The sequence below is a fragment of the Malus sylvestris genome, chromosome 1 (assembly GCF_916048215.2).
Source record: "Malus sylvestris chromosome 1, drMalSylv7.2, whole genome shotgun sequence".
Lineage (NCBI taxonomy): Eukaryota > Viridiplantae > Streptophyta > Magnoliopsida > Rosales > Rosaceae > Malus > Malus sylvestris.
Window position 1 is genome coordinate 29,270,612 of NC_062260.1, and position 68,787 is coordinate 29,339,398.

General features: G+C 36.4%; 9 protein-coding genes and 2 pseudogenes across 16 annotated transcripts; 7 read left to right on the forward strand and 4 right to left on the reverse strand.

Annotated features, from left to right (window-relative positions):
- The first annotated feature begins 3,218 nt into the window (after positions 1-3,218).
- Positions 3,219-4,138, forward strand: LOC126625113 (auxin-responsive protein SAUR32-like). Its single transcript, XM_050294193.1, has one exon. The coding sequence runs from the start codon at positions 3,520-3,522 to the stop codon at positions 3,919-3,921; it is 402 nt and encodes a 133-aa protein (XP_050150150.1). The 5' UTR covers positions 3,219-3,519; the 3' UTR covers positions 3,922-4,138.
- A 1,954-nt stretch (positions 4,139-6,092) lies between these two features.
- LOC126624934 (CDPK-related kinase 4-like) lies at positions 6,093-10,660 on the reverse strand. The gene is made up of 11 exons (XM_050293985.1): positions 9,966-10,660; positions 9,384-9,514; positions 9,205-9,246; positions 8,993-9,101; positions 8,786-8,864; positions 8,164-8,460; positions 7,938-8,047; positions 7,605-7,709; positions 7,350-7,412; positions 6,728-6,895; positions 6,093-6,600 (listed from the first exon to the last, which is right to left on the reverse strand). The coding sequence occupies exons 1-11, from the start codon at positions 10,497-10,499 to the stop codon at positions 6,463-6,465; spliced, it is 1,776 nt and encodes a 591-aa protein (XP_050149942.1). The 5' UTR covers positions 10,500-10,660; the 3' UTR covers positions 6,093-6,462.
- Positions 10,661-15,283: 4,623 nt separating this feature from the next.
- Positions 15,284-21,926, forward strand: LOC126624879 (uncharacterized). 4 transcript variants are annotated; one of them, XM_050293973.1, is made up of 16 exons: positions 15,284-15,758; positions 16,577-16,627; positions 16,705-16,941; positions 17,224-17,322; positions 17,422-17,477; positions 17,617-17,725; positions 18,030-18,200; positions 18,446-18,703; positions 18,861-19,073; positions 19,159-19,362; positions 19,448-19,573; positions 19,702-20,007; positions 20,140-20,238; positions 20,314-20,774; positions 20,887-20,922; positions 21,502-21,926. In XM_050293973.1, coding segments are annotated over exons 1-16 (2,541 nt in total). In that variant the 5' UTR covers positions 15,284-15,644; the 3' UTR covers positions 21,503-21,926. The 4 variants fall into 4 exon arrangements, with proteins under 4 accessions (XP_050149930.1, XP_050149929.1, XP_050149928.1 ...); XM_050293971.1 differs by having other exon boundaries at positions 15,285-15,758; positions 17,614-17,725; XM_050293974.1 differs by having other exon boundaries at positions 15,285-15,758; positions 16,711-16,941; positions 17,614-17,725.
- A 1,842-nt stretch (positions 21,927-23,768) lies between these two features.
- Positions 23,769-25,651, forward strand: LOC126625140 (uncharacterized). The gene is made up of 2 exons (XM_050294223.1): positions 23,769-23,942; positions 25,301-25,651. The coding sequence occupies exons 1-2, from the start codon at positions 23,820-23,822 to the stop codon at positions 25,394-25,396; spliced, it is 219 nt and encodes a 72-aa protein (XP_050150180.1). The 5' UTR covers positions 23,769-23,819; the 3' UTR covers positions 25,397-25,651.
- Positions 25,652-26,259: 608 nt separating this feature from the next.
- On the reverse strand, positions 26,260-29,215 carry LOC126624942 (protein IQ-DOMAIN 17-like). Of its 2 annotated transcripts, XM_050294004.1 has the most exons (6): positions 28,991-29,215; positions 28,733-28,865; positions 28,137-28,436; positions 27,757-27,996; positions 27,483-27,641; positions 26,260-27,383 (listed from the first exon to the last, which is right to left on the reverse strand). In XM_050294004.1, the coding sequence occupies exons 2-6, from the start codon at positions 28,856-28,858 to the stop codon at positions 26,574-26,576; spliced, it is 1,635 nt and encodes a 544-aa protein (XP_050149961.1). In that variant the 5' UTR covers positions 28,859-28,865; positions 28,991-29,215; the 3' UTR covers positions 26,260-26,573. The 2 variants fall into 2 exon arrangements, with proteins under 2 accessions (XP_050149961.1, XP_050149954.1); XM_050293997.1 differs by having other exon boundaries at positions 28,733-29,215.
- Positions 29,216-31,905: 2,690 nt separating this feature from the next.
- Positions 31,906-33,106, forward strand: LOC126625092 (small heat shock protein, chloroplastic-like; annotated as a pseudogene).
- An 866-nt stretch (positions 33,107-33,972) lies between these two features.
- LOC126625097 (uncharacterized) lies at positions 33,973-34,800 on the reverse strand. Its single transcript, XM_050294176.1, has one exon. The coding sequence runs from the start codon at positions 34,547-34,549 to the stop codon at positions 34,127-34,129; it is 423 nt and encodes a 140-aa protein (XP_050150133.1). The 5' UTR covers positions 34,550-34,800; the 3' UTR covers positions 33,973-34,126.
- A 2,744-nt stretch (positions 34,801-37,544) lies between these two features.
- LOC126624991 (polyadenylate-binding protein-interacting protein 12-like) lies at positions 37,545-43,091 on the reverse strand. 4 transcript variants are annotated; one of them, XM_050294085.1, is made up of 11 exons: positions 42,876-43,091; positions 40,308-40,905; positions 39,892-40,002; positions 39,752-39,796; positions 39,579-39,651; positions 39,346-39,458; positions 39,165-39,224; positions 39,031-39,078; positions 38,876-38,944; positions 37,968-38,029; positions 37,545-37,835 (listed from the first exon to the last, which is right to left on the reverse strand). In XM_050294085.1, the coding sequence occupies exons 2-11, from the start codon at positions 40,836-40,838 to the stop codon at positions 37,778-37,780; spliced, it is 1,170 nt and encodes a 389-aa protein (XP_050150042.1). In that variant the 5' UTR covers positions 40,839-40,905; positions 42,876-43,091; the 3' UTR covers positions 37,545-37,777. The 4 variants fall into 4 exon arrangements, with proteins under 4 accessions (XP_050150042.1, XP_050150034.1, XP_050150026.1 ...); XM_050294077.1 differs by lacking the exon at positions 42,876-43,091 and adding an exon at positions 41,190-41,394 and having other exon boundaries at positions 40,308-40,926; XM_050294069.1 differs by lacking the exon at positions 42,876-43,091 and adding an exon at positions 41,040-41,394.
- A 6,959-nt stretch (positions 43,092-50,050) lies between these two features.
- LOC126625052 (serine/arginine-rich splicing factor SR34A) lies at positions 50,051-54,918 on the forward strand. The gene is made up of 13 exons (XM_050294127.1): positions 50,051-50,240; positions 51,786-51,908; positions 52,220-52,285; positions 52,417-52,491; positions 52,594-52,720; positions 52,849-52,895; positions 52,976-53,033; positions 53,183-53,232; positions 53,336-53,392; positions 53,631-53,716; positions 53,836-53,919; positions 54,017-54,071; positions 54,554-54,918. Exons 2-13 carry the CDS (start codon positions 51,822-51,824, stop codon positions 54,572-54,574), a joined length of 813 nt encoding a protein of 270 aa, XP_050150084.1. The 5' UTR covers positions 50,051-50,240; positions 51,786-51,821; the 3' UTR covers positions 54,575-54,918.
- A 666-nt stretch (positions 54,919-55,584) lies between these two features.
- Positions 55,585-57,256, forward strand: LOC126625130 (60S acidic ribosomal protein P1-like). The gene is made up of 3 exons (XM_050294212.1): positions 55,585-55,752; positions 56,558-56,773; positions 57,043-57,256. Exons 1-3 carry the CDS (start codon positions 55,684-55,686, stop codon positions 57,094-57,096), a joined length of 339 nt encoding a protein of 112 aa, XP_050150169.1. The 5' UTR covers positions 55,585-55,683; the 3' UTR covers positions 57,097-57,256.
- Positions 57,257-59,294: 2,038 nt separating this feature from the next.
- Positions 59,295-61,233, forward strand: LOC126615474 (uncharacterized; annotated as a pseudogene).
- The last annotated feature ends 7,554 nt before the right edge of the window (positions 61,234-68,787 follow it).

Genomic DNA, 68,787 nt, shown 5'->3' on the forward strand with positions numbered 1-68,787 from the left:
AGTTGAACAAAAATTAATAATCATGGCTCAAAACTACAATTTGAAGATTATCTTTGAAGATGAATTCTTCCTATATTCCATATATATGTGGTTTCATTATAAAACAATACTCTATCATGCAAAATAGTGAACTAACTAAAGGAGGGCTAGTTGATATATGCCTTTAGTTTGATAACTAAGCTATTGTAAAACATATTTATTTTGTCAATTAGAAAAACACAATAAAGCTAGATGTGAGCAAACACACATAAGTCGAAGAATGCAGAATATCCAACTAAAAGCACACAAACAAAAAGTACAAAATGAAAAATTCCAGGGTAAACCAAGGCCTCTCTTGTTTCTCAAGTGGCTCTGCCACTGCGATAAGACATATGTTATTATACAAGTGGAAGGAAAGTTTTTTTTTTTCTATCAAGTGTCCCTCCACTTGTATATAACATATGGCGTATGTGACCATGTTTTGGACTCACTAAAAAAAGTTATCAATTTGTTGAATATTAAACTTGCCATATTATTGAAGGGATTAGGATAAGCTTTACTTCATGCTGGTGTAGAAAGTTGGAGAGCCAAAGAAAAATCAAAAGAAAAAAGGAGGGAAAAAAAGGAAATTAGATGCTCCACATAATCAGTAATCACCTCCCCTTTTGGTTGAGTCTTTTGACTTAAAAAAACAGCTAAACCGTTCCCATTTTTGTGGGTCATGATTAAAGGGCTATATCTGGAAAGATATTCCTAGAATTTAGAATCCCATGTATCTCCAGATCTCTTGATCAAATGGTCTAGGAATGCCCATCACAAAACTTGTGCATCAATCAAACCGCAGGATTTGGTTAATTAATCCAAAATTCAAGTGATTAAACTAAACTTTGCGCTTAAGAGGGCCAAGATATGAGGAGCACATGCATCTCTGTGGGCAATGTAACACAGTAGAAAATGGGCATGCATGATACCTTTTACTTCACAAGGATTTTGCAGTAATATCTGCCACAGAATCCGGCCCTAAATTTGAGCTGGGCAAGGCATGGCTCCCATGTGGGGTATACTAGAAGCACGTAAAAAGTCAAGGACATTTTGGGTAGCATGCGTGAAATCTTTGAATCTGGCAACTGGATCATGTCAACTATCCGACCTTGTACTACTTGACGCATACCAAAACAAAGTTGCCCTAAGGCTGCAGATTATGAGCAATTTGAATGCGGCATCTCGTAAAGAGCAAGGAGAAGAACTTCTATATCGCAAACAATTTACTATAATAATATTTTAAGATAGTCATCATTTTTTTTAGTACATTGATATTTTTACATTAAGAGGAAATAGAGTTCGGCTAAGTTATATAATTGACAGCCTAATTTGGTATCAAATTCGCCATTTACAAGATTCAAACTTAAGATTTCTCACTTCCAAGTAAAAATGAATACCACCGGATTATAGTAATTAAGTTGTAGATAGTAAAATTGAAAAGTTGGAAGAGAATACAGGGTCGGACAGTTTATGTGATCTGATTGCCAGATTCAAAGATTTCCCGCATGCTATCCAAAATGCCACGACCTTTTAAGTGGTCCTAGTATACCAGCAATTGTAGTTAATCATTGTTTTATAGTAAAAATAATAGGTAATTAACAATATTTTATTAAGATAAACAAAATGATAGTTGATAATTAATAATTAATTCCAAAGGACTGCAGCACAAAGTAATCTATCTATACTATTATTAAGAAAACCATCCTTGTCAACTTTTTTTTCTTTTTTTTCTATTTGAACCTCACTTTTGATACACAATATTGACAAAAAGGAAGGCAAAATAGTAATTTTGTACCTTTTGACAAAATGACAATCATATCCCTATTTTTCCTATTTTATCTTTTTTTTTTTAGATGATGACAATCATAGTTTTCCAATTTTACCTTCATTTTTTATACACAATATTTACATAAAAATGATAAAACAGTAATTATATAATATTAAAAAAAATATGCATTTATTAAAAAAATTGTTCACACACACAAAAAAAAGTTTGCGCTCTATGCTAGTAAGTAGTAACTAATGAAACAAATATTTAAACCGAAAAATTAAATAAAATTAAGATGATGACGTGATGCTCCCTCATCTATAGAATTGGTCCAATCCAGTTGGACTTGGACATGTTCGAAGCATGTTACTGGACAGCTTCATATGGTGTGTGACGCGCGTGACACCTCATTGTCGGTCGCATTTTCCAATCATATGGACCCCACAAAACTGCTGACGAGGACCAGGAGCGTCGGCCACACGTTGTCCACGTGGATTTGATGGCTAAAGCTGCTTCGCAAGATTTCAATTCTTTCCTCTATTTTTCCTTTTTATGAGAGGAGAATTCCTTTGCTTTATTTGTCGACGTGGAATTCTCAAATGTGTGAATTGACACAAAAAAAAAAATATTAAAATGTGTGATAAGACTCTCCCGTTTATAGCTGGTTTTCTATAGTACCAATTGTTGCTTTATTGAATTTGTTTTGTTAATAAACTTGTGATTTGACTTTGATTGTATTTTTAAATGCAAATTCAAACTCAAGTATAAAAATTATTCATAATTTCCATAATTAATTAATTCCATAAACCTTCCTTCTAAACGTTATAAAATTATCCCCTATCAATACTATTTTGCTAACGTATTAATTAATTAATTCTACCTTATTTGTTTTGATTGGATTAATAATTATATACCTTATTAGTTTTTGGAACGAAAGAAACCAATTTGCAATTTTTTTTTTGAAAAAAAAGTTTAAAAGGGAGAGAGGGTTGCCAGAAAACTATGACTCGTTCAAAAGTGTTTTTTAAAATAGCTGAAAGCACTTTTATTGAAAATGCTTCTGAAACCAATTTTTAGTAAAATAATAAAATGACAAGTGAATCTTAGAAAAACACTTTATTGTTTCATGCATGAATCACATAACTGATGCTTGTTGCAATAAACAATTTACGTGTTTTTTTAACCTAAAAATTTTTTGTTTAAAATTTTTAATTATTTTAAAAGTAATCCTAAACAAGGCCTTAATTTGCAATTGTTAATTACCTTTAAAAATGAAATAAAATCAAATAAATGGTAATTATCAGGCGCGTTTTGAGAAATCTTCCTGCAAGTTGTAACCCTCCGGACTTTCCAGCGTATACGACTTTGATTTTACATCTTTTCCCCCTCTACCCCTTTCCTTTCTGTATAAGGTAAGCAAACCCAATCTGCTCCTACGACAGCTACTATAAAACACCAAACCCTCCCTCTCCAAAAACCTCTCTCACCTTCTCCTTTTTCTCCATCGATATTTATGTTGGTTGTTGAATCCGATCATATATCATGAGCAATATTCCGAGATCGTTAACCGACTCCGCCCTAACCCAGTTCAACCTCACCATCTCCGCTTCCGATCCGTGGCCGTTTTCTTTCGTCTTCTTATAACCCTAACTCAACAAGCTCAAGTTTCTCCAGTGTTTTCTTGCTCTCTAGGGTTTTCTGATTTTCGGGTTTTTCGAGTTTTCGAAAAGATGGGATTTATCGCCGCCGACAGGCCCAGCAAGCACAACCACCTGAACTTCCACCTCCACTTCCCCCACCTTCTCCACCACCACCACGACAAGAACAGCAAGGAGCTCAAAGATATTCCGAAAGGCTGTATGGCTGTGATGGTGGGCCAGGGGAAGGACCAGCAGAGGTTTGTTATTCCGGTGGTCTACATCAACCACCCGCTCTTCATGCAGCTGCTGAAGGAGGCGGAGAAGGAGTACGGATTCGATCACAAAGGTCCGATCACTATTCCTTGCCATGTGGAGGAGTTTCGCACCGTTCAAGGCATGATCGATAGGGAGACTTCGTTCCACGGCCATCATCATCATCATCACCATCACAACCACCACCATCACCATTATGCCTGGTGTTTTAGGGTTTGATTTATTAATTGTGAAGATTATTAAGTAGATATAGGTTTCTTAATTTCAGTTTATTAATTGTGAGCGAGGCATTGGATTCTTTTCTAATTCTTTGGGACCTCATAATATTATTAATTTGTTTGGATTTCTTGTATGATGTCTTATGGATTATTGGATGATTTTTCATGATAAAAAATCGATGGATCATCATCGTCATCTTATGTATGATTTTTGGGAATATTCGTTTGGAGACGTAATCTTTTTCTTTATTCTTGTTGTTGATGTGAAATGAATATATAAAAGTGGGAAGGAAGTTGCTGGTTGCTGGTTGTTGGAGATAAGAAACTACACAAACGTATAACACACGGTTCAAAACATCAAGGGTGTGTGCCTTTGGAGAGATTTTTAATGTGCCCGCAACGCTAGTGGCATGATGTTATAATACAAATAGAGGAAAAAGGTTTTTTTTTTTTTTTTCAAGTGTTCATCTACTTGTATAATGACATCTTGCTTGGAGAAATTTTTCAGTGTACTTGAAATACGGTCCAATGACACTTGGTGAACCCACCGTAGTTCCGGCACCCTAAAAAATCTCTCATTAAAGGCTTACTCACACCCATTAGGTTTTGTTGAAGATTTTGATTTTTATATGTTGGATTATATTTGAAATTTTCCTCCACAACTTTGGATCTCATCGTGACAACTGATATAGCCGTATTTTTCTCCACTTATAACATTGCTCTTAATCTTATCCTTCATACTTGAGTTATACTTCGAAATTGTAAATTAACTTTGAAGAGTTACTTGGGATGATGAGTCATACTCAACGAATATATTACGTCAACTTGAATATTAATTGTTTCATTTTTATAATTATATGACCTGCTCATTTAGCATTTATAAATAAAAGTGTGAAGGCAGCACAAATTAATATTTTGAAATTTTGATCCAATCATTTGATTTCGTCTACCTTCTGCATTCCACCGCTGCCCCATGCCTTGTGGAAGATTGGTCGTTTATTTCTCATGTGAAATGTCAAGTGTTTTTTGAAACAGTCCAGTTTGGGCATGTAGACATGCCCCTCTTTCAAAGGTCACCTGAGCAACATTTCTTAATTTGATATTACTTGATAAGGTCAATTGTTACCCTAAGTAAACGAGTAGCGTGATTGTTGGCAAGTTGGAAAGACTTTTGCATATGGCTGCATAATATAATAAAACCTGACATATATCAATTATTGTCCAATTATATACACTGATGATTGAACTGAGATCCTTTTTGGATTTCTGTGTCTAAAGCGAACGGACTCTAAGATCCGGACTATTCATTTTGAATCTTGCAGTCCTCGTTTGCTCATTCTACTAGCCCGCCGTATATAAACTAATGGTCTAGATCTCTGTTTCTCTCTCTTTAACGGTGCGAATCTCTAAGTCTTTGAACTCCAGACATAGATATTAAGAAAACATCTCGATTCCTGATTAGTAATTATGTGACAGTGTGACTATTGCATCTCGGCTAAGGAGTGCCGCATGCCGCCGATCATAGGCAAGAACCACGCCAATTCGCCAAGGAGAGGTTTATTGTATGTTTGTTTGACTTTGATCAAAAGGCCAGCCACTGACCAAGTACAACCCATCCCACCAACACGAAACTTTGATCGTAAGCAAACGTAGAAATCTAACCAATATTTTATGGAATTAAATTATAGATAAACATATTGACACCATTGGATTGATGAAAATTAAAGGGAATTTAATTATCATCGCGTTTTAAATTAAAAACTTAATTAGTAACTCTTACAGTTCTTACTTTTCAACAGTTATTTTTGTAGATTTTCAAATATGGCTCAATTTTAATTTTTTTATAAATTAAAACTATGTCTGTGTTAGTTTATCTTATGTTGTCATCGGTCTCAAGCCCAAATAATGAAGGAGGGCGAGTGTCAAGTAATCAACATGCAGCACTCAATTTTTCACGTCGAATCCAAATCTAAAACAAAATTAAGCTAAAACTAGATCGTCACTCGGAGATGATGTGATGTGGCGTCAAGGCACAATGATAAGTAAGCAAGGATCACCATATCTCCATTGGGCGCCCAGATGCAATGTAAACGGGCCAATCGCGAAAACAATCATAAGTTTCAAAAGTTTCGCAACATGAAGCTTGAAGAAGTGAAATTATAATGCAAAGCATTCTTCTAAACTTACACTTGTAAACATTAATATTGGAATGTCTTTACAAAACTCTGTAACCTTACCTTCAAAGGATTGGAACACAAAAATAACCCATACAAATGTAAATCCAAAAGCTTTCTTCGATAGCATTGCCTCTACCATCGTAGCGGTCGCAACTGGTACGAAGATGTCGATGCGTTTTCAAGGGTCTTGAACAAATTCTTCTGCATAAAATCTCTCAAATTATTGACATGGACCTATATCTCTTCACTCACAACCTGACACTCCATTTTCACCTTCACTCGCCAAAGGGGCGGACAAGGTTCTCAAAGAATTCAAAACACTGTTGGTAAATTTTTGAAGAGAACATTATATATCCCGGTTTCATTTATGGACGTCTAGGATTGGAACTACGCACTGTCACACCATGCAAAAATTTGGTGTATCCAAGGAGCGTAAGTTTTCTGTCTGAAGGTCGGATCCAGTCATTGAGTAATTGATAAGATGTAGGACCAAGATTCATTTCCTGCATAACGTTTTATTTTTCTTCAGTTAGCTGGTAATCATTTGACAAACTGATCCAGTTACTTGGTTCCATGTGATATTTTGAAAGTGACATGTACACAAGCAAGACAAAAGACTGATGTGCATACCTGTGCCAACTCCTCAACAGAGATGACCCGGTTTCCTTCATTTTCGAAATGCTCAAACGCCGTACTTGCAATCTTCTCCCATCCTTCATGAGCTTCTAGCTGATATGAACTTATTGCAGCGACGCAGAACTCTTCGAAGTCCAATTTCTTGTGTGAGAGGGGTTCCATCTTGAATTAAAAACTAGAATATGAGTATATGCCTCATGCAAAAGCCAAAATTAAAGAAATAAAATGAAAAATTGTATTGGAAAAATGGTTTTGTTTATCAATTCTATCAATTCTATGAAGGCTGTGTTTGTCAATAGAAAAGACAAGCCAGCAATGAAAAAGTCAGAGAAGATAACAAACTCTAGACCAAAAGTTCTAGAATCCTCCAACATTAAGAAAAAAAAGGTGTGTTCTCTTTGTTTCATTAAATATAACCATACAGAAAAAAACGCTATTCCGCCTGACCTATCTCACAATATCCAACAGTGTGCATTTTATATTAAAGTTTTAAACAAAAAGCAAATACGCAAGTTTCAACTTTGCATAGGAATCTACTATACATGAAATTAGCAAACAAATTTGGGACCATTCCACCATTGAAATCAAAGAACGTGAAGGCATCAAGATCGCTTACCAAATTTATAATGTCATAAACCCTTGACATCTTCATGGCATCAGTTGAATTTTTCATGAGGGCCTGGAATATTCTTCACGATAAGTTGAAAAAGTCATGAAAAAACAATGAAGATAAAATAATTTGAAACATCTAACTATAGTAGAGATATTGAATTGCCCTATTATAACACGTCCATAGATAATACGGGTCCAAAATGGGATCCTAAAATGTAACAAAAGAAGTATTGTTAAAGCAATAAGAACTCTGACTAACCGTTCTGAAATTATCAAGGGAAACACGTCCATTTTTTGGACCCAAGAGCCTAAATTGAGCCCTAAGATAGAAGAGCTCGTCTTCTGTTAAAGCCTTGGAGAGAGCCTGTGAATAACAAAATATGTCACCAACTTGCAAAGGATGCCTTCTAAAATCACAAATGTGGGTTTGTGTGTATGAAAGATTGCATTGCCCCAAAAGTATGCCATTCATGCCTGACGACACCCCAGCTTGTTAGCTTTGATTTTAAGTTGTTTCTTCTTTTTTCTTTCCAATTCTTTCTTCACATTTTGGGGGATTTGGAGGGCATGTTTTCTTGTGAAGGAATGTTACCTTTAGTGCTGCACGCTTGAAGGGTGAGGACCGAACATACGATTTAACCAACTTGTAGATTAAAATATCTAAAGGCACATCATGTTTTTCATCTCGTAACCATGGGTGAGCTGTGAACACAAGAAATAGTTATCAGGATACCTCAACAGGAAATAACTGTACATGCCTCTAGCAGAGATATTTAGTGCAATATTAAGGATGTATGAAATATTTAAAACCAACTTACTTAAAGCTTGGGCAGCAGTCATTCTTTTCCTGTGGTCCTTATTCAGAAGCCTTTTAAGAAAATCTTTGGCTTCTGAGGAGACTGAAGGCCAAGGAGAATCATCAAAATTAGGATCAGCTCTTAGCACTGAACGAAAGATTCCTGATTCAGTTCGTGCCCAGAAAGGTCTACTTCCACATAGCAATATATATGTTATGACACCAACACTCCACATATCTGCTTCGAGACTGTAAGATCTATATAACACCTCAGGTGCAACATAGTACGCACTTCCAACAATATCATTGAGACGTTGATCTGCACATGTAAAACTAAATGTTCTGTGAAAACAATGCAATGTTCAGATAACTAAAGTCTCATAATTAGATTGATTTCTAAGGAGGGAAGTTTCATTTCTCACACAAATATGCCAACATATCAGAAAGAAAAAAAAAAAAAAAAAAAAAACCCTCTTTGAAAAAGGTTAAAGAAAATACTTCCAATGAAACAAATAGTTATTGACGATGCTTGGCAACACAATAAAAAATAATAATCATATAGGTAAGAACTTCATGACAAGAAACAATTAGCAGTTGCACATCATATATTGAAGCAGAAGTATAGTGTGGAAAGCAACCATTACCAGGCCTAATAAGGTCAGAAAGACCAAAATCAATAACCTTCATTGGAGCATCCTCATCTCTTGTTGTGAAAAGAAAATTCTGCCAAGCATTCATAATGAACAGAGTTATTAGTTACTGGTTGGAATGAGAACGTGAAGAATCAAAAATACACGTGAACATCCACAATTATCTAACTGTTAGTTCAAACTTTCTTCAGAATGTAGTACCTCTGGCTTTAGATCACGGTGTACGACACCTTGGAGATGACAGAAGGAAACAACGCTTAAAATTTGCACAACAATAGTTTTAGCATCCTTTTCTGTGTATCTTCCACCCCTGCCACAAAGTAGTGATTAAGAATAAATCCTTTAACTCATACAATCCGAAAGTGCAAATTACAAGTACAATACAAGAAAGAAAATACAGCATTTCATTCTACCTCGACAAAATCTTATCCAGTAGTTCTCCACCTTCACACAACCTGTAAGGTCAGCAAGATAAGAAAACTTCAAACAGGCTTATCGGCCAAAATACTGATGTATTCATACAAAGTTGAACAATGGTTTCAAGTTTCTATGAATAACATGATTAGGTTATTGAAAGAAAAAAAGTTCATACTCCATGACAATGTAGACGTTATGGTCATCCTCAAATGCATCGTAAAATCTGACCAGATTCTTATGTCCAGCTAATGCTTTCAGTATTTTCACCTCTCTGCGAACATCTTCAATAGCTATTGCCGTTGTCATCTGCGAAAAGATCCCTCATTTAATTGCCAATATAACTTCAATTAAAATTTATATGAAGTAACTCAGTAAACCCAAATACTGTGCTGATGCAGCAGTAAGGGTAATGATTAATGAGTTCAATGACAGAGATCAAAGGGCGAAAAGTTCTTCGGATTCGACTTGTTGTAGGGAAGTATAATTCACATAACCATTGCTTAATCCAGTGATCAGACTGTTCCCCAACTTGTGTTAAAGGGCAAATTGCTTAATCCAGGGAAGTATAATGCAAAAGTAAAAAAGCTGATTACTTGAAATACTCATTGCTTGAACACAAATGGATGCAATTTGCCCTTTAAATTAATCCAAACTTACTTAAATTACACAAAGAAACAAGCTTTATCTACCAAACAAGAAAGTGACAATTCAACTAAATTATTAAAACAAATAATTCATCAATAACAAGCATCGTCACCTTCGCTTTGGCTATGATCTTGACGGCGACCGGCTGTCCTTTGAGCTCTCCTTTCTTCCCCTTGGCCCAGCAAGTATGACCAAAATGCCCTCGACCCACCTCCTTCCCTAGCTCAAACTTTGCCCCAATGTTCTTCCCATACCCAAAGCTCTTGTCCAGTGCTCTCTCTCCTCCCTCGCCTTCCACGCCCCCTGGATGCTCCTCCGGTATCGGCCCATCCTTCGGCTTCACCTCACGCCCTTGCCGCCGTCGAAGCGCCTCCATGATCGGTTTCGCCGGAGACGGAGGAGGTAAGGGCCACCTGAACTTCCTCCCCGGTGTCCTCGCCGGCGACGGCGCAATTCCAGCGGGAAGCGGGCTCGGGCACGGACTGGCCGAGAAGGAGTTGGCCGGAGTGTGCTTGCCGGAGTGAGCATCGCCGGGTCCGGAGCTGGGCGGCACCGGCGCCACTGGCGAGTGTTTTGACTGTTGCGCGGCTGCGGGCTTGTTGTCGGCCTCGGAAACGGCGACGTTCTTGCTGCAGCAAAGTCCCATCGTTGAATTGTTGGGGTTTTGGCGGAGGGAGGAGTCAAAGGAAGCGCATCGGACGGTGGAGAAAATCCGACGACTTGTTAAACCGGCGGGAGAGGAGGAGGAGGAGGAGGGAGGAGAGAAACGTGAATTACAGATAGAAAAGAAATGTCAATAAGTGAAATGTTGGTGGTATTTATTTGGTTTAAGTTTGAATGTTGGGGAGTTACATTTTAATCTGACAGCTGAGCGTCAGGCTTTAATGTTCAGTGTTTAATGCCTGACCGTTGATTTTAATCATGTGTTATTTCAAGTGGGTCTCATCTACCATATGTATAATGTATTGCATTTTTATTTTCAATTTTTTAAATCAAATAATAAGATATTTTACGTTAAATTCATAATTTCCTACGAGTAGTACGTCCTAAGATCTCGTGTTAAAGAGATTTTCCGATACGCTCAAAACACAGGGCAAAAACATTATATGTCATTATATACTTAGAGGGTTCCTAAAATAAAATAATTTCTTTAATTGTATAATGACATGTTATGTTTCGTCTCGTGTTATGAGCAAATTAAAAAATCTCTACTCGGTTAATTGGGCATACCTCACCTTTAATAGACGGGTAGGAAATGACCTTGAAATCCATTTTAATTTTTAACCAAGTAGAAGGATTTGAAGTTTATACGCAAATGAGTAGCTCACAACTCTAATCAATTTGGCTAAGTTCATATATGTCGTTTTTCATATCTATCTTAATACCTAATTGCATGTATACTTAGTTGGAATTGTGAGATGTCATGAATCAAAGAAGTCATAAATTTGAGAGGAAAATTAATGAGAATACGACGTTCCCTCTAATCAATTTACTTCATGATTTAGAAAGGTTTACTTCTTCATAGAAAAATCCAACCCTCTTTTCTGGAGTTTCTATGGATCAAGCTAATGCTACGAGGGATTGTCTTGATCCTTTTTACCTGTCAGGAGGTTACTTATGACAAATCTAAGCTCGTTTGCTCCCCAAATAATATCTCTACTAATTAATGAAACCCTCTTTATCAATCAAAAGAAGGTGAAAAGACAAATTAGTCTTCTATTACATAAAAAAATGATGGGCAATAATGTAATTTTACATCTCCAAATTTTACTGTTTTTTATTGAAACCTTATCTACAGGTAATGTTAAAATACCTTCAATATTTAAAAAAAAAATGACCAAAAACAAAAACTCATCACTCCTCCGACGTTCTCTCTCTCCTTCTCTCCTTATCATTATCTAAAAAAATGTGCTCATACACACAATACACACAAAATACGCCGACAAATGCTAGTTCAAAACTAATATAACTACAACAATGCTGATATGCGAGTCTGATCTCAAATTTTCATCTCAACCAACATCTCGAATCCAAAATTAATCTTGTAATGAAACCGCACACAAGATAATATGTTCTAACGTCACGCTCGTGTCATATGCACCAGCATATTTCTTATTATTTAATAGACTATGATATTATTTTTTTCTTGTCATTTACTGATAATTGGATTAACCGAATTAATCAAACTGTTTTAAATACAAAAAACGCGTTTTCCTAGAATATTTCTTAATTATTATACCAATTTTGTTATTGGCAAAAAATATTATTATCTTGGGATCGGAGGAGGATGACAGACTTTGTTCTTCATCTTCGAGTTCTTCACTTTTGTAATTTGTACACTCTTTTCTTGAATACAACGTTCTTTAGTTTTGTTTACACGTGGATGTGTTGCAAAGTTCAATCATTTGTAATCATGGGTCTTCTAGATAACAATTATAACTTCACAAGATATATGGCGAGATATTTACATATAATTATGTCGGATATATCAGATGATACAGAACAAATGGTGGAAACAGTCAAAAGGCAATGGGACGCAATGGAAATTTGCATATTTGGCTTTCAAATGGGCTCATGATATATTTTCGAAAAGGGAACGACGTTGCGGTTTAAATTCACAGATTTGTTGTCATATACGATATATTTCAGCTATCCAAAGTCATTTTAGCCTCCAAAACGTAGTTTTGATATTCATAGTAAAAATCGGACCTTTGACAACTTCTCTAACTTAATAAGTTGGGTTTGTGATAATTTGTAATATACATATGCTTGTGAAAAGTAGGATGAGTAAAAATAAGTCTTTGAATTTTTTTTTACTGATACTAATATTAGTATTAGAAAGCCATTCGATTAATGTCAATTAGTGTTGTTTTTATTACCAAAGTCTTTGAGTTGTTCCAAGTAGTTATAATCCTTTATTGAACTTGTTGGATGGTTCTGTAATCATCAATTCATCAGTTAATCAAATTATTCTTTTGGATTTCTATATAACAGGTGGATTCTAGAAACCTTTGTTATTCAGGATTTACGTTTGTAATCCTTTAAGCTTTGTGGTGCGTCCCAAAATGACGGTTTTTAAGTCTAACAAGTTGTCTCGTGTCACCATTTCATCACGAAACAATCGTTTATATAATTTATTGAATGAGCAGTGCACTTTTTGAATACATGCTAAACATTTATTGAATGGTTCGAGTCCTAGGGACTCCAAGAATGTCATCAAATAAACGAGTTCTAGTCCATTCAAGTGGATTCTCAAAATAATGGTACTCAAAATTCATATTATAACTCTAATTGGCAAGACCGTTGCCACAACATTCTTCTCCTGTTAAACATGAACCAACTCGCAGTCCACTACTTTAACATTCTAATTATACGTCGCATGTAAGTTTTTGCATATGCTATGTGCATATGTACTATACGGTGGCTGCCGCACTAGAAGTTCACTATAGTAAGAGGGGGTGCGAAAGGTGCAGTTGCACAAGGTCCCAAATTTGAAAGGACCGCCAAAATTTTTGTCACCTAATATTTATATGTAATAACATTATATATTTAAAATTGCTTTTGTTATGAAATAATGTTCTATATTCCAAAATTGATTTTGTTAGTACTTTAAAATCTCATTTCACTCCTTATAAGAGTAATTTTTTTTTCTTTCTAAATACAAAAATTTAGAGCACAATAAGATATTTTGAGTGGCAATAATACACCATAAAAGACGGTATTTTTTCAATAGTATTGAATAATAATGTTACATATTCAAGTGAAAAGTTAGAGTTTTTGAAGATTGTTTTCTTGTTTGATTGTTTAAGATTGAACTGCTTTTGATTATTTAGTGTACGTTATTTTTGTAGTTCTTTTTACTTATTATTAATGACATTTTTAAACTTGCAATCAATGATTGCTAAACTTTGTTTTGATTTAAGTGATTATTTTCTAGCGTTAATACATTGTCCTACATTTTTTAAGACTTATCTTAAGAAGGGACACTTTTATAAATTTCGCACAGGGCCTTCAAAATCTCAGAGACAGCCTGACTATAGTCACATTCACATGGGGGGAATTGGATTTGAGAGGTAGCGACCAATCAAAGAGTAGGTGACCAAATCAAAGTCACCAAGGTTTGCAGTTTGAAGTTGGAGGATTTTTGAATCTTCCTTTACCAAAGTTGGAAATGTTCTCGCTGTTTTGACTTCTCTTCATCTGGATGTTTCTTAGAATTAGAGAGGGACAGGGAATGGAAAGGTATGGAAACGAGATGAATTAGTCTTAACCACTGTAGCTACAAATCGCTTACGGTGTTGCCAAAGTTTTAGTACCTCTAGTTTTATTTAACGGTAAATAGAAAGTCGTACTGGATGGTTTGTTTTCCGATCGTCTTTGATGCCAACGGGCAACTGGATTATTTAGTGAAGGGCAGAGGGAGGAGATGTTGAATTGAAACGACCTGCATTCATTGTTAAGGAAGGACTGCAGCAGTTTAGCTCAATTGGTGGAACTAAGAAAGACCATTGAAACGATCAATGTTGTAGGACAGGAGGAGGAGGAGGAGACACCGACTTATTGGGCTTTGGATTTATTTTGTTATAAAAGTCAGCCCAAAATCTCCTCCCCAATAATATTGGGCCACCACTTGGGCTTTGCGTATGATCTGAAAAGCCATTGTTCTACCAAAACAATAATGTATAACATCACCCAATGACTGTTCAAAAAAAACAAAAAAAAAACCCCATACCCAATGATGATGTTTTGATGAAATGAGATCCACTCCGGATTTATGTGTTTGAAGCTTGTAGATTGAAGAGATTCGGGTCATTCAAGAGATAGAGAAAGGAATCTGGGATGTTAAGCTTTTGGGTTCTTATGAAGTTAGCCAGTAGGATGGGCTAATGGGACATATGATTGAAATTGAGTGATTCAAATTTCTTGGTCCGCGGGTTTCGAACATAAAGATTCAGAGTGAATCTCAATCCAGTTTTGGTGACTAACAGTCTAACATATAAATGTTATTAACTATTGGTACGGTTATCAAAGGGCTTTCTGACTATTGATATAAAAACTTTGTATTTCGAAATCATAAAAGTGCTTATGAGCATAAATATTTCAAGAAAAATAATACTAAACAAGCCATAAGATTGTTTGCATTTCTAATCCGTTTTCTTTAAATTGCCTGTATTTAAAATAAAAAAAATTGTAATGGATCATGGAAGTTTGTTTTATGGCATTAAGCTTGACGTTTGCACTCGTTTCAAATTTTCCTATTTTTTTAGTTAATCACATTTAACGAGTTTTTAACAGTGATCTGATATGAACTCAAATTGTTAACAAGTTGATTAAAATAACATTTCGCTTGGAGTTAAAAAGTGATAAAAACCTATATAAATACCTGAATTAAAAAGCAAATCCCAGAAGTAAAGGTGTAGCGCCACGCGCCACTCGAAAGCGTCGGCAATCATGCGATGGTTGTGAAGTTTGCCCTATAAATGGCGGGAGCCTCACCTGCTTGTAAATTCTCTCTCCGTCGTCAACTCTTCTCAAATTGCATATCAACCCCTCCAAAACCCTCCAATCGCAAAACACTCCAAATCGTCCGGGTGCTTCCCCTTCTCTATCGCTCTGGTGGAGTAACTCCATTGCCGGTCCCTCTCGTCTCGAAAATCCCTGCAATTCCATGCTTTTACATTTCCCCCTTTCCTTTGAGCCTTTCGAACCCTAGGTTTTTTTTGTTCCCTTTTTTTTTTTTCTGAGCTGAGCTGAGTAAGCGAGTTTGAGTAGTACCGTAGCTTCTAATTCAATGGAGGCTGCGGCCGCTGCGCGCGGTAGTTCGATGCCGATGCCACCTCCGCCATCCCGTAAAGAGTGGCGCGTCGTCTCGGACCATCATTCGGCTCGAAACATCGGGGATGAGGTAGTAATTTGCTCAAAAGCACTTGCATTGGGTTCTATTGGGTGTGTAATTAATGCTAAAAGAGAAAAGAAATGAAATTTAGAACAGTGGGTTTTTAAATTGGGTTTGGATTGTGAAAAACCCTTCGGTTAAAACTAAAAATATGATCAGGGTTTGCAAATTGCATGTTATGTTTCTCATTTTTTTGTTTGTTTTGGGATTAAGTATGCGAAACCATTTTTAATTAGGTGAGGAGTCGTTGATTTATTTGTGGTTTTTGTTCACTTTGTTTTTCTTATTTAATTTATAGTGTGGTTTAAGTTTTTGGGTTTTGGTGTTCGTGGGTCGGTGGGAAATGTGGTTGCTGCTCTCACACTTTGACATTAGAAGATTGTTATAATATACTTGAAGGGGAACTGTTTGGTGAATATGGATATATTTTGAATGAAGCAACCATGTCTCTCGTTTGGTAAAAATAACCGATGGGTAAAATAAAGGAAATTTCGCAACTCGTATTTTGTTTTAATGATCAGGAATTGGATATATAAAGTTCAGTGTACTGCCAGTAATAATGCTCCTTACAAATTTTTTAGGACTAGTAGTGTGAGTTTATTGCCTTTATTTGCTCGAAATGAAGAGCTTCATGGAAAAAAGGATACAACTTAAGTTTTAGCATTGGCTAAGGTTCTTCAGTGAGCATCGCTGTTAGCTGATTAAGATGTGGCACTTTAAAATTTTGCTCCATGTTTTGTTTAAAGTATTTAGTGCTACTTGTTTATCATTTGTATTTGCTGCTTTTCCATTATCTTGTTCTTGAACTGGCCTATTCCAATATGCAGGAGTTGGAACGATCAAAGCTAGGCCAATCAGATGAGAGAACTATATATGAGGTAAGGATGTTGATATTAGTATTAGCTTGTATTCTAAAGGATTCAACGAAAGTGAATATGATTTGTTGTTCATCAAGGTGCAGCAAGGGAGAGGGCCAGTTGATGTGGACTTCTGTTCGATCACAGTAGATGGGACTTTAGATCATGGCCTTCTGCAGCAGCGGATTGAAGACGTTTCTAGACAAAGAGAGGCACTACAGCATATGGAGATTGATCTTAAAGCTCAAATCATTGCAAGATCCGAGATAATGGAAATACAACATAACTTTGATGCTAAAATAAAGGAACATGCCAATGCTGCTTCCAAGCTTCAGGTTTTGATTGATAATAGGATATGTAATTTGTAATGTGTATGATGATGATAGGGTTTTATTATATTGCAATTACAAGAATGTCATGAGACGTAACAAATATCAAAGTTAGCATGCTAGTTCTGATTTGCAATCTCACATGCACATTCCACATTTGGTGTGCATATGTGGAATCTTAAGCTCAAAAGCTATCAGCCAATCTGAGGGTATATTTGATTGTTAGATGATTTCCTTGAGATATATGCGTGAAATTAGATACCAACTGTGGGTTTATATACTGTGCAGGAGCAACTCCATGAAAGGGAGCAGACCATACATGATTTGGAAAGGAAAATGGACGAGAAGGATAGAGAGCTGCATGCTATCAAACTAGATAATGAAGCAGTAAATTGAATGCTTTTGTATTTTATATGTTTTAATTGAGCTGTTTGAGTGAATAATTTGCAAATTCTTAATCTTTTGATTTTCATAATGTTCTTGCAGGCCTGGGCTAAAGAAGACCTTCTTAGAGAACAGAACAAAGAATTAGCAAATATCAGGTACTGGTCTATTCGTTGAAGACCTGCTCACTGTACTTCTAAGCTCTTTTCCAAGAATGCTCTTACTTTTTGTTTAGATGTAAATCAAGCTCTTGTCTTTTATCATTGCATGCTAATGGGTTACTGTTTATTGCAGAAGGGAACGTGACCATTCGGAAGCTGAAAGAACCCAGCACATACAACAACTACATGACCTGCAAGAGCATATTCAAGAAAAAGAGAGGCAGCTTAATGATCTGCGGGAACAGGTCTGTTGATTTATCTGATGCACTTGTATAGCCATACTGAAGTAGAAGTTAGCAAGTTTTTACACATTTTAATGGTACATATATTTAGAATATGCATAGTTTCATATGAGGTGCTTTTCTACTATTTTTCATTCTCTGAATGAAGAAAGTCTACTGTGCTGTTGTTTTAAATGGTCATACTCTGAAATATAAGTGACATTCAAATTGGAACAAATTTGGTTAATACTCTGCAAGTTTCATGCTAATTTAGTTCTAGTGATGCACTGTGAGTGCAGCCAGTGCCTGATAGTGTTTGTATTTTCAGCATAGGCTTGCTCAAGAAGCCATCCTTTTTAAGGATGAACAGTTGAGGGAGGCCCAAGCTTGGATCACCCGTGTTCAGGAAATGGATGCCTTGCAGTCAACTACAATCCAAGCTGAATTGCGGGAACGTACAGAACAATATAATCAACTCTGGCTTGGTTGCCAAAGACAGGTTGGTTTACTTATTCTTTCTCTATCACATTTCCAGGGTTTTTCTTTTCTTGAAAAGTTGAAACTTGCGGGAACGTTCAGACATGGGCATCTGCAAATTGTCTGTTTGTCTATATGCCGAATTTTCCCAAAACTTATGTCAAATCATATGTGATGTTGGTGCTATACTTAATTAAACACGGTTTTTGTTTTCTTCAAAGTTTGCTCACGTCTTTGATATTTTCCTTTTTGGCTCACTGATTTCAGTTTGCTGAGATGGAGAGACTTCATATGCATACAGTACAACAGCTACAACTTGAGCTGGCTGATGCAAGAGAAAGGAGTGGAGCTTACACTGATGAGTCACGCATGACACAATCAAATTCAAAGGATGCATCTCAATTTGGTCAGAACAACGGAAACCAGCTAGATATGAATACATCAAATGGAAATACAGGGCCCCTCCAAAATGGGAATTCGGATGATGTTTCATCATTTGCTTCAACTGGAAACGCATCAACTCAGGTAGCTGCATGCTTTTGTGGTTCTCCTGTTAGTAGCTTTGGAACTTTTATTGCTTTTTGGCTAAGTCCCTCTTTTTGAAATGAAATTCGCAAGTAGGAATTTGAATTAGCTATTTTTTATATTATTTCCATAACATTAAGTTTTGGATCGTTATTAGATCGACCATGTTGCTGGGGTTTCAATTTCACCATCATCACTACTTGGGATGCCTTCCTATCTTCCCCCTGGACAAGTGACTGCTCTACATCCATTTCTTATGCATCAACAAGGGGTGCCCCATTCTGTCCCACCACATGTTCCTCAATCTCATGTTGGTCATTTTCACTCGATACCTGCAATATCATCTCTCCAACAGTGGCAAAACCAACAGGTGCTGAGATGAATACATCTTTTCTGTCCTGATTATTTTAATCTACAACGATAACAGACTTATATTCTTTATTTTCTCTTTTAAGGCTCCATCTGAGGGTTTGCAGATATCTACACAGAATGAGCTTCCATCATCACAAAATGATCCAAACTTAATAAGACCAGATGCAAATTATAACTATGAAACATCTGGTAATGGGCAATTTCTTCAACAAGACTATTTGGATGCTCAAATTAACCAAGGGGCACAGCCTGATTCTGTCTTGTCATCATCTACTGGGGAAGCACAGGTATTGCGTTGTATACGATGATTACGTAATGTTCTTTTATGTTGTGTGCAACTTCACTGGATTCACCGCAATTATTTTGGTCCAGGTTCTTGAGTCAATTGATAGAGGTTATTTGGTCTCATCCCAACCTGATCAGAGCTTGCAACAAATTTCCTCCCAGTTCCGCAATGCTTTAAGATTGGAGTCTCTTGAACAGAACAGTGAAACCAAGGTAGATAAGCTTCCTTTGTTTTTGGTATTTTCCCTATACAGGCTGGAGCTTTGTGGTCAGCCAGCCTGTCTTGTCATAGTGCAGATGGTAACTAGGGAAGAAGTTCAGACTAACTTGCTTTTGAACAGGTACCGGAGCAAAATGTTCAGACCTCGACTGACCATGGGTTGGATGGACAAGTTTTAACTGCAGAACAACCAATTTCTACTACCAATTCGTTAAAATCTGATAATTCAATTCCTTCAGTCAATATCAAGGAAACTGCAATTGATAATGCCACTAGTGCAGTTCTGCCTGAAGCATTTGTCTCAACTGGGCATGCAAATGCGGCAGGGGGACAGACTTCGGAAATTGCACTTCTTGATGAAAGGTCATTGTTGGCTTGCATGGTTCGCACAATTCCGGCAGGTGGTAGAATTCGTATCAGTTCAACGGTGAGCCTACCTATTTTCTACTAGGTCTTTGTAGTTAGCATGACATTTTTATTTTCTCTGCCAACTTATCTAAAACCCTTTCTTGTCGGCAACTGATTGGTTCATAATATATGTTATTTGGTCTGAGTACAGCTACCAAATAGGCTCGGAAAGATGCTTGCACCCTTACACTGGCATGATTACAAGAAAAAGTTCGGAAAGCTTGATGACTTTGTGGCTAGTCACCATGAAGTGAGTATGATTTAAAATGTCTGTTTTTGCATAGATGGATATTATCTCATGAGGACCTTAATTTTTGTTTTTCAGTTATTTGTGATTGAGGGCGACTACATTCAGCTTCGTGACGGAGCGCAAGAGATGATAGCAGCTACAGCTGCTGTTGCAAAAGTTGCTGCTGCTGCAGCTGCATCATCTCCCTACTCTTCATCTTTGCCTTCTGTGGCTATTACTCCAGTGGCACAGACTCACCGCTCAAGGAAGATGTCAACTTCAAATGTAAATGATAATCACTTGCAGTCTGTTAAGCAGAATCAGCAATTAAATGGGTTAAGCTTTGGCATTCCTGGAGGTTTCTCAAATGTAAAGATTTTGAGTAAATCTAAGGATTCTTGGGAACCGAATGGCCCTGACACTAGGCCAAGCCAGTCATCTGTACTTATGAATGGTGGAAATGGAGCACTTATGGATAGATCAAGCATGAGCAGTACCCAAAGCTCAGGCTTGCCTAATGGCCGGCTGAGCTCAAATGCTGTTGGGAAACATGGCAGGTGTACCTCTTTAACCCATTGAACACACTGCAGCTTTTTTATTGTGATGAATTAAGTAGTTATGGCTATTGCTTTATTATCGTGTAACTTATTAGACGTGTTACTTTGACAGGATGACCAATGCTGCTGCATTTACTTCCAGAAGATAGTAAGTATAATTACTCGAATAGTTAAAGTATTACTGTTTCGTGATATAATCTTTTGGAATATGTATGTTTCATTTGTTTGATCTTGTCTACCGGTGGTTGAGTTTTCTGAGCTGTCAATTATTGGGTGGATCCGTATTAGTCTGCTCCTGGTTTCTTTAACCTAAAGGGTTTTTTGAGTTCAGATATAAGATAGTGTAGTGTGAGTCATTATGTACATATTATTGATCAATTATCTGATGCTACCGGCATGTGTGAGGGCCACATCTTACAATCTTATGCTAGTGGCTTTAAAGATATGTAGCATTGCGTTTTCGGTATAAACTACTATTCTTAAGCATTGGTTTTGTTAAATATATTTTTGCTTAACCGTTTCCATTGAAGGCTCAGCAATCCATTTCTTAAAGGTGGCTTTGCTCATAAATAGGTTTCATTGGTAGTTAAGTTCAAAGTTCAAACCCCCGTACCGAAAATGTCCTAACCGATCAAACGTGATTATGATAGTGCTTGCGGTGATGATGCAAATTTGAATTTTACTCTTCCCTATACCAATGCAGCTTAAACATATTTGGTGTTGGCAGGAGAGAGCAGGGAATCGCGCCACCTTATGACCGGAATTTGTGGACCAGAGCGTGGACGGAAGATTATTTTGGGACGGCAACAGGATATGCGGGAGATTACATATTCATCATAGGTTGAATCAGACCATCAACCTTTGCAGCTCACTTCATGGAATTTTCTGACTGGAAATGTTTGCCCTTTTTTCGGTTTTTTGTTTTTTCGGTTCTTCAAAAGCTTTAGGTTGTGACTGTTTTATGATACACTGAAAAGATCGAAGACTGCAAACTCAGAATGTCTCTGCAGTGCAGTGATGATGATATTCATGCACAAAATTGCTTCTGTGCGCAGATGGATGAAAAATCTGCCTGTTTTGTTGTTGGATGAAATGATGGATTCTTTAAGCATTTTTGTTAAACATTAATTTATTTCTCTCTTCTTATTTTTACTTTATTGGGCTGAGATAAACCCAACTGAGTTTCTTGTGTTGGAAGGCCAACCCACTTTGTTTCGTTTGTGCTTTTTGCTATACTGCAGTTTGTCTGCCTCTTGCACTTAAGTTTGAATTTTCTTTTTGGTGGATTAGAGTAAATTATAATTTCTTTTTAGGATAAAAATAGTAATGTCATATTTTTTGGAACAAGTTAGTTGAAAATATCGAATGGGCCAAAGTTTTTGGATGTTATGGTATTTACACTTGGGGTGGGGGGACAAATTGATTTCGAATTTACTATTTACGAGATTTGAACTTAAGACTTCTTACTTACAAAGTGAGGATAAATACAGTTAGACTTTAGTACTAAGTAGCCAAATGGGGCAACATTACCTTAAAACAATAAGGGCATGTCTGGTAACGTTTTGTAAAACAATTTTGAGGAATTGTTTTGTAAACAACAAATAGAATTTTGCATTTTTATGATTTGAGAATGGTCTGTACTTTATTTTTATCTACAAAACGAAAAACTGTTTTGAAAAACGTTAATGAACAAACCCTAATGTTTTATACACTCAAGTTCAAATTCTCTGTTTTGTGTTCAAATATGCCCAAACTAAATTTCAAACAATACATTAAAAATTTGGAAAATCATGGTACTTCAAAACGGGTCGTTTTACGCTATAAGACCATCTCCAACCGAAAGAGGGCCAAATGGCTCTCTTTAGCCCTATAGTTTTGCAAGAAATTATATTTTAATGAACAATGCTAGGCCACATTTTATACCATCTCCAACCGAGGGGGCCAAAGGGCTATAGGCTAAACATAACCCCTTGATCAAAAAACCATCTCTAACCAAGGGGGCTAAAGGGCCATAGGCCAAACATAAATTATTATTTTAATTAAATTAATATGGTTAATTAAATTAAATTACCATATTAAAATAAGGTTTTCGGACATTTTGAGTGCCACTTGTCTCAATAATTTTTAAATAGGATTTTGAGTGACACGTGTCACTAACATGAGCAACTCTCCAAATTTCATATCTTTATGTAATCTCAATCATTTTTCGGATAAAATTTCGAGTGATACGTGTCGCTAAAGTGAGTTACTTATCTAGATTTCTTATCTTTATGTAATCTTAATAATTTTCGGATAAGATTTCGAGTGACACGTGTTGAGATGTATTTGGTTGTGCAAATTTTAAATACGATTCTTATCTACATGACACTTCTTATCTTCAACTTTCAATGTTGAAGGAATGGTGTGGGTATTTATAGGGAAAAAAAACAATAGAATTTTTCTTTTTATATTAGTCCAAAAAAAAAAAAATCAAATTCCTATTGTAACCTGACGGCAGCATGACGTTATATTCAGCTTTCAATGTTGTAGGAATGATGTAGGTATTTATAGGAAGAAAAAAAAATATAATGTTTCTTTTTATGTTACTCCAAAAAAAAAAAATTAATAACCTGACGGCAGCATGACGTTAGCTAACCATTGCTAGCTAGGGTCATGTTGACTCTAGGTAGCCATTGGCATTCAAATGGGCTGAGCTTGAGGGCTGGCAAAATGTCAAGTTTGACATTTTGACGCTGAAGGGGTGGCAAAATGTTAAGCTTGACATTTTGGTGCTAGAGGGCTGGCTGGAAATATCCAACCTGCTGGCCTGATTTGGGGGTTGGGGTCCGGTGGGACCCACAAGCCCTTTGACCTAGCTCTCTGTTGGAGACGGTTTTTGTGTTATTTTGAGTTATTTTTAGCTCTATAATCTTTTGGCCGGGTCAGTTGGTGATGGTCTAAAGTGGGTAGATTGGAACGGCGTCGCTTTAGTCGAGGGCTACATATTGTCGATCGGAAATCAATTTTTAAAAGCGAAAGAAGGAAAGGGGGAGGAGAAGAAGAAAGATGGGTTACGTTCTGAGAGTGAGAATGGCGTCGTTTTTCGGCGGAGCTGCGGTGGCGTCGTTTCTGGGTCTCTACATCCTCCACAACGATTACAAGGTCGCCCACCACTCCATTTCTCAACAGGTCCGTTTTCCTTTCTGCAATTCTTAGGGTTCTATCTTTTCTTCTTCTTCTTATTCTGTTTTCTTTGGGTTTTTTTTTTCAATTTGTTGATTTGGGAACCTTCCAATCTTCGCGTGATGACGGAATATTGAATCTTAAGTTGATTGGGGAAATGGGGTTGGACACGATTTGTTGTTTTCTATGATATTTAGGGAAAATCCTCCTCCTTTTGAGCTGAAAAAATGAATATTAAAAGTTAAACGAACTTGCAGAAGTGATTTATGAGCATTTTGGTTAATTATTATTTGAATTAATGCATAATTGTTCTGGTCAATGTCATGAATTGCTGCTGAGTAAGTCAATTTAGGTTGTTTAGGAGTAGTGAGGGGTTTGAATTCTGTCGGGCGTTGGCGACATTTGTGTGGCGGTTTCGATGATGTTTTGAGTAGTTAAAGTTTTGTTCTTCGACAGTGGAAAATTGGAAACATAATGTTGGTAAGATGACGATGAAGATCAATCATGTTACACAGATAGTTGTCACTATTGGTCGTGGAAGAATCAAAACCAGCAATGCTTTATTCCTTTTCCCAATTCTTTTAGGGTAATTTAATTCGAACTCGAATGTTTTCCTTCTTTGTTTTGTGTTTAGGATCCTTGTTTTCTACCAGTTAGTTGTGAGCTTTGATGGGTTCTCTTTAGAGAAATCAATTATACATTGATTGTCTACTTGTATTCATTTATATTGATTTTATAGGGTACCCTACTCGTTCTGTTCAACCGATTAGGGCTATGTGTATATTCTTATAGGCTATGCGAACGCATCTCTAAATTGAATCATGTATGATTTAACCCTTCTGTTGTGAAATAAGGATTTCTTTTACTATTAAGAACAAGAAAAGAAACCTTGATTCGAACAGTTCGTTATGTTGACAATGTAAAAGAAATTTTGCTCATAACATGATGCTGCTGGAATTGTCGGCAAAGCATGACATTCAGTGCTTTAAAACTGTTTACACATGCGTGCACCCACACACTCACACTTGTAAACGTATAAGTTCCTATCCACTTCGCCAACGCATATTTTGAGAAACCTACCTCCTAAGAAGCATTTCTGATGCAGTGCTAATCATGTCAGTCGTAGAAGAAATTCTCATGGAACCCTGGAAAATCTGGCTTTTGCCCGAGATATGCTATTTTGTTTTTTCATATACATGATTGTGCGACGTATGATCTTCTGTTTTTAAGTTTTGGATCGCCACTATTACCGGCCTTTTAGTTTCGTGCAGTTTTACAACCATCTTGTGTATAATAATTTCTAGGCATTTAAATAGCAAGAAAAGGATAGTTGAGATGTGAATTTTTTTCCCTTGTTTCTCCAGGTGAAAGGCCTACATGAATCATTGGACAGAAGAATTTCAGCTCTCGAAAGTTTAAAGCAAACGGAAGCTCCACAACCTGCAGAAGCATCCGAGTAGATGCCTTGAGGATGCTACCTGCAACTCTCTTGTGACTCCAAAGATCTTTTTTGTTTCTTCGAATCATGCGGGTGGTTTCTATGTTGTTTCTCCACCCTTACAAAGAATAATAATGACATAACTGACTTCTACGGTTCCTACAAGACTCGAGTATTTTGTATTTTTATCAGATGAAAACTGTCAGTAGCTCCGAGAGATACTTTGCATCGACGAGAGGTTATTTTACTTTCGGATATAAATTTGTTTCATCGAGTATTTTGTGTTTGCCGTGTTTCATGGTGAAATTTCCCCTGCGAATGGAGTCGATTGCAGAAAATATGATGTTACAGGCAACTCTACCGAAGTTTCTTTCAGGGCCCGTCCATACATGTTTGTAGATTTATGTATCTACATTGACTGGTTTATGTGAGATTCTTCTACCTTGACTTGTTAGGTAGAATGATTCCAAATTCGTGTCATTTTGCAAGATTTTAAAGAGAGTTGAAATTACTCAAGAGTAATTTGCGTATGAACACTGATCGGTTTATTTCATGTAAGGAGTCATTTCTCCGTTACTGCAAGTGGCGGTCTAACCACACAAAATATCTGATATAACTGCAAAATGTATAGTTTCAAGTTACGATTTGGCTGCGAGGAGTCGTCAAGCGTTTTCACGTGTGCATTGCCGTTGCTTGATTCGTTTATTTCGGATGAAGGGATCATCTTTTTGGTTCAGCTCTTGAAAAAGTTCGCACCCGTAATGCAGATGATGTGATCACCATCTCACCATCTCCGGGTTGTCGGAGAAATATCTTGAGTTGTATGGTACAACACACTGCTGATGCATTGTTCAGTTGTTCATGTAATTTGTAGCAGAAAGACAATAAAAAACGAAGTCATCAACTTTATTCAACACCCAGCTGCATCGGTTTAGAGAGCATAAGTTGCCTATGCGCGCAGTGCGAGAGATAGTGAGTCGTTGATGCTTTGTGGGAGCAAAATGCATCAACGGCTTATAGTCTCACAATTCTCGGATATCAAACGAGATTTATATATTGAATAAAAGCATCTAGTGAAAGCTTAATAGTTAAGTTAATTGCTCCTCTAATCCCATATTGTGCATTTGAAGTTGAGTTAGCAGATTAACCACCAGTACCCAATCATGTGTCAAATTTGCCGGTTACACTCTTCTGCTTGATTACCTCAACCAGTACCTTCTGAGCTCGCTGCTGGAAGTTGGAGAGGTTTCACCATCTGTGTAACAAGAAGACACGCTAGGCCTCTGCGGCATTCGAACTGCAAGGCCTCCCTTGATGCCGTTGTTATATCTAGGGCTCTCCAAGTTATAATCCGAACCACCATTAACATTAGCATTAGCACAGCTATCACCACATGGATGAGGAGCTGGAAAAAACAAGCGTTTCCTTGCGGATCCTGGCTTTTCCATCTCGCTTGCTGAATGCCTTTGCCTTGGTGTGCTTTGAGACCGAATCCGAGCCTTGGCTGATGCTGTAGCAGCCATGTAGTTTGGCACCCCCATCAATCCATGGTTGTAATTAGTTGAGCCTAAGTTCTGGTTGGGAGTATGAGGAGGTGGCATTGGGTGGTTAATCCTCTGATCTGCCCGAAGGCAACGAGGACTAGCCGAGTGCACTTGTAGATTTCTTGCCATGGAAGTAAATGGCGTGACGGGTGATTGAGGAGAGGCAACTGGATATGACTGAGGAGGAGCTCTTTGCTGTTGATAATTGTACTGAAGATGGTGGCTCTGATAATTATATTGATCTGATCTTTTGATTCTGGAATTGGAATTCGGAGTACTCGAATAAGAGTAAGGTCGAGAAGTGTCGATTTCAACTGTTTTGATAGGATCTCTCTGATCAAACGAAGCTCTGCCTGGATTGATCTCACGTTGCCTTCTTCTTGTCCAACCATCAAGCAAATTAAATTTCTCCTCTAACTCCTCATGCTCACTAGCATCTTCGTCGCTGCTACCACTACTCAATTTCTTAATTTTTATGAAACCATACACACAATTTAGTACAAATTATGAGGTGATTACGTTGTAAAAATTAAAAAGGCAGAAAATTGTGGTGAGATCGAAGACCTGGCTAGAGAAGGCATAAGCAAGGCTAGTACTCCTTTCACTCTTCAAGGCAGCTTGCTTGGTTTTCTGTAACATGGCTTCAATCTGCTCCAATGTTTTCGGTTTCAAGTTGTCCCAATGGATCAGATCATCCAAGGCGCTGCTCTCTTCGTCTTTCGACTGCATTAGATACAGTACAATTAGATCATTTGGAACAAATCTGTAGTATCACTAGTTGTATACAATCTAATTTTTCGACTGCATTGCCCGCCTAAAATGATAATTAGTATCTTACTATGGACTTCCTTCTATCTGAGAAATGTGCTCCACATAAGCCATTGGGATCACTGAAAATGGAATCTGCGCTGCCTTCATGCGAAAGCCTCTTCGTTCGTTGGTCAAGAACCCGAGCTTGCACTCGAACCAGAGCCTGCATGCATTGCAGAGTCATCTTTGCCCTCTTTCTAACATTGCGGCCTCTCACCAGTGCTTGAAGCTTCACCAGCCCCTTCAGGGCCCGAAGAGCTCTTCTCGCCTTCAAAACCAAAATCAAATTAGTTAATACTCACTTGCACCAGCTAGCTACCAAGTTATTTGTGACAATGCGACATTTTAAACTACTCTAATTTACGGAGGGAAAACTTAATTAATTATTGACTAATTATGATTAAGTACCAGACATCCTCTGAAAGCAGTCTGAATAACAATGGCAGCATAGTCTCTAACGAAAATGGAAGGCCTGCAGTTAGACTTAGTAAGACGAACAGCTTTGACCGCCATTTGCACTGTGGCAGCTGCTGTCGGGGCCACCGCCATTCTAGGAGCATCACGGGCCTCATCATGAGCTGCCATAGTTGCATTTTGAGTGGCTGCTCCGCCATCAGCAGCAGATCTTGGACTGTTTCTATGTTGTACTTGTATAAACGTTTCTTGGATCGTAGGCTTCCTAAAAATCCATCTCCGTTTTCCTCTCTTCTGCAAAAACAAAACCCAATACCCAATACCCAAAAACCCAAAAACCACTCAAGTCACAGATCTCAAAGTGGAAAGAAAATGGGAACTCCAACTAAGCACCTTTTCTGGTTCTGCATACTTAAAAATTAAACACAAAAACATTTTTCGCAGTAGTGTTTTTCGCATTCCCGTTTTTCCTTTTCCGCTACTTCTCTTTTCATCCCTCATTGTCCTTCTATTTATGCAGAGAGAAAACAAGAGTGCGAAAACCATCACTTTTCAGACTCTCAGAGTGCATATAATGATATAAACCCTACCTTTTCTTCTTCCTCTTGTTCCTGCAGTTCTTCTCTCCTCCTAGTGTTGCTTCTGTCACTCTTGGTAGGAGACCTGAAAACCCTTTTGACCGCGGTCAACCAGGAGCTCCCTCCAGTCTTCCCCATGAAAATGCTGACCGGTAAAAACTCAGAAACAGCAATAATGGTAAAACCAGGTGATGAAACAATGAAGCATGGGAATTTCTTTATAGGAGCTTCCTGTTTGAGAAGTTGGTATGTTTGAAATAAATGCTTTACCTTCAGAAGCAGAGATGTAATTAATGAGTGGGGAAGAGAGAACAAAGTATGTGCTCTGCGAGTGGGGTTATGCTTCTGCTAGTTCATGCATTTAGCAGAGGAGCAGCAGCTGCAGTGCAGGCCTTGTCTGTATGTATGTATGTATGTATATGTATATGTATATACATGTAAGTGTAACGTTAATATTTTGTTGCAGTATATAATGACAAAGGGAACGGTGTTTTCTTGTGGCATGGAGGAATTTGATGGGGCACTGTGTCAGAGAGAGAGTTTGGAGGCAACATGAAAGAGTAAGTACTCTCGATACCGCAGAAAGCTGAAGTAAAGATGGGGAGGAGGGCTTTCACCTTTTGCTTTTTTGATTTTATGTTTTTCATTAACAACTGCACGAGTCATGAAAGAATTGTATCATAAACTAGGAGTGGATTTTGTATGAAACATAGACGTTCAAGTTATGGTGTCCCAAACCTTCAGAAGTGTAAGTGAATCTTCCTTAATCAAAAGATAAACTTTTGTAGAAGAATTCGGACTACGTCATTTGTAAGATAATTTTTACAAAAATATGAGACATCATGTGATTTGATCCCCACTTGACTTCCTATTGATCTCAAACCAATATGAAAATTGCCTTAATCAAACAGCATAACCGAAATTTCTCAAACAAATCATGTGATGCGACGAGATCATGTGTGTTAGGATAGATGCTGCAAGCCTACAGAAGTGCAAGATTATTAGAAGTTACGACTATAAAATGTGATTAATCATACAATCATCAAGGTAAGAAAAAATAGTGGTATTTCAATAGGGATGAGGGTTCTCTCCGGATTCATTTTGTGAGGATTTCGGGAATTCTCAAATCGTGTTTGTATCGTTAGTTTTCATTAAATACTATTTATGTTTAATTTTAAATAAAAATATATAAAATAATTTCTGATTACACAATATACGATGAACGGACATGATATGAAAATCCTAAGAATACTCACAAAGAAAATTTGAAAAGAATCTTCATTCTTTCAGTAGAACAGTCAAAGTTTCTTGGATTCTCTGAACTCTCTGTCTTCTTTCTTTCTGTGTGTTTAAGGGTAGGTGAATATTTAAAGTCGGTTGCTGGAGAACAGTCCTTCCACAAACATCACCAACGAGAAACAACAAAAAATGGCCAGTGGCATCCCATTTGTGGGAATCAAAAATTAAAAACTTTAAAGAAAAAATTTCTAGCCAAAAAAATAAAATCTCTGCATCACTTGAAAGTGGGACCCGAATTATCCACCGGACCTTCAGGTGGAGAAATTATTAGTTGTGACATGGTACACCAAGTATTTTTATGCAAGTAGTAGAAAATTTTAATTTTTAAGTTATTAACCGTTTAACACATATAACCCTTCATTTATATAGAGACACTTGGTGTACTATCTCATGTGATGATCACACTAAAAAATCTCTCCTGCAGGTGGTTTAATGACTCAGAGCAGCTCCTATTGCTATTTGCTAGCCCGTGAATGATTATGTCATGTTGAAAGGGGATCATAATGCTTATTTAACTTTGGCAAATAGCTACTATAAACAAATCAAGCATGCCTCTAATGTCTAATTTACCTTGTCAAATAATTGGGAAAAAGATCCTCGCCGGATCCTTTTCCTAAGGATCTTAGGAATTCCGTGATCTCATCTGTTCATCGTTTATCATGCGGTCAGTTTTTGTTAGATACTATTCATATTTAATTTTAAACTTTAAAATTTAAAATTATTTATGACCGCACGATGTACGATGAACAAGTAAGATCACGGAATCCCTAGGAAAAGGATATGGCAAGGATCATTTTCCAAATAATTGGAACCAACAAACCACTCGATGAATTTTACACGGCACATCCGGTTATTCCTAGAGCTAGATAACCATACGATGTTGGTCAAAAAGAGACTGAAATGCCTGTTATGAGCCTTCCTAATCTCCGAAAATGATGAAGTGTCGTGGCTAAGTCACCAGTTGGTCACCTATTTAAACAGCAATAAAATAATTAGAACCAACACAGTGTCAAATGCTTTAATGTTCTCGCATAAGTCTATGTAAAAAGTGTATAATCAATTTAAAATATAAACATCTTATCGCTAGAGCGGCGTGAACTTTCTTCTCCTTCCTGCTTAGAGAGTTGCCACTTATACTTTTCTTTAATCGAGTATGTTCTATTATCTTGCCAATACATAGGTTAAGAGACAAGGAGTAAAAAGACAGATGGATTTGTAGAGAAGGTGGTACATATCAAAACCTTGTCCTGAAAAAGAACACACAACAAAACAAGGGTTCATTTGAAAATATCTAAGAAATGCTAAGAAGGTTATCTAAAAAATATAACTTTCTATGGATTATTCGTCACTTAACATTAATTTCGTGCTAACATTATAAAATATTATATAAAAAAAATGAAGTTACAAATAGATCATAAATAATCTCACTTTTAAAAAAAATTCCCCTTAGCATTTCTCTGTCTTAAAACCACAAGTGTCTGTCTAATCATAAAATCACATTCTACGAAAAAGGATCTTTACAAATAGAATGAGAAAAATGTTATATTTACAAGGGAGTAGGATTCTCTCTCATTCCCTCCCCTCCTATTTGAATGATTACAGTTAAATCACGTCAACGTTTTGTGTTAATTTTTTAAAAACCAAAAGAAGACAAAATACAATTTGTGAGAGGAGGAGAGAGAAGGGTATGAGAATAGGAGAAGAGAGAATCCTACTCCATTTACAAGTTTTAGGTCCAGAAAACTCTCTCTCTCTCTCACAAACATTCAAGACCCTTCTCCAAGCTTTCTTCCCACAATCCCATTACCTATATATATTATGCACAATGATAACTCCCTACCTCAACAAGAAATCTCAAAGTTGTAATTTCCCAATAAAGATAAGCTAACTAAGTGTGTGATTTCGTACATTTTTTTCGTGTGCACAACTTTCTGTGTTGCTAATAGTAACTATGGCTTCAACATTGGCTTTGTCTTCTTCGTCACCTTTGTTGTCAAACAAAGCAAGGTCTTCAATCAAGGCAAACGCCATTCTGCCGTCATCCGCCACCTTTCCATCGCGTCAGAATAGGCTGCCAGTGGTGAGAGCTCAGGCTGTTGGAGACAAGTTGGACGTGCAAGTCAATCAGGGCAACCAAGGGGACTGATGTGGAGAGGAGGCCAAGGAGTTCGGCTGTGGACATTTCTCCTTTTGGTAAGTCTAACACTCTCAATTTTGACTTTTTTGAACAGATGGTAACTAAGGAAAGTCCTAAGATGAACCTTAATCCGGCTGTAAAACAAACGACCTTACAAAATATCATTATAATTAACAAAACCTACTATGGATGTTTAGTAAAATTAACATTATCGACGCATGAATTTCTAAATTTTTATTGGTTTTTAAATGTCACATTTCTACGCTTATGGCCACACAAATTTTATGTACATGACTTTTTGTCTTTTGACCCCATGTTTGTTCTTTATTAAATTTCTTCAGCTTTTATCTCATTTGTTCACATGATTGTGATTTCTAGTACCAAAAGTTGATACTTAAAAACCAAAGCGATCAAATATTGCTTAGCTATAATCAACGAAAATGGTACAAATTAATTTGCAGGTCTATTGGATCCCCTCTCCCCAGTGAGAACAATGCGGCAAATGCTGGACACAGTGGACCGGCTTTTCGGAGACACGGTGGCATTCCCCGGCAGAACCAAAGCAGCAGGGGAAGTTCGTGCGCCATGGGACATCAAAGACGACGAACACGAAATCAAAATGCGCTTTGACATGCCGGGGCTCTCGAAGGAGGACGTGAAGGTGTCGGTTGAGGACGATGTGTTAGTTATAAAGGGGGAGCAAAAGAAGGAAGAAGGTGGGGACGATTCGTGGTCGAGCAGGAGCTATAGCTCCTACAATACCCGGCTTCAGCTGCCGGATAATTCAGAGAAGGACAAGATCAAGGCGGAGCTCAAGAATGGGGTTCTTTACATAGCTATTCCTAAGGCCAAAGTTGAACGCAAGGTTATTGATGTCGCAATACAGTGAAAAAAACCTCATCTGCTTTGAATGTGAGCATGTACGTAATATATCTTGTGGCTTTTGATTATGTTTGTTGTTTTGGTCTCTTTCCTTGTGCTTTGTTGCATTGTATAAAGTTGTTTCTAACATAGTATTAAAATCCCAAATAAAAGCGAAAATCAACACTGATACATAATGGATCGAAGAGTAGCTTTGGTAGGCGTAAGCTCGGAACAAACAAAATTGAGGCTTGATTTCCAAGTTTGGCCGCTTACTGACCCAAATCGGAGCTCGAGGTCCAAATCTGCAAAGTCTGAATTTTTTATAACCTTCGCTTATCAAGCTGTTATAGTAAAATCTAGTCTTTGCATTTTTGAACCCTAAACCCTAAATATGAGCACATATGTCATGTAATTATACAAATAGATGGATAAAAAAGGTCGTACCCAGTGCACAAGGCTCCCGTTTTACGCAGGGTCTGGGAGAGGTGAATGTCGGCTAGCCTTACCCCCATTTTATGGAGAGGCTGCTTCCAAGTCTCGAACCCGAGACCTACCGCTCATGGGCGAAAACACTTGCCATCGCACCAAGTGCGACCTCTATACAAATAGATGGATACTTAAAAAAAATATTTTTTTCTCCACTTGCCTAATAACGTATAGGGTACCATCCTATATTTAGATACGTTGAAAAAATCTCTTCTAGATATATCGGCAAGGACATGAATCCATCTAACCTCTATATTTGGGAAAAGCCAAAGTAGTACTCACACTTGATGAGTAAAAAAAAAAACATGACTTAATTCTTTGATATTTCCTAAATTTCAAGCTTGAATTGTTTACGAAAATGTGCAGAAAGTACGCACACACTATTACTAATTAATTGTTAACCGTAGATTGTGTCTCGCCGGGTGCTTACTAAGATCCTACCTGACAAGTTCACAAAAGATCATGCTGCAAGACTAGAAAATATTATTGGCCATTCATTCGTTACGTGTTTTACAAGAAGGGCTAAACTGATGAAAAGCTAAAACCATGTTGACTCAAAAGTGTGTATGATCAGCCATAGATCACGGAAACTTATACGCCGAAACGTAACCCTAATTACTTTACTCGATTCCTTCGGTAATGGATTTGAGCTTCGGTTTCCAAATTTTTGAAGAATCAACACAAGAAGAAGAAGCTTTCTTTTCAGGCCCTGAAGCTGAAAGTACCTCCTCCACTGATATTTGCTTAGTCAGTAGCTCCTGAAGCCGTTGCTTTGTGACGACGATCTTAATCCTTCTTGTAGCAGCACTGTCATTTTCTGCAGAACTCGGAAGGGGAATCATATAATAAACCTTCCCGAGCTTCAATTTGTAATCAGGAGAAAGCTGCTCCGAAGCTTGCTTTGATAAACTAATACCGACGCCTGAAAAGTTTGATAAAATGTCCTTAACTAGGGTTGGCGCCCTGAATTCTAAAACCTTCCCATCTGTCTTCAAAACCCTCAGCACTTTGTCCTCCTTGGAGAGAACCAAATAGTTGCCCATTTTTCTTCACAGCTAGCTAGTGAGAGAGATGTTAAATATATATATATAGCTAGGTCGAGAGAGAGAGAGAGAGAGAGAGAGAGAGAGATTAATATGCAGAGGTGTGAAGGAGCAAGGGTGACATGTATAGTGTGTGAGAGGAGGAAATTAAGGCGACATAAGTTAAGGAAGGGCAGAAGGAATGAGGGTGTTTGTTTTGTGGGGAGTGGAAAGAAGGCAAAGAAAACTGTCTTTCGGTTGAGAAGGGCAATTTGGAGTGGGAATTGGGAAGCCAAAAAAGTAGAGGGAATGAGAGATATATAAATATTTGGTCTTGGTCTTTTGGAGTAAGAAAAGGAAAAAGATATATTAGTTGTCAACACGCATGCACAGAGAGAGAGAGAGAGAGAGAGAAGTCGGTTAGTGGAGGAGGGTGGTGCATTGGCATAGTGCTCATAGCCTCATATCCATGGCAGCTTATTGATTTCTAGTTCTAGAAGTAGTTTAGGTCATGTCTGTCTACAAAGAAAAAGATTGTATATTCCGTGCTCAATCCTTCATATCTTTATCAAGATACAGAATTATTAAAGAGATATTTGTAATAAGTAAACCCGATCATGATATTTTTGTCAAAATCACATAGGCAATCCATGCCTATTGATTTGTTTTATTTTATTTTATTTTTATAATGTACAAGTGGTATAGCATTGTAGGATGGACACTACTTTAGACTCTGGGTGATTTTTATATTGAGGTATGGACCAACGAAAATCTTCTGTGGAAATTTTATACAGCTTACTTTGGAGGCAGGCATGTAGATACATCATCCTTATGGTTTGGGTGACGCCAAAGAACAAAAGAAAATGCATATCGATACATCAAAGTGGTGATTCTTTTTTCTTTCTTAAAGCATAATTGTAGAAATAAACGAGATTAGCCCTTCCGTAATGGTCGTGTAAGAGAAACCAACCTTTCTGTGTAGGGCTGAAGACCCATGCATCTAGAAAATTCCATGCTCTTCCTCATTTGTCTTATTTTTAATTGGTCGTACCTAGTGCACAAGGCTCCCGCTTTACGCAGGGTCTGGGAGAGGTGAATGTCAGCTAGCCTTACCCCCATTTATGGAGAGGCTGCTCCCAAGTCTCGAAAAGAACAAACAATCAACAAAATCGACAATATGTGATCATTTTTGTGTTTAACTAGTATTAGTCATCAATGGAATCGCATTTTAACTGGTTATGTTAATTTGTTTAAATTCACAAAGGTAGATTTTGGTTGTCCGCTGAGTGCATGTCTTTGTCAGATTAGGAAGAACGAAATCAAAACCAGAAGACAAAGATCTCCTGCTTGCACAAAGTGCACCTCTAATTAATTAGTTTACTGAGTAGTTAGCTTACTAGGTTAAATAAGTACATCCCATGAACCTAACCTAACCCTAGAGTTTGGCCTTTTCATGCTTCATTTTAAATTAGTCGGCGATGTGTATGTGAATGAGGATATATTCTTTTTTATATAGAGTTTATGACGTGATTATGAACTGAATGTATGATGATATATCTTCGATTTTATTTAAAAATCTACTTTGATAAGTTTGATTAAAAAAAGACAAATGCGTACGTAAGTAGATCTCATCAAACACGGAAAATCTGTGAAGCTAGCTGACTCATCCTCAAGCAGAGAAACTCTTTCGTTGTGGTTCCAAACAAGTTCAATGAATCTAAGCCAATTGACACAGATGTGGGTGAGGTTAATTGGTTAGGGCAGAGTGTTTGTTGCCTTGTACTAAGTTTGAATCTTCTAACTCTATAGATTTGAGTTATTTAGGGGCCGTTCGATAACATTTCGTTTTCAGTTTTCAGTTTTTTTTTTTTTTTTTTACCAACTAATTTTTAGTTTTCAATTTTGAAAACTCAACCAAGTAACTTTCCGATTTTGATTTCATGTAGTAATCAATTTATCAAAACAACGAGAAAAATGAAAACGAAATGTTATCAAACCACTCATAGAATATAGTCCAACAACATCCAAACCCAAACACAAACTGGAGAGCTTACCACTTCCAACTACTTCACTCAGAGTCGCAGGTACTTGCAACTTGGGTCTCTAATCTAACTAGTGCAGTGCATACTTCTTATATATGCAATGCCAGCAGAGCCCTTCACAGGTAAACGCCAAAAACTGCCTCCTACTCCGGGAAGAGTTCATCGACTATTGTACGGTAGCAAGTTCCTTGTGAGATTATAAAGTTGGGATGCATTAGACATTCCCTGTTACAGACTGTTCTATTAGCTACCTGATTCATTCATACATTTTTTCTTTGTCAATAACGATATATAATTTTCTTTTTCGAGAACTTATAACGAAATTCATAGATATTTTCAGTTTTTGTTTTCAAATACGAGTTTTCTGTGGTAGAGTTGCTCCTTGAAGGCATTACTCAATCAAATTTGGAGTCCTATGATCAAACCTGAGTGAAAATTTCATCCAGCCATATTGAATAATGAAATGTTTGACAAACCCTTGCGTCGTAGAAGAGGACAAGTAGGAAGAATAGACACGAAGAGATATACAACCAGGTACAAGACAATTTATCTCGACGAGAGGAGAGGGAAAGTGACAGGAGTTCATTGACTACCATAACGTATGGAAGATACAGTCAGTTAGGCAATTGTCTCACTTAGACCTGCGAAACCTTTGGGGCGATATAAAAACCAATAACGCACCATCTTTTGTCGAACTTCTTTCACATGTTAGTGCGTCGTTGGATTCAGATACCACCATAGTGGCCTCCGTATGTCTCTCCCAGAAAACCTAGCTCCATAGCCATCATGTGGGAGGAAATTTGGGATCACAGATCTCAAATGTCGCCCCAACTCTGAGCAGCTAGAAAGCCAGATGTGGGTGAGATTAGAACGAGAAAAGAGCACCACGAAAAGTTAAGACCGGCAAGCTCTAAAGAGTTTCCGATCGTGAGAAGCATCAAAGCATTCGAGATTTTCGGGATTATCCCTCTAGATTTCATAACGAAGTTCAGTAAAATTAAACCATTAAACTCCTCAGAATTCCATCCAACTCTACAAGTTTAAAATAAAACCCACAGATAACCCCATGTAGGTCGCAACGATACCTAACAGTAACCATGACAAAAGCATGGATAAACACAATATGCCGAAATGTTTGTCTCTGTGTATGCATACGGTTGATATATCTATCAGCAGCAGATTAGTCATGGAAGCATGAAGAGGCGGTTCACTGCGGCGGAGAACGAGGGGCACGGGGTCGAACTGGTGTCTTTGAGGGGCTTACCCTGCATGCATAATACATAAAAGAATGAATAGGATGTCCAAAGTAAATTGATCCTAAAAGAAAATTTGAGGCGTGGGAGGTGGGGGATGCGGGGAGAGGTAATGAGGTAAGCCGAGCATTCTGCCAAACTGACCTTATCGGGAGCGATCCCATAACCACACCACTACAGTTAAGAGCCGCAATTGCGCTTTCAGCCTGCAATAGTGAAAACATAGAGAGTAAGAAGCATTCTCAGATTTTCACTACCTAAGTTACAGAGCACAACAGAAAGGATGAGAAGACTAATAGACAACTTTTAATCTAATCGTTCTCACAAAGAAAAATGAACAACTTAAAATAACAGAAAGACCATTTTCCTTGTTCAAAATAATTTATGATCTTCAAAATATTATGTCAAAGAAACTTTCACCAGTTAAATCAAAATATTTGGTGACTGGGTGATTTTGGACATACGTATGTGCAACAACAGACCACATCAATGATTTGCATCAATTCGGTGTTAGCCATGCCCATACAACTCCATTTCAAGCATGTTTGGAGAGTAGATCAGATATGTAGGTTAACATCTCCTATCCAATTATCAGCTCCTTCCCCTTGATCACTATGGTCCTCCAAACATGTCCATTTTACTTGGTCTGTTTGTTTAAGAAACACTTAGAGTCACTAAGGTAGGGGCGTGTGTGGTTGTTTTATTGCCATAGTTTCTGTTTACTACAATACCAGTGGTACAAGGGGTAAAGCTTACTGTGATGTTCTATTCGAATCAGATAACTAAAGCCAAATCTTAAAACAGTAGTGAAAGTGTGAAACAATAGATTTCAAAGCTACTTATACAGAACAGTAAATCAGACAGGTCTGTCTAATGCTGATCGAAGACTAACAAGTATTTAAGAGAAAAGGTAGGACTGTAAATCAACTATAGGTTTTGACCTCTAATTGCCCCAGAGAAGAGATGAATACATGCATACACGCTCACAAAGCACAGTACACAATGAGGCTTATGTGTGCTAAAAATCCAACTTACATACACTAGGTACTTACCACAGTAAATTCAACAAAAGCAATACGAGTGGAGTGATGAAAGTCTCCAAGCAGCCTCAGGCGCTGAACCTATACGACCCGAAGAAAGTCCATACAATAAGGTTGCAGTTTAGAACGAGCAGTAATCAAAATTTGTCATAGACTGAACCACCAACCTCTCCACAAAGTGTTTCAAAAAAGAGTTTGACATCAGCTTGAGTAACCTGCACCAAGTAAACAAATAATTCAGGAAAAGGTGCACCAGTTATTGTCCTAAAACACCCAAACGTGATCAGAAAGTTGGAATTACCTTCTTGTCAATATTTGTACAGTAAATAGTCCTTGAGCACATCTCACGCTCATCATCACACTATAAAATAATAACAAAAGAAACCCAAGTAAGAACAGGTAAAATCTGTGCAATTCAATGAATCACTTTTTAACACTCTTGGGAAAAATGTTGATGACAAGTGGTAAAATATGGTCCTCACCCTTGGCAAAAATGTTGGGTTAACAGGTGCAATTGCAGTTTTTGAAGGCAGCACCTTTACTGGGTAGTAGCCAAGCATCGTTCCTGACAGACTTAGAGCATTCCTTGCACCTTCTGCAAGAATGGAAAAATCGTTGAATCAGCACATTGAAACAAAGATTCATTAATTCATCATAACTAGACCCAGACTTATCAATGAACTTAAAGTATGTAACATGTTAGATTTTATAATACCTTCATCTGTGAACTCAATGAAGGCAAATCGAAGAACTGAATTTGGATCACCGCAGACACGACAGTCCACAACCTTTAGGAAGAAGCCATAGAGAAATTCAGATTATAATCCACCATTCTAGCATTATCTATATTGAACCCGAACAGACTAGAAAAGTAAAAACTTCGGTTACCTGTCCACAGCCAAGAAAGAGAGCAGCCAGGTTCTCTTCAGTAACCTGATACGACGTAAACAGAATGTCAGTTATACAAAGATTAGCATTTGCAACACAAATTTTTGAAATGTGATAGCAAACTACAATGCAACTATTACCTGTTGGTCAATGTCAGATACATATACAGTCCTCCTAATCATTTCCTCCCTCTGAGCCAAATTCAATTTGTAATAGTTCCTACGCCGACCTTGACTATAACCATTCTTCTTCTGTGGACGAAAAGAAGGCAAACAAACAATAAGAAAAGCAAAATTAAACAAGTATTGGTACTTGATCAATGAAATTTCTAGATAACTAAAAGTCGAAAAAAAAAAACCGAAATTTTCATATGAATCCTCATAATGCAATGACCTATCAGTGTATCATTCATTTTTCAGAAACCAAACACAAGGAAAAACAACCAAACAAAACGAAAACACCACTACTTTGTTGATCAATTAATTACCTGCATTTTCTCAGCAGCCAAACATAAAAAATTTAAACTTTAGTAAGGAAATGCAAAAATCTCACATACCTTCCTACCCATTAGTCCATTGGCATTGCCAGAGTTAGTGTGCATTATAAATCCGTTAGTAAATCCAAACCCACCAGCAAAATCAAAGCCGCCATTGTTGTTGACAAGAGAAGGAGGCACAAACTCCTTAGCCATGGGATTCAACTTAGACAGCAAGTCCTCCAAATCTCTCATTTCACGCTTGTATTTCTCATCCCCTTCCCCATTCGACCTCTGATCAATCACATAGCCATCAGACATATCCTCCGCCGTCTGATGGTTATCGACCCCATTGGAATCAACCCCATTTGGGGTCTGACCCGATTGAGCCTTGTGATTATTAGTGGCGACTGAGAAAGTTGTCACTTTCTCCTGCTCTAGAAACTTCCCCTCCGGATTCTGATCGTCTCCGTTGGACTGTACATTGGGCTCGGCACCCAGAACCACAGAGGAATCGATTCTGGGTTTTCGGTTTTCGAGATCGTTCGGTGCATTCGAGTCTGACGACACTGCTGTGTTGTCGAAATTTGGTGCATTCTCAGCAACAGCCATGATCAAAGAACAACAACCCCTTTTATTCGATTCAAACACTGAATCTTTATTCTTCTCCAAAATTTATCTGCAAAATTGTTACCCGACACTGCTGATCATAGAAATAAAAAAATTAAAAAAAAAGGAATCATTTTTCACACCAACAAAGAACAAAAAATTTCTAGACAGACCCAGATGATGAATTTCACCGGAAAAACTTACCTGGATTTTTCTAGACCAACTCCATTGAAATGAAATCAAACCCACCTCAAGATCGCTTAAGTACATGAGATTAAAAACGCAAAAGCAACAAAAAGGGCAAAAAAAAGTCTGCAAATTCGATAAGAAAATGGTAAAAAAACAGAGCACTACCTTTTTTTTCTTTCTTCTTCTTCTCTTATTTATATTAAAAGACTATAAATTTCAGTGACGATGAGAGTCTCGACGAGAGAGAGAGGAAAAGGGTGTTCGTTTTTGGTGCTTGGGATCGTCCGTTTTATGCAGAGGAGAGAGAGAGCACCCTTTTTGGACCTTCTCTTCTCTCACAACGTACCAAAATGTCGATGACTATGATACATTTTTTGGTGATGAATAAAAAATTAAAGATGATTTAGAAAGAAAAAAAATTACCCACCAACCCAATTACCTTTTATTTTTTTAATTTCCACAATAACCCATGTGTTTTCCTTTCTGTACTTCCCCCATATAAATATTTATACACAATTGCACAAACATAAATATTATATTAAATATAGAATATTATAATGATGACATGCATCAAGCAAGCGTGACCTATATACACGCGTTGGAGAAATTTTGCAGTGCGTCGGAACACTGCCCGATACATTAAATATCATAATATAATTTGTTGGAAATTAAAAAAAAATTAAATGAATATATTATATCACCTGATATACTGACTCGTGTTTTTGACACACTACAATTTTTTTTCGCCCATTGAGATAAGATTAGTGAGAGCATATTATGGAAGGAAATTAAGTAGGGTTTATTTACTTACCACATACAAATTGTTTTGGATATGCATCCATCCCCCACAACGTTTTTTGCATTTTTCTGGTCAGAAGAATAATCTTTTTGAATGAGGTTGTTACGTTATAATTAAGAGGAAGTTTGTTGACTTGAATTTTTTAGTTGCAACAAAACAAAAGGCTTTGGAAAATGAAATAAAAAAATAGAAACGTTGAATTTGGAGAAGTGATAATACTTTTTAATTGATAATACTTTATAATTAAAAGTTTTTTAATTATTGACAGAGAGTCAGAGCGAAAGAGATACAAAAAGACTTACGAAAATTTTGAAAGAAACTTTAAGAAAAGATATATAATACTTGAAGTTAAAGGAAACTTAACGTAAAATCGAACGTAACGACGTTCTAAGATTCATATAACCGACTTTCAACCTAACTTAATAGAATAAAACTCGGTTGTTATGGCAGAAATGTTTTAACCATTATGTTTTAGCATCTCACAAAAGTATAATTGTTTAATTGTTGAAAAAATTGAGAAATCGAATACAGAAAGACGTCGACGTTTTTTATATGCTTGAAAGTTGACGTTGACAATGGAGGCATATGAAAGAGTTTTGGTGTGGTTTGCTTTTTGATTTCGTAGTTTTTTCGGTGATTAAAACAAACTTTGAATTTTTATGTGTTTTGTTTGAATAGAAAATAAGTGAAAGTTTGACCATGTCGCCTGTGAATCCAAGTATTAGTTTTTTGTTGTTTTAAATTTATTATTATTAAGGGAAGCATTCAAAGTTAATACAATAATATAAGAGAGCAGTATTTTGATGAGTGAAAATTTAATATTCCATCTATTAGGATATTAAGCCACATATATGTTTTAAATTTATTATTATTTATCGCAATATTTTTACAAATACGTGTGTATAATATAATAAATAAACAATAACTACTATTGCTTTGCTTAATACAATTTCTAATCGTCTTGATCTAACAATTTATAGTTCATTTCTTCATAATTTGGTCTAACTTCCTTAGAACTAGGGAAATTTTTACCCAAACATAGGGGATAGTACCTGGAAAAGCACTAGGTCGGGTGAATAGGTTGGAAAGGGTTGTGACTCTATCCGCCAAACGATCCGGCCTACTCAAATGTCGATGTTTCAAATTTGAAGTCGGTTGATCAGAACATACAATCCACTCCATCACTCAAGAAGTTGATTGAACCAAATTGGATTATCATGTGAAAACAACTCGGCACTACAAACTCGTTCCTCCGTCATTATTTTCACTATAATTGTTCATAAACAACCAAACAAAAGCATAAATTCAAATTGAAATCAAGCAACAAATAAATCAACCCCATTGAATAGGTAAATTATACCAAATCGAGAAAGGAAAACTATCCGGAAAAAAAAATCACAAATTCATAAATACCTGAAGAGTGAAGAAATAATAACATGGGGAGTCTTGATAAACAAGGAAAATTCGAAGAGGACATTGAGGAGGCGAGGAGGAGAGCAAACATCAACCCTAGATAGAGGAGGAAAGGTGTTTGAGTATAGCGGTGGATATGAGGCGAGAGAAAATACAGGCTAGTTTTTAGGGTTAGAAGATTAAAGCTTATATTGTAAGAAGATGACCTCTATTAAAATGTGTACCTAATAGAAACGTGACGCGTGTCGTACGATTCCAAAAATGAACATAACACGAAAGTCGGTTAGGTTCACGCGGTTAGCAACAGGAAAACTCTTTGTCTGAATTGTTAAAAAAATATTATTGTAACGATGACATAAACCTTATTTTACCGTATTAAGTTAAACAAGTTAGTATCGGATTAGACAAGCAACCCCTATCACAAGCGACACTTGATGTGAAGATTTGATGACAAACATCATCAACCAAGGAGTTAGCTATAGGAAGTTTATTAGCTATTTGCCAAAACATAGAAAAATGTTTACAAAAGTGCACCAAACATAATTCATTTCTTTCGATTAAAGAGAGAGAATCTATATGGACCAAAAAAAAAGAGAGAAAATCTATAGAAATAAGGGAACTTTAACGAAAAACTTCCAGTACTGTTTACTTTAACGAAAAATCACATTTTTACACTAAAAAATTAATCATTATACTATTCACTTTACCCTTTATTTTGTCCTTATCGTTAAAACTCAAAGTTTTCAAGCCATTTTCATTAGTTTTTCTTATAAATAATTCATAGAAGCCTTTCACTCATAATTTGCTTGTTTTAACATACAATCATGTTTCATTTGTTCATTACTTGTTGGTGAAACAATGGTCTTTGTAACCAACAAGTAATTATTCTTATTATATATTATGGTATAATTTACAAAAAGTACATGCCTATAATTTGATGATGTTTCCACTTCCCAGACAGAATAACAAGCCGGCCCCGATCACTAAAATAGGAGAATTTTTTTAGTATCTACGGCCAGGTATCCATAGTGTCATAATATTATTAGTCTCAAATTTTTTTTTTTTTCAAGTTTCCAATCAATTGTATTATTACGCTTAGTACCAGAGGCAGATGCACATTGGGACCTAGGTGTTCTTAGGACCATCCAAAGAAAATATACATGTAAAGGTCTTCCAAGGACCCTCCGAATGTTTTGTTCGTGTTATTTGTACTTACCAAATGTTTGATGTAATACCTGCTTGACATGTTGCGTGAACAATACTCGATAAATCCTCACGATACCACTCATCAAGTGTTTGATGAAATGTCTTAGTGAATAAATTGAAGGAAAAAATTGCACGTTTCTGCTCTGTTTCTATATAAAAAAACTTAGACCTTTAAAACACTGGAACCACCCAAGATATGAATCCTAAATCTGTAATTGGTATATTAAATCATATTCCGACATAGTAAAAAATCTCTTAAAAGAGAGAGAAAATAAAACATGTATCATCACACTTCCAAATTTATTTTCCTAAACAATTACAAAAAATAATGGACAAAAAAAAAAACCAAAACCAAAACCAAAAAAAAAAAAAAAAATGTTAATTTTGTTGAAATTCAAGAATATAATTTCATGGATAAGTGAAATAAACGCTCAATGGAACAGGGCGGTTTCTGTGAACAGTGGTCCTTCCCCTTTTGGCAGCATTCAATAACAACAACATCAACTCTCAGTTAATCACGCCCAAACCTTCATCAAACTTTGTCTTTCTATTTTTCGTCTTTTTTTGGCAAAAGATAAAGGAGTTACAAGACTAATCCATCACTTTTTCCTCGTGGCCCTTGAATTATGAGATCATTTTCTGTCAGGAAAACTAACGAAAAGTTTAAAAAAAAAATAGTTTTAATTAAAAATGACAAATAAGAGGTGTAGTGAATAGGTTTTTTCGTTAAAAGTGAACAGTACCGAAAGCGTTTTGTTAAAACTCCATTTTTTATTTACATTTTACACTATTTTTCCTTTTGGGTGTTGATTTTTAAATACTATTTTTAATCTGTACTTATCTCTCTTTATTTTTAATAATTAAATTAAATAAAACAAACATTAATAACCAACATAACTAAACAGGAGTGTATATGAAAAAGTGTTTGCTTAACATTTCCCTGTTCTTTTCGGAAATAGTCATATTGCCCAATGTCATCAAGTTTGTTCACATTCATCCAAGTTGTGGTCCAAAATTTGTATTTTCTCAAGATATGAGCCTTGTTTCACGATAATTTGGTCGTTTCAAGTAACTCATCACAAACATATATTGTTTTTGGTATTTATTTGAATCGAACTTGTAGATAATAAGCTATGCTTAACAATTTAAAAACATTAGTTTCGAAAGAGGAAGAATTTACGCTTATTATTTTTTGCTTTTTGGACACCCTTTTCTTAATTCTTGCCCTTGATTTCATTTAGGACGGACATGTTTACTTAACATGAATGAAAGGATAAAGGAATGTGAGAACTTAGGAACATGGAAAGTAAGGAAATTGAATTGGATGAACTAGCTAGCATCCCTATATGATTGATTCATGATTTTCAGGTTTTTAATCACGTATCTTAATGAGAAACTAACTTCTTCTTTTTTCGATTCCTTACGTATTAGTAAACACAAAAACTTAAAAATTAAAATGATTCTAATTTCTATATTTTGTTCGTAAGTAAGCAAGCCCTTAATTTCTTCAATGTAATAGTAATTTTTTTTGTCGGAATTCGATGTGATGGTTAAAAAATAGTATGCACGGAGAAATGGTGTGCAATAGTAATTTAATTTTTTTTCACTTGGACAGAAACATGTTTCAAATTATGGACATAGGGATTTAAAACACGTTTTAAATCGAATGATCCATCCGTTGTTCGTGAAATAGCAATCACCACTTCTAAAAATCAACCGTATTTATTTTGGTGGTGGACCAGACGATTCCGACGGGGCTCTGCCAAGATTTCAATTGTCCAAAAATTGAAATTCGGAACATCTTCATATCTCGCAGTTCAAAGTCGATGAATCGACAAATTTGGACCGTTTAAGCGAAAAAAATTCTAATTTTTGGTTTGTATGAGGTGGACTAATGAGATAAACTAATTGGAGTTGTATGATTTAAAATGAATGATTTGAATTTATCGATCAATCGGCTCTGGCCTACAAGATCCGGAGATAATCTTGACCCCAAAAATTTTCAATGGCTAGTTATTGCCACATAATCCAAATTGTTCATGTTTATTTCTTTAAGGCAAGGAATCTGATTGCGACATCCAATTAATCCCATGCTAGGTTATCCACTCATGAAACAAAATTAACCAAAACTAATCGAACCAAATCTTTTGGCTAGGAAAAGCCAGACTGAATATAGCAAAATCAGTGAGCAAATGTTGGAATTGGCAGTGTTTTAGCAACAAATTTTGATATTTTTTTATTTATCAAATTCATGATATCCATTAAAAAAATAAATAAAAGATAGAACTAAAGAGGACAACAACCACCAAACTGTCAAATATTATTTTCTTATCAATGTAAAGCTTTAAATGTTAGTATTTATTAAAAGGTTGTTGAAACAAAATTCTTATTGGTTGAAAAGTTAGTGGAATATGCGACCAATTATTAAACTAATCAAAAAATAAATTTGACGTTAATGTCAAATTTGACTCGTAATCACAAACGCTTTAAATTCAGTCAACAAATAACGCTTCAGTTGAGAAGATTTTTTATATCAAACAGGCAATGACATCTCCACTTATAATTTAACATCTCCTTTATAGATGCTCAAATGTTCATTTTTGGGAGTAGGCAGCATATTCCAATTTCCCAATGCATGCAGTTTTAGGCTAATGGACAATAACTGAAAAGTGGCCGGTCAGGTTGCTTCTCTAGCAACACAGTCCTTCAAATGGGAATAGTTCGGATTTTCTTTGTGAAGATTAAGGGGACAATTTCATCGTGTCCGTTCATTTGTTTTTTTGCAGTTAGAAATCAATTTGAATTTTTTTTATTTAAAATTGAATACAAACAGTTGCTGATGAAAATTAACCGTATAATGTATGATAAACGGAAATAATAAAATGATGACTCTGAAGAGGATCCTTATCCCTTCAAATGGATCAAAGACTCGATAGTTTCACTTCACGCATGGCTTCTATGTTGCACCATAAAAGCAAGCCAACAAAATGTTAGAAAAAGGGGCTGTAAATTTTTGTTACCTAAAAATATGTAAACAAGGGGTAACTTTTCCTCGCACTCTGTCCCAAGTCTCAGTTATTTCAAATCAGCTTGCACTACAAGCAAAATAAAGGGGTAAAAAATGGATCTAGCTTCTCTGCCCTTTCAGTTCTCGTACTCTCATCTCTTATTATTTTGTACGATCACGATTAAGCCATGTCAACATTTTATATTAATTTTTTTATAAAGATAATAAGATAAAAAACAAGAATGATACAAAATGTTAACGTGACTTAACCGTGATCGTACAAATATGAGGGGATGACAGTGTATGGAAACTGGGAGGCAGAGAAGCCAGGTTCGTAAAAAATTTGACACTCTGACCGCCAATTCAAACAGTCCATGTCAAAATGTTCATGGAAGGGGATTTTTTGGTTTGAACATCCAATGTCAAAGATCTCCGCGTATAGTATACACCAATTGCATACTAGGAAATTCTAATATGTAGTGAAAATTTTACTATGCTTCGATATCTGACATGTTATCAAAATAGTGAAATATTGGATATGCAGTTCAAGATTCGAACGACCAAAAATTCTAGTGTATACTGTTTGTACCATACTTGACCAATCCCGAAACTACTGAGCACTGGTTAACGTTATACCGTCAAGGACCCATAAGAGTTTCCCTCCAACCAAGAGGCCAATTACAGCGCGACACGTGTCGACATCAGAAGCCAATCATAGCGCGACACGTGTCAACATCAGAAGCCAATCATAACACGACATGTGTCAATGTCAGAATTAAACAAGAAACTCTCTTTTATAAATAGAGATCATTCTCTCACAATATTTCCAAATGTCATTTGTACTAAATCATTCACCAGTACTCACAAAAGGAGAGCTTGAACATATGTACTTGTGTAAACCCTTCACAATTAATGAAAACTCCTCTACTCCGTGGACGTAGCCAATCTGGGTGAACCACGTACATCTTGTGTTTGCTTCCCTGTCCCTATCCATTTACATACTTATTCACACTAGTGACTGGAGCAATCTAGTGAAGGTCACAAACTTAAACATTTTATGTTGTACCAAAGTCATCACTAATTTCGTGCATCAACATATACTATACATATTCACAAAAATTTATATGTAGTTAAATTTATTCTATACTTCTGTGCATGACATGTTTCGAATGATGAATAGTTAGATGCAATGGCAGATTCAGAATTCTAACATTGGTTGATCCCAATATAAAATTAAAAAAATTAATCGATAGACTACCAACTCTCACATGTTGCTTAATAAGAAAACTTGTTTTTAGTGATTTTGTTTTAAATGACTTGACTCAAAACAACGTTATTTTGGCAAAGTCTTAAAAAAACATAATATTGCACCCGTGGTCCGCCGTTGCACTCTTCTCCTGCACCACATGCCCAAACTTAAATGGTCTCCAGAGGTCCTCCTAGCCATTTATTCAGACTTCCGGGTGGTCCCAGGACGACCCAAGTCCCTTAATGCGTTTGTCACTGGCTAACTGTTTAATCAAATATTCCAGATGATACTATACACTAAAATACTCAATGCTTACTAAAATGATCCATATATGTAGTTGGTGGGACTTATTCAACGTTGCTCATATCGGATGATATCATTGATATGTATGCAGGTCAATAGTATTCCTGATGGGACCAAGCAATTTGAATATCCTCTCCCATTCACCAATTTGCACGCATGGATTCATAGCTAATTTGTAATTGCGGCCAAACACAAGGTACGTGGAATGTGGATGGTCTTGGAAAAAATAGGCAACTTGACCAAAGTGCTAGCCAAAACAAGAAGAAAGCAATTGAACTAATACTACTATTCATATGGTCAAATTTAGTTAACAGAATTAATGATCAGGAAAACGAAATTTACAAGTCAAAAACTTTGACAAACGTTCCAACTTCACCAGAAGAACAAGAAAAAGGTTGAGGAAGCAAAATAGCATGTTGTGTTATTTCAAAGTCTTAATTTTTGTTGACGGGATAAGCAGTATGCCAGTTTCACAGTATAATTTGTCATTTAATATTTTGGAAATTTGAGAAGGAGTTTGGAGCTCGAATGATTAAAAGTATTTACCCATGTATCTTAAGTCTTATGTTCAAATCCCCAACCAGGAGTCACTTTCTAATTCTTATCTTTTGTACTTCTCCGATTCATGAATTTCATCATTTTGAGTCGGTAAACACGCTATAATCCGATGTCCTTACAATAGAAGTTTTTTTAACAAAATCTTATTTAGCGCTCGTTTGGATGTACTTTTAAAATAACTGAAAACGTTTTTAGAGAAAATTTTTGGGTTTCAAAAGCGCTTAAAGTGTTTTTCCATGATTTACTTGCATATTTACTAATGATTGGTTCTAAAAATATTTTTACTTAAGCGCTTTCAGTCATTTCAAAAGCACATCCAAACGAGCGTTAAATTTTCAACTGGGTCACACAATTTATCTCATTTTAAGGCCCAATGGCCTTCCCCAGATTTGATTCCTAAATTAGAGCTAACATTCCAATTTTGATCTGAGGCCCAAGGCCCAAATACACGCCAGCCGTAGATTAAATTTGCAAGATCAAATCACGCACCGATCAACCAAATCAGAAAATCGACTTCCGTCTCTCTCTCTCTTGCAGTTTCCAATTCCCCTGTGCCCTAAGCCCAATTTTCTCCTTCTCATTTCTCGACGCAGCGAAAGCGCAACCCTAGCGCTCAAATCTCAGGCTCTTTGGCTACCCTCCGCACGCGCTCCAGCGCTCAAGCTCTCCAATCAATTTCGGGTTTGATACTCGTCCTGCTTCCCCCATCGCTTTCCATTTGTGGGTATTAATGTAATTAGGGTTTTTGATTTGGGGGTTTTGTGGGATTAATTATACTGTATGTCTAGGTTTTCTTAGGCGCTGGCATTGTTCAATGAGTATTCGATTCATGTCTTGCTTGTAAAAACTGTGCGCGATTGTGTTTAGGCTTTCTTCGACTAATAGGTTTTGAATCTTTGATTATTTTGTTTGAGTTTTGAATCGATATTATTTTGTGGATACGATTCTCTAATTATTTTCTGGATATGTTTTACAAAAAAAGTAATTATGATTTGTGCTGTTTCGATGCGAATTCATTTTGTGTTTTTTACATGTAATTATGAATTTGTCAGCAGATACACATTTTTGGAATGATTGAATAGCGTTCGCTTATCAAGTCGACTAGGTAAAGGGGTTTAGTGCTGGCTTGGTCTTTAGCCCGAGGACTCTTGGATGTGTGGTGGAAGGAGATGTTGTTAATGTCGCCCCCTCATTTATGGGTCTCAATCAGTAATTATGGAAGTAGAGATTAGATGGATACCTTATAGGTTCAGCTACTATGGGTGATAGATTTAGGGAAGTTCCATCGAGCAGGGTTCTTTACATGTCTAGGTGAAGTATTATTGTTTGATTGATGAATTTCATCTTATTCATAATTTCCCGTTCCGTTTCCCGGGTTTATGTATTTTTTATTGCAGCATAAATCAGGAAGATGGGCTTTCTGATTATTGCTCCAAGTAGTACAACTTATACTACATGTAATTCAATGAGAAGTTGGGTCAAGAAACAGAATCCATGAAGCTGGAAAGTGCATCTTTTGACAAGGTTTTTTTATGATAAAATTAAAACCCATAATGTGGCCGTATGATTTATCAATTATGTGAGCCTAAAGACTCATGTCTCCATCCCTACCCTCGATATGATATATATATATGTATGCAACGCTGCAAGAATTAGTAAAAGTAAGTTAACTAAGGGATATGAATTTGTTTTCCAGGGTTTTCATTTTTTGTTTTTCAATTATGTTAAAGAGGGCTGAGTAAGGTAAATTCATAGATATATGTCAATCTTGCTTGATCTCATGACACAGATGCTTTCTTTATGATAGATGGCAAGCGCTTGGACAAATATGAGCTTTGCAATCATACATAGGGATATAGAGAGGGAGTGGGAGAAATCATTTTGGACTTATGGGTATTATTTTTTATTATGGGAGATTCTTGCTCACTCTCAGAAGATCTATACATCTGCTAAAATTCTGGAGAGGATGAGGAGATCAAATTTTATTTCACTATAAATAATGCTTTGGAGCACCTTTGGAGCAAATGAGCAATGGAGCTTGTGGAGCACGGCTCACCTCGAGGATTGCTCTCTTGGTTTGCTTCATGTTTGGTTTTGTTTTTCATTTCATATTGTCAACAGAGTGTATGCAGGACGATAATAATAATGGATACCAAAGTTTTAGTGTCATTCTATTTTGAAAATTGTTGGACAAAACATTTACTGGAATTGTTATTTTTACTGCAGTAAAAGGTTTGTAGCCGGAGTCTTCTGTTGTCAAATATGAGTGGCCGATTTTCTCGCACAATCTACGTTGGCAACCTTCCCTCAGATATAAAAGAATGGGAGGTTGAAGATCTATTCTACAAGGTTTGCATGAAATTTCCCTTATAATTTTGCTTGTTCTTTGTATATAAGCTTCCTGCACTTCTGTTGAACTTTATCTCATTCATTTTGAATTATTTTCGATTTTCTGATGCATATGAAAATACATTAATTTACTTAACAGCACATGGCTCAATGTATGTGTATGATATGCAGTGTCAATTTTTGTTGAAAATTAGAAAACCAATTCAGTGTTTGCACTTTACTTTCATCATGATTCATGTGCTAGTCATGTGATTTGCTGATGTAAAAAGTATTTTGATGATAATCATTCTAAAATGGATTTTCTTTTGCAGTATGGCCGCATAGTGGATATTGAACTGAAGATTCCACCGCGTCCTCCTTGTTATTCTTTTGTTGAGGTACCTATAATGGTTGTATGTGCTGGATGCATGCATTACCCTGTTGGTTCTCTTATGGTCCTATGGATTACTATGTTTTTGCAACAGCCTGTTATCTGATGACTGGTCAATACTCTGTATTTGGTTTTCAGTTTGAGAGTTCTCGGGATGCAGAAGATGCAATCAGGGGGCGTGATGGGTATAACTTTGATGGGTGCCGTTTAAGGGTACTAAAAGATCCCTATTACTTGCTAAAACAATCTTTTTTTTCTTTTCTTTCATGTCTTTGATCGCTTCATTTATAAATGTCTCCTTTAACCTCAATACAGGTTGAACTTGCCCATGGTGGTAGGGGCCCATCTTCAAGTGATCGTCGTGGTGGGTATGACCGAGGTAGCAGTGGCGGAGGCAGTGGTGGGGGCCGATTTGGTGTTTCACGTCATTCTGAATATCGAGGTGTATTTTCTAGGATAGTACATTACTTTAATGAGTTAGATATGTTTTGCAATGTTCTACATAAGGTTCAGTTATATTTTTTTCTTAACTGTTGTTTACTGCTTGACACACAATTTCATTTTGTCCAGTTATTGTTCGTAATCTCCCTTCTTCAGCCTCGTGGCAAGACTTGAAGGTGTGGAAACTTTTACTCGCAGTTTTATATTCAAATAACGTTTGTGCAATACCGGCGACCTTACTGGTTGTTGATTTCAGGATCATATGCGTAAAGCTGGTGATGTGTGTTTTGCTGAGGTTTCTCGTGACAGTGAAGGTATAGATTCTAAGGATCAGAGAATAAAATGTCTACGCTCCAAAGAGCATATCATTTTATCAAAGACCTTGGTACCAAACAGCTGATCTTCATCTTGCATATGCTCTCAAATTTGTATCATCTCACCTAATGGAATTTTTTATATGCAGGGACTTATGGCTTAGTTGATTATACAAATTCTGATGACATGAAATATGCTGTAAGTTGTTGAAACAAACTTGAAATACTGGACCTTATCCTGCTATTATGCTCCTCCTAATTCACTAGCTCACGTTTTTTTTTATTTTTTTATCTTTTTTCAGATCCGGAAGCTTGATGATACTGAATTCAAAAATCCTTGGGCAAGGACTCATATTCGGGTAACCTTTACGTTTAAGGAAGTTTTCTCTTGCTGTCCTTTCTTTGGGCTATATATTTCCGTACCATTGTGAATCATTGATTTATGTTAAATATGTTTGTATTTTGTAATCCTGGAACAAAGTATTTGAGAGGTCTAGAGTAGTTTATGTACTTATGCATTACAGTAATGATGGTGATAGCTGGGCTTAGAGGCACTCTGAAAACATTGTGATGTTTGTTTGTGCATCAACTGTACAGGTTAAATACTACGATAGGAGTCCCTCAAGGAGTCGTAGCAGAAGCCGAAGTCGTAGCAGAAGCCGAAGTGTGAGAAGGAATCGGAGGTACTGGACCCACCCCAATTCTTTTATTTATTAACTTTTATCATTATCTTTCTCTGTTTTCTATTTTTTTTTTTGCTTTCATTTGTGCTACATCTTGAGAGATGTTCTGTATCATGCAGCAAGTCGTTGGACCGATCTGTATCAAAATCAGTATCAAGATCAGTATCAAGATCTAGGTCTCCATCGCCGGTTAAATCTTCCAGGTATTTGGCTTTGTTAATACATTTTCCGCTAGGTGGTTCTAATCCTCTAATTCCCCTTTCTAATATTTAATGCATGTATATATTAATATTATTGCAGGCCACGATCAATATCAAGGTCAAGGTCAAGGTCCAGGTCAGAATCACCCCGAGCGGTAAGTGGAATATATTCTGATAAAACGAGTACATGCGGCACATACCATAGAAATGTGATATTTAAAAACTTGAAAGTGTAATTTGAGTAAAGAAAAGATGTTCCAGGATATATTTGGTTTAGGGTAGGATTTAAAGAATGACCTAGGGCAACATGTGTCTCATACTTCTGATTCCATGGGTCTGACTTATGATGGATGTATGCCGGCTGCTAACATATAATCCTTAGTTATCCTAACTAGCAAAGTGCACATAAGAACAGAGAAAAGGATGAATAAAAGCTTAGTTGTGGAGAAAAAAAGCAGAAGAAAAAAATATAAATTATGCTTTTAGTTGCCTCGAGTTGTAGATTGTTTGTGGTAGATGGGTACCCGAACTATCTTTTCTCTATCCTTTTGAATTCAAAAGCTTACCACATTCTTGAAATAAAGACCACGTTTATTTGATACCTTTGATGCTTACTTTAAACTTGATCTATTTTCAGGCTCGGTCTGGTAGTGCCTGATTCTCTGGCAAGTCATCCTCGCGGCGCCCTTGTGTGTTAGATCTGCGAAGATTTATCATATCCGAGTGAACTTGTTGAAAATTTTCGTTTTTAAGAACCTTGGTTATCTTTGTTATGGCCAGTATGTGTGTTTTTGATACTGCCTAGTTATTATACATTTAAGGATTGCGTTTGTTATATTATCGAGAATACTCTGGTTGTTTTTTGGTGCTTGGTCTGTTTCGGGACATATTCAGTAGGCGTTATAACGTCGGATTTTCTGTTGCTTGCTTCGGTGTTTTGATGTATGTGGTTAAAACAAGACATGAAATCTGTTGGTTATGGATGTTGTAGTTGTGACTCTACTACCTATTGTGTTGGCTATTAGTTTATAGGCGAAAGAAATTTTGTTTGTATCGATGGCGGCAACAACCGTTGACTGCTGTCGGTAGCATTTTTGCGATGTGTTTCCGGCAACAAGTCGGTATAAATTAGCAAGATGGGTACATGCATTTACGTTTTAATCATCGAATGGGGAACTTGTACTTGGGACGTCTATGGTGAAAGGGGATAAACACTTCTTTCTTACAAGCGTTTTGGTGAAAAGTGATTTCTATTAAATTAAAGTGATAAGTGATTTCTATTAAACTAAGAACTCATTTGGATGTGCCTTTAAAATGACTGAAAACGTTTTTAGAGAAATTGTTTTTGGGTTCCAAAAGCATTTTAAGTGTTTTATGCAAGATGCACTAGTTATGTGCTTCTTTCAAGAAGCATTTTAAGTGGGTTTTCAATATTTACTTGCATTTTTACTAAGGATTGATTCAAAAAATATTTTCACTAAAAGTGTTTTCAGTTATTTTAAAAGCACATCTAAACAAACATAAAGTTCTTCTTGGCATATTCGTATTTAGAAAGTGCTTCAAAGAAACAAATGGGCCTTTTTCAGAATTTGCCGTGGCCCAAAAATCAGTCACACCACCGATCCGAATGGGCTTTCTTTTGGGGCAACTCCCACACTACCAACTCTGCGATATAAAACCCCAATTTCCAAAACCCTAGTTTCCTCCTTCATTCTCTCCGTTGCTTCTGTGTTGCGCTACCCATCCAAGTCTTTCGTGAGCGATACAATGTCGACCGCCGAGCTTGCTTGCTCCTACGCCGCCATGATCCTTCAGGATGATGGCATCGCCGTCACTGTGAGCACCGCTCCTCATTTCGTTCTGTGCTTTTAATCTCTATGATTTACTTCTTCATACCCGCTGGGTTTATGCTAATCAGTAACTAATCACCTCATAAGCCACTTATTAATGTATGCATTCTGTTTACAATCCCTAGCATAATCCAGATTACCATTATAATTTAATTGCTAATTAAAAAATTTGATGTATGGTGGGTGATTGTGTTAGAAAATTGTATGTTTAGGATCATTTCGTTCGTTTGTATGAATATATAAACCTTGTAATTTATCTGTTTATGCAGTTTATATATAACTTATGACGTAGGTTTTTGGGTTTCTTTCGTTAGATTGGTGAAAGGGGTAATGCTAGGGAGACTAAATTTGCAAACTAAATGATGTGTCACCAATATGATTGAGCACGTTAATCAATGCTTAAGTAATAAACCAATCATCAACTTCCATGTCACAATGTGAAAAAACAATAGGATATGCCCTTTGGTTTGTTTTTGTAGCTAGATTATTGGTTTCTTTATTTCCGTGTAGGATAATCCAGATTACCATTTAAATTTAATTGCTAATTATAAAATTTGTGTTACAAAATTATATGTTTAAGATCATATTGCTCGTTTATATGAATATATAAACCATATAATTTATCTGTTTATACATTTTGTATATTGCTTAGGATGTAGATTTTCGGGTTTCTTTTGTTAGAGTGGTGAAAGGAAGCCAGAATACACAATGTAAAAACAATAGGAAATGCCCCTTTGGTTTAGTAGTTGTACCTTTTGTTTTGAAATTTATTTTACAATGAATTGTAATAGGCTGAGAAGATCGCGGCCTTGGTGAAATCTGCTAATGTGTCGGTGGAGTCATACTGGCCTGGCCTCTTTGCCAAGCTTGCAGAAAAGAAAAACCTTGAGGACCTTTTCTTGAATGCTTGCGCTAGTGGTGGTTCAGCCCCCGTAGCTGTGACTGCTTCTGCTGGTGGTGCAGGTGGTGCTGCCAGTGCCGCTGCTCCTGCAGTTGAGGAGAAGAAGGTAAGAATATCATCTCTGCTCATAATTCATTCTCTATGTTTATTGTTATAGATCCAAGAGAGTGTGATGATTATTGCCTTTCGAATTTGAGTTTGATGATACTGTGATGCTTTGGCATTTGCTTTCCGCAGTAGACTTACAGGCTGGTAGTGTTGTAGTTTATATGTTGTGTTCTATGATTCTTCCAGACTTCAACTTTCGTTGACAGTAAAGGATGACACTTGTTCCATTGATGTTGTTATCTAAATTTTCCGGTTCTGTATTTGCAGGAAGAAGCAAAGGAAGAGAGCGATGATGACATGGGATTCAGCTTGTTCGATTAGAGGTTTTCTTATCCGTTGTGTTCTTTTTTTCTCTTTAGGCAATTCATGAACAATTCTATTCCAAATTTTGGTTCGAAACTGAGAAAAATTTCGAAATGTTGTACGTTGATGTTGCTTTCACTTACTTATCAAAAGCTTTTAGCTTAGCCATTATCTGGAAGATTTGATCGTGTTTACAACATATAACTCTAGCAGAAGTGCTGAGCTAGCTTTATCAACTTGCATTAATTTAGAATGTTGACGAACATTCAGTCCCAAAATTTCGTCAACTTAAAAAATCACAAACACTGCATCCTACCTAGAATTCAATACTGCATAACCTCCCAATTACAGTAGAAAGATTTATTTATTCACCCAAACCTAGCTAGAATTATTGAATTAATCCATTGTTGATCAGGGTTCGATGTGGGTTCCCCCAAAGTGATACTTGGGTCTTCTTTTTCTTGCATGAAGGATCCAAAATGTTTCGATCCTGAGATGGTGCCGTTCTCGTTGAAATACCAAATCCTGTTCCGGTTCTCTTCGCAGTTTGAGATGACGGGTATTGGATAATCGACGGTGATGCAGAGTTGGGATAGACAAGGTCGGGTTAGACAGGTCGAATGGTATGGTCAGGATAATATGACCACAATTGAGTAACAGGACCGTCATTAGAATCTTTACACGGAGTCATGTACAACTTGTTTGAAGACAGATTACCCTCCATGCAGTAACCACTATCAAACCCTCTGATTTTAGTTATCAGAGGCTTGACTGACTTGCCGAAACTCCAAAACTGGTCGGCCAACTCCTGATTCGTGTACAAAAGATAGACCTTGAATTATATAACTTCCTTTCCTTCTTGTAAGTCTTTCCTCTGACAAAACCGACGACCTTGATGCTCATACAATATCTATCTTGTAAGTCTTTCCTCAGAATGTGACTTGGTATTATATATACCTAAGGAAGAGGAAGAGGAAGAAGCCACATGCATGATTGTGCTCGACATTCCTGGTATTAAAAAACGTTGCCTCTATTCGTCAAAGCGGTTATGTACGTGGAAACTAGTCTAGCTCATTCATTTGATTTCAAGCATACCAACTGGTAATGTTACCCTTTTAGTTCCTTGCTCTTTTTATTAATGTAACCATGTAACGTAAATTTCGTACAAATGAAAATAGTGACTGTTATCCAGTGTTATTTAAATTTATATTACTTGTTCTCGATCTATTTCTCCTTTCATGATCATGTATGTTTGTGTGTGGTGTATATACTCAACCCGATCAATATAAACCCAAGCTATAACTTTCTTATTTGGTTTTTCATATTTACTCATTGATTCAGCTTCACGTGCGTGACATGTGACTCATTTTGACAGAAGTTATGATATAAGAATAGATCTACTGAGAGAAGAATTGGGAGGGGGAGAACGTTGGGGAGGAGATAGGGGTTACTCCAAAATATATACGTCAAATTTCTTTCTGAAAGCATTTTTGTTTTATTTATTTTTAATTCTATAATAATTTATAAATTTGTAAGAGAAAAAGTCTTTATAAAAATCCATCCACATCATAAACCAAATCTACATAAATGTTTAAACATTCATATAAAATTCTTAACACTTTGTTTGGGTGAGAAAATTTAAGATTACTAAGGAATTTTAAAAAGATGAAAATTGAAATGACTGAATTTTAGATTTTAAAATTTGTGAAATTTTTTATTTGGTTAACCTAAAAGAACAATTGAATTTGAATACAGAATTTGTTATCTTAAACTTTAGAATTTAAGATCCCAATTTCTAAGTTTTTTCAACATGAAATTCTAAATTAATTTCAAATTTATAAATTTTTATTTTTATTCAAATTTCAAATTTATTTATCTCATTCTATAAAAGTTCATATAAAATCTATTGACCAAAAAAAGAAATTTAACATCTTCCTAAATCCTAAGTTCCACCCCTTAATCTCCACCGTTTGATACAACCCCTATCACAACACACACTACGCATCACTCAGACACTCACATTGGCAGGCTCGCAGCGGCGCATCCATATCCCGATCGAGCTCCCTCCTCGTCCCTCTCAACCCCAACTCGAGGTCTTTGTCTCCCAATAATAATTCACTGTTAAATTGAATTTCAGTGCTTGTTTTTTTGTTTCGTTTTGATTGTCAAATTGGAGCAATTGCTGAATAATTCAGGGAACAACACTAAACAATATGATGAAGCTGCTTAGGGTTGAGGTTGATCATGGTAACTTGATTTTACATGCAATATGTGGGATCAACCTCCTGTTCACTGCCAGAATTTTGATTAATCAACTAGGAACCCATATCCTCTCCGGATCCCCAGAAACTGAGTTTAAGAATCAAATGATCCAGACCGTTGAAATTTGATTCAACGGCTTCACTTATTATAACTTTTAAATGAGCACCTGTTTGTAGCTGTTGGATCAAATTTCAATGGTTCGAATCATTTGATAGTTTACTTTTTTGGGATCCGGAGAGGATCTGGGGTGATCAACTAGTAGGGTCAGGGTGTAATGGTTTTCAAATAGCTCCAGTGACTTTGTATATTGACAGTTTTATTCTTTTGGTTGGGCACAGCTTGTTGGAAGAAATTCTCACCATATTACTGAGTCAACCTTCAAAGCATTTACAAGGAGTGTCAGACAAGCAACAGAATCTGCCCGTTTCAATTCTTCAGCCGCTCTCTCAGTCACATCCACAGAGATCGACGTAGTTTTTAATTATGGCGGATGACGATGGAAAATTGCCGATTTTCTCATCCACCAACGATGATATAATCGTGGAGATACTTTCACGGCTACCAGTCATATGTCTCCTCTGATTCTGTTGTGTATGCAGTCATGGCGTGCATTAATCTCCGCTTTCGATTTCATCGCCAAGCACCAAGGACGTACCAACTACAACGATAACAATAAGAATATCTTGATCATCTTTAAACGTCCCCTTTTCCCTTCCCGTCATTTTCGTGATCCGCCATCTCGATTTCCCCAAATCGTTGACTACCAATCACTGAAGAAGAAGAACGTTGCCTCCGGCGTCTCCGCCTCCGCGTCTGCAACAGCAATACGAAGCCGACGTAGAGACCTTGAAGATGAATTTCCAGATGATACTAGTCTCAACGATTCATCCCTTGTGGGTTCTTGCAATGGCCTCATCTGCCTACTACTTGACCCTTGACCTAGTGAACGCTATCCAAAAAACTACGACAATAGCAGACTTCTCTTGTGGAACCCTAGTACCAGAAAAGCCCGTAAGTTACCGGACATTGATTCGTTTCGTTTCGGTCCACTTTTTCATGGATTTGGCTATGATTCCACCACTCAAGACTACAAGGTCTTTTTGGGCTAATTATCCCAATGATCCAGGATGGGTTGCAATCTTTGCACTCAAAATGGGTTCATGGAAGATTGTTGAAGAAGACCACATCGATGTTTCCTTGGTAGGAACCGTAGGGGAGGGTGCTTCTTAAATGGAGCTCTACATTGGAATCAGATTGACGGAAGTAACAAGGGAACAAAAATCTGGTCCTTTGATTTCGCTCAGGAGAAATTTCGTTCGTTTTCCTTTATTAGGCATAAAGGATATACTACAGCTGTGGGACTGGGGACTATTGGAAATCGTCTCTTCTTTTACACTTCCTGCGATAACCTTACAAATCATCATGACTTGGAGGACGCTGGCCTTACCATATGGGTGATGATGAAATATGGGGTCGATCAATGTTGGACTATATTCGCAAAAATCCGCGCTGAGATTTTCCCTTCAGATGTGAAGTGGGTGATGCCTATATGCCATCTGGAAGATGATGGTGAAGTTTTGATGCAATCGAGTCAAGGTGACTTGGTATTATATACTAGGAAGATGAAGAGGAAGAAGACACATGCAAGATTGTACTCAACAATCCTGGTATTGAAGGAATTCCGGCTATGTATTTGAAAGCCGTTATATACGTGGAAACTTTGATTTCACTGGTGACTGGCAACGCCTAACTAATACATTTGATTTGAAACATATCGATTGGAATTGTGAGCCTTTCCTTCCTTTGCTCTTTTTATTAATGTAACAATGTAATAACGTAATTGTCGAACAAATTAAGATATTGGCTATTATCCAGTGTTATTTAGATTTATAATACTTACTCTCGGTCTCTTCCTACTTTCATGGTGATGTACGTTTGTGTGCGGTGTGTATAATTAGCCCGATCGATATAAATCCAAGCTGCATTTCTCTATAAACGAGACCAAACATACATATAGTTGTGGAAGAGAATGAGGTCGGTTAGCGTAGGGTAAAACAAAGATGACAACATCAATGAATTTGTACTGAAAGTTGCAGCATGTTGATGTAAAAATGAACTTTCGACGCCGAACGAAGGCTAAGCGTCAATAGAATGAAACAATCAAGAACTGAGCATATCAACATTTTACGTTCATCAAATTGTTTATATATAGTTCTGGAAGAGAATGAAATGAGTTTGAAAAATTGTACGTTATAATTTATATGCATTCCTACAACTTCTGCAACACATTCTGACGACAACAACACACAGAGATTCAAGTGCTCCCTACAACTTCATTCGATAAACAAACTCAAAAGATTTACATAGACTAATTAGAAGCCGTGATCCAAAGCAATGGCTAATGGCTCAAATTAACAAAAATTCGGAAAAGGTACTAACTAAAATTCCTGAAAATGTACCACAAAATTTCTTCTGTCTACTCGTAGTCTTGGTGAAAATTTTCATCGATGTCACCTTCACCAGGAGGATGCCCTTGCTCAATGTCTCATGGTACTCTCTAAAGGATTTGTTTGCCAGTGTGCAATTTATAAAGGGAAGAAATGTTATACGTACGTTTTGGGGCAGAGGCCAATAGAAGCTCTGGGGAGGGGGGAGAAGGGTTGTAACTTGATGGTACTAGATATTGCAGAGGTTGCATTGCATTCTATGTCACGTTGATCGTTGGAAGCTTTATTTTCTTTGGTATATTTGGTTGCTGATATATGTGCAATCATTTCATGTTAATAGTGCGTAGTTTTGGCCTTCTGTACATTTGGTCACTTAAGAGGATTAGAAATTCTACTATTTCATTTTCTCGAGTAGCGAGCAGACTCAGATCGAAATAAAGGGTAAGTTTCAATCAGTAGTCCGACGAATACACGTAAAAGAAATACAAACCATTTCTTAATGGCCAATAACACATATTAGAGATAAGGAAGATATTGAAATCCATCCAAATCAATAAATTCTATAAAAGTTTAGAAATATGTAATGAAAGAATGTCCTTATAAAAATCCATCCTAATCCACAAAAATCTTTAAAAATTCATATAAAATCCTTAGAAATTCATATAAAGTTGTAAGAATTTTTAAATCCTATCAAATCTATTAATTTTAAAGCCTTTTAAAATCTATTTACCAAAAGAGGAATTGCGAGGAATTGCGAAATCTTCCTAAGTCCTAGATTGATTACACCCCTCATGTTGGTTGTACCCGCTGACTTAGTGTCTTTAGACTCTTTACTACAAGAAATTCATTGGAACATCCATGGCTGCCCTCTCTCTATAAATACTTCAACAACTCTGGTAAGCTTTTGCTACTCCTAAACACCACCTCATGGGCACGTCAAAGGTATTTATTTGTTTTGTGGTACAATTTCGTCAATACTAAAAACGGTGGAATTCACACTACTTAAACCCATTTGTTTAGCTGATTTCTAGAATGCAGCAACAGTTGGATGGACAATGATGCTCTTGCTTACAAGTTTAATAGTTGAACTAGATGGGACAGTCACGGTCTGTCTTCTGAGTTCTTGGTGAAGCCATTCGATCATGAAATTGTATCTACAATAGACCCTTTGTAAGCGTCTCACTCTGAGCACCTTTTCCACCTTGCTTAAGTATGAAAGAACTTAAACTAGGGTTTTGCAATACTGATTGAATAAGCTCAACTCAGTTAATCTGAGCTTGTCTTCACTTGGATTATATATAGCTTTACAAGATTAGACTGTTATAGTATAAACCTATCTCTAAGCACAAATCAATTCAAAATTACAAACATACGAACTGATTATTGAATTACACGGCTACGAGTGAGTCTAAGATTAAGTAGGGCTTTGCTTCTTCTCTACCTTTCGAAAAGTGTGATTGTTATCCAAACTGTAGCTTTGTCATGGTGAGCGGGAATCCATCAATTCAAACTTCACGAAGAGGATTGATGACTTGGGCAATCATGTGACAAGGATTGCTGACTTGGAAGACAGATTTATCAGGTTTATCAAGGGACACAAAGTCCATATGCATCACTTCCGTTTAGTGTTACAAATATTTACAAAAACTGGAAAGAAGAGGAAAGAGTTGGACCATGAGGAATCTGATCTTCTGTAAGTGACTTTACGGCCCATCTAAACACTCCTGGAACGTTGTCGCAAAATAGGCCCCGTCTCTGATGCCGTTCTAGATCGGATGCGATGAATATACAGCTTGCTCATCTCAATTTCAGGTGACAAATGCGTGTACTGCCTGCTCAGTTCAATGTCAGGTGCGAAATGTGTCCCCGCCTGTGCATGCGGAATGTGTCTTGCTTGCTACACAAGGAAAGGCAGATCACAATTTGAAAAAGTTAGTGTAATTCATGCTAATGCCTTCCAGCAGTTGTAATGTAACATGCAAGGAAGTAATGTAATTTCAAGTACGTTCATTAATTATTAAGACCCGTCTTATACAATCGGATTTTGCTAAAAGATCAATATCGACATCCTTAGTACCTGCAATTTGTTGTACTGTATGGATGTTCAGCCGCCTTTTCTAACAACATATGGAGCCTATAACAATAAGTAGTAAGACAGCACAAACAACAAGCCCAATTCCAATCTTTGCTCTGGCAGTGAGGTGTTGCCCACACGCAGGTAGTCCCGATATACCGCATAATCCATGATTATCATTGAAACTGTATCAAAACCAAATATGGAGTTCAGGATGAGTATACATACACTTCTTTTTATGTTAACATATGCAAGAGCCCAAAATGCATGCAGATTAATAGTGTTTAATTCTTGCTTGAAGCTCGCTCCGTGCAAAAGCCTGGCTAGAGCAGATGGGACCTTTCCAGAGAGAGAATTGCGATTGACATTACTGCAACAAAACAACTTACATTAAGAGTCTTTTTCCTAAACATTTTGGTTTCATACAACTATAAGTTGCGTTATAATATTTCTTACAGTGTTTGCAATGAGGCCAATTGTCCAAGCGATTCAGGAATTGACCCATTCAAGGAATTGAACGACAAGTCCCTGCCAAGGAAGGAGCATTTTTTTAAATATGGAATTGATCTGTCGTAACCACAAACTTTGGGTACGCTGTCCAGGAAAAAAACATAAAATAAAACACTAACACTATCTGAAAGAGAATATGTGAGCTGCACTTACAGTACTTTTAAGCTTCTTAACTTTCCAAGTGAGAAGGAATGGACCCTTGCATGCTATTTCCGCTCAAATTTCTGTAAGTCCATAAGGTAAAACAAAACATGTGTTGAAAACCCAAGATCGAATAGGTTAAAGATCGAACTAAAGTTGAAACCCAAGATTGAATGGGGTCAAAAGGGCTCAAGAACAAGCATAAATTTAGGACGCAAAACCCAAATGTCGAAAATATGCTGAAAGCCCAATAACGAGGGTTGAAAACCCTAAACCCATGGTCGAATACCATATAATCGTAGCGAAGGCTAAACTATGATCATGTGATCGTAGCCGAAGGCTAATTTATGACTATGTGATCGTAGCCAAAGGCTAAACTACTATTCTAGCCGACATGAAATCTTACATATTTGGTCGTATCATACCAACAACGTCATGAATTTTCACAAAAGAAATACTTTTTTTTTTCTACAACTCCAGTGTTGTGAGTTCAGAGAAAAAAAAGAAGAAGAGGGCATCTGTCTGTGGGTTCTTGAAAAAAATCGATATATGCTACTTACTCTTTTATTCATATATAACCATGTAACAAATATGTCAAAATTTATCCAAGTTGCAGGCTTTCAACCACCCCACCAGACAACCCTCCCAAGAGAGATTAGACTAGACATCTACTCTATTTTTGTTAATGAAATTCAAAAATACTTGCAGGCTCTCAACCACCCATTACTAAGTTTACCCGCACTGATTCAAGTTCAAAGAGCGCCATCAACTACTACTGTTTAGTATCCTGCTTTATGAGAAGATTTTTGTGTCCCGTGCCATTCAATATTAATAACACCTTGTCACCTTGTTATTTACTTTTCACCTTGATTTTTATTGACAAACAGATCAAGAACTAAATAATTGACACGTCAACATAGTTGATAATATGATATGAAATGCTAATAATCTATAACACGTTTATATGCTTATTGACATTGGATGGTTGAACATGCCACATCAAGGCAATAAGGTACATTTGTTTTGAGGTTTTTGAACATTAGTTTTTGCAAAAGATTAAAATTTAAAAATAAAAACATGATGCTAGATTATATATTCAATTTAATCATTTGAAATGTACTTTTATCAAAATTTATATTCAATTTTTGTTATTTAATGTGTATTTTTATTTAATCTCTCCACATTAAATTTTAATTTTATTAATATGCACATATTTAGTTCTTTAATTATAAATGAACATAAATGAGAAAATATTAAAAGAAATTTGTGATACAAAATATATAAATATATGATTGTACTGTGCCAAAATATATATTATTGACTTTTTTGTATCGAAATATATGTACCGACATGATTGTACCGAAATATATTATAATGAACCTAAATCTATGTACCGAAATGTATTATATTGAATTAATGTACCTAAATATCAATACCAAAATGTATGTACCAAAATGTACATACCGAAATATATGTACCACAATGTACGTACCGAAATATAAGTACCAAAATGTACGTACCAAAATATACGTACCGAAATGTACGTACCAAAATATACATACCGAAACGTATGTACCGATATGTACATACCAAAATATACGTACCGAAATGTATTATATTGAATTAATGTATCGAAATGTATGCAACAAAATATACGTACCAAAATGTACATACCGAAATGTAGTATATTGAATTAATGTATCTAAAAGTCAATACTCAAATGAGAGGTATTAGGTTCGAATCTCGTGGATGACGAATTCGATACCAAATTAAGTTGTCCATTGTGTGGATTAGCCGAACCCCCTAGCCTTAGTGTAAAATATATCATTGTACTAAAAAAAAAAAACTCAAATGTATTTACCAAAATGTATGTACTGAAATGCATGTATATGTTTGTATCGATGAATTAATGTACCTATATGTTTATATCGATGGATATACAGAAATATTCAAATATATTAATGTACCTAAATGAACAACGTACAAAATTGTTATCGGACTATATATTATAAAAAAAATTAGTTGCCTAAATGTAGACATTAAAATATAAATATAACTAATAAATGAGATGGTTAAACTTAAATGTACTAGAGACTAAAATTGGATTTTAATCTTACGCAAGGTTATAGTCTAAAACTCATATTTTTTAAGGATTAAAATGAAGTTTTCTATTTTTTAAAAATGTCCCATCTATATATATAATATAGGAAAAATTAGTATCCGGTCCCTAGTTTTTATTGTTCATTGATTAAGACCTTATTAGTTCTCAAATTTTGATTCAAGTCCCTAGCATTAATGTGATAATGAATTTACTTGTTTATTATATAATTTTTTAATATAAAAATTAGTAATTAATTTAGGGTTTAATACTCACACCTCTATTAAACTTCTAATTAATTTTCAATTCAAACATTTCCAAAATAATAAAAAATTAAATTAAATTAAGTTTGTACCTATTAGTTTTTTTTTATATATAAAAAGATTCTCAATTTTTTAATCTTAAATGTACCCATTTATATAATTTTTCAATTTTTTTAATCTTAAATGTACCCATTCTCAAATATATCAATTTGTTATATGTAAAATGTACCCTTTTTTTAATATAAAATCCATTCAAATTTTTTAATTCATGTTTAAACTTATATGGGTACATTCTTTTTCGTTGATTTGAGAATGTATCCATGTTTTGGTACAATAACTTTTTTTGTTAATTTTGGTTAATGTACCCATACATATATGTATATATATATATAAACACACACAATATAATAGAGAGTATAATTTATATTTTATTATTTTTAATCCCATAAATTATGGGTTTTATTTAAAATCTCATTAATATAAACAATTACAAATTTCAATTTTTAATTTTTAATTAAAAAAATATAGTAACTTACATTATTACATTAATGTCAAGGACCTCAATCAAAAACTAAAAACTAACAAGGTTTCAATCAAAGAATATTGATAGTTAGGGACCGCATCCAAAGTGTCCCATAATATATATACACGAAAAATCTACTATGCTTCTGTTGGCATATATACTGAAATTTATAACATTGGATCCTCAACCAAGGATTCTAGGAATAAAAACCTCAGTATATAATATACTCGGAGCATACTGAAAAATGTCGTATACACAAAAGCACTTGATAATCTTAAAATTCAGGCAGGACCAGGTGACCAAGAAGTGATATGGGTGTCTCTGGAGTATATCCCTCTCTGTCTAACCATATATCTTCAGTTATATGCTAGAATCTGCCCCCATTAGGACCTAACTCCGTGTCCTTTACAACTAAAACAGCAGTAAGATGTGGCAGATCACATCGTTGATGATACCATCGAATATGGGCCGGATGCAGGTGGGGTTGGATAGGTCGGATGTTATGGTTAGCATAATATGACCACAACTGAATATCAGTATAGTCTTCAGGATCTTTACACAGAGACGTGTACAACGTGTGAAGACCTCTCCATGCAATAACCACAATCAAACCCTATGATTTTAGTCATCATAGGTTGGACTGACTTCTCGAAACTCCAAAACTGCCCATTGTTGATCATCGTACAAAACCAAAGACATTAAATTAGTTAATGTCAAGAACAACTTCACTTCCGTCTCATATATCATTCTCTGGGTGAAATCATCCATTGTCCAATCCCTGACATCTCACAATCTATCAATACGACCTTGAGAATATAACCAGCCCCATCCGTTTGAAAGGTCCATTGTTGTTTGGGTTCTGTTTTATTGCACGTCGAAACTTACAAATAGGGTAGACCAGTTAGATTATTCGTTTTGTAGTATTTAAAAGTTTTGTTTTGAAATTTATTTTACAAACGAATTGTAATAGGCTGAGAAGATCGCCGCCTTGTGAAATCTGCTAATGTGTCGGTGGAATCACACTGGCCTAGCCTCTTTGCCAAGCTCGCAGAAAAGAGAAACCTTGAGGACCTTTTCTTGAATGCTTGCGTTACCGTTTGTTCAACTCCAGTAGCTGTGACTGCTTCGATCGGCTGGTGCACAGTGATTTAGAACAAATGAAAAAATGAACTGAAGAGGAAATGGACCATTATAAAACAAAAAGAAGCAGTGAGAATTTGCAGATTTGGCGTTTGAATTTCGATTTGGATCGGTGACACCTTTTCGGAAAGGGAATGAAGACACAAGTCAAACAAACTGCCTCGTTGGTCATCCATAATCGTTTCAGCCTCCAAAACAGTGTTTAAAGTTTTGTAATAAAAATCAAACCTTTATATTTCCATCCGATTAAT

What these genes read in the sequence shown, in the direction of transcription:
- LOC126624942 (XM_050294004.1), bottom strand. Translation starts at nt 28,858, where the DNA reads ATGGGGAAGACTGGAGGGAGCTCCTGGTTGACCGCGGTCAAAAGGGTT. An exon ending in AACAAGAGGAAGAAGAAAAG is followed by an intron (nt 28,437 to 28,732) that starts GTAGGGTTTATA and finishes TTGTTTTTGCAG; the next exon opens with AAGAGAGGAAAACGGAGATG. An exon ending in CTTATGCCTTCTCTAGCCAG is followed by an intron (nt 27,384 to 27,482) that starts GTCTTCGATCTC and finishes ATAAAAATTAAG; the next exon opens with AAATTGAGTAGTGGTAGCAG.
- LOC126625130 (XM_050294212.1), top strand. Translation starts at nt 55,684, where the DNA reads ATGTCGACCGCCGAGCTTGCTTGCTCCTACGCCGCCATGATCCTTCAG. An exon ending in ATGATGGCATCGCCGTCACT is followed by an intron (nt 55,753 to 56,557) that starts GTGAGCACCGCT and finishes GAATTGTAATAG; the next exon opens with GCTGAGAAGATCGCGGCCTT. An exon ending in CTGCAGTTGAGGAGAAGAAG is followed by an intron (nt 56,774 to 57,042) that starts GTAAGAATATCA and finishes CTGTATTTGCAG; the next exon opens with GAAGAAGCAAAGGAAGAGAG.
- LOC126625140 (XM_050294223.1), top strand. Translation starts at nt 23,820, where the DNA reads ATGGGTTACGTTCTGAGAGTGAGAATGGCGTCGTTTTTCGGCGGAGCT. An exon ending in ACCACTCCATTTCTCAACAG is followed by an intron (nt 23,943 to 25,300) that starts GTCCGTTTTCCT and finishes TTGTTTCTCCAG; the next exon opens with GTGAAAGGCCTACATGAATC.
- LOC126625052 (XM_050294127.1), top strand. Translation starts at nt 51,822, where the DNA reads ATGAGTGGCCGATTTTCTCGCACAATCTACGTTGGCAACCTTCCCTCA. An exon ending in CCTCGTGGCAAGACTTGAAG is followed by an intron (nt 52,896 to 52,975) that starts GTGTGGAAACTT and finishes TGTTGATTTCAG; the next exon opens with GATCATATGCGTAAAGCTGG. An exon ending in CTGATGACATGAAATATGCT is followed by an intron (nt 53,233 to 53,335) that starts GTAAGTTGTTGA and finishes ATCTTTTTTCAG; the next exon opens with ATCCGGAAGCTTGATGATAC.
- LOC126624991 (XM_050294085.1), bottom strand. Translation starts at nt 40,838, where the DNA reads ATGGCTGTTGCTGAGAATGCACCAAATTTCGACAACACAGCAGTGTCG. An exon ending in TCTTTCTTGGCTGTGGACAG is followed by an intron (nt 39,652 to 39,751) that starts GTAACCGAAGTT and finishes TTCTTCCTAAAG; the next exon opens with GTTGTGGACTGTCGTGTCTG. An exon ending in CATTGAGTTCACAGATGAAG is followed by an intron (nt 39,459 to 39,578) that starts GTATTATAAAAT and finishes CCATTCTTGCAG; the next exon opens with AAGGTGCAAGGAATGCTCTA.
- LOC126625097 (XM_050294176.1), bottom strand. Translation starts at nt 34,549, where the DNA reads ATGGGCAACTATTTGGTTCTCTCCAAGGAGGACAAAGTGCTGAGGGTT.
- LOC126625113 (XM_050294193.1), top strand. Translation starts at nt 3,520, where the DNA reads ATGGGATTTATCGCCGCCGACAGGCCCAGCAAGCACAACCACCTGAAC.
- LOC126624934 (XM_050293985.1), bottom strand. Translation starts at nt 10,499, where the DNA reads ATGGGACTTTGCTGCAGCAAGAACGTCGCCGTTTCCGAGGCCGACAAC. An exon ending in CTGGATAAGATTTTGTCGAG is followed by an intron (nt 9,102 to 9,204) that starts GTAGAATGAAAT and finishes ACTTTGTGGCAG; the next exon opens with GGGTGGAAGATACACAGAAA. An exon ending in TCAAGCGTGCAGCACTAAAG is followed by an intron (nt 7,710 to 7,937) that starts GTAACATTCCTT and finishes TGTTATTCACAG; the next exon opens with GCTCTCTCCAAGGCTTTAAC.
- LOC126624879 (XM_050293972.1), top strand. Translation starts at nt 15,645, where the DNA reads ATGGAGGCTGCGGCCGCTGCGCGCGGTAGTTCGATGCCGATGCCACCT. An exon ending in TTGTGGCTAGTCACCATGAA is followed by an intron (nt 20,239 to 20,313) that starts GTGAGTATGATT and finishes TTTGTTTTTCAG; the next exon opens with TTATTTGTGATTGAGGGCGA. An exon ending in GCTGTTGGGAAACATGGCAG is followed by an intron (nt 20,775 to 20,886) that starts GTGTACCTCTTT and finishes TTACTTTGACAG; the next exon opens with GATGACCAATGCTGCTGCAT.